The 71,915-nt window shown below is 43.8% G+C and overlaps 3 protein-coding genes across 4 annotated transcripts; 1 reads left to right on the top strand and 2 right to left on the bottom strand.

The window, feature by feature from the left end:
- The first annotated feature begins 26,951 nt into the window (after positions 1 to 26,951).
- Positions 26,952 to 27,938, top strand: LOC121838001. Of its 2 annotated transcripts, XM_042293951.1 has the most exons (4): positions 26,972 to 26,975; positions 27,059 to 27,123; positions 27,274 to 27,359; positions 27,427 to 27,938. In XM_042293951.1, the coding sequence occupies exons 2-4, from the start codon at positions 27,075 to 27,077 to the stop codon at positions 27,895 to 27,897; spliced, it is 606 nt and encodes a 201-aa protein (XP_042149885.1). In that variant the 5' UTR covers positions 26,972 to 26,975; positions 27,059 to 27,074; the 3' UTR covers positions 27,898 to 27,938. The 2 variants fall into 2 exon arrangements, with proteins under 2 accessions (XP_042149884.1, XP_042149885.1); XM_042293950.1 differs by having other exon boundaries at positions 26,952 to 27,123.
- Positions 27,939 to 31,595: 3,657 nt separating this feature from the next.
- On the bottom strand, positions 31,596 to 32,692 carry LOC121838225 (protein ANTAGONIST OF LIKE HETEROCHROMATIN PROTEIN 1-like). The gene has a single exon (XM_042294322.1). It carries the CDS (start codon positions 32,690 to 32,692, stop codon positions 31,829 to 31,831), a length of 864 nt encoding a protein of 287 aa, XP_042150256.1. The 3' UTR covers positions 31,596 to 31,828.
- A 7,302-nt stretch (positions 32,693 to 39,994) lies between these two features.
- Positions 39,995 to 69,535, bottom strand: LOC120850081. The gene is made up of 7 exons (XM_042293899.1): positions 69,341 to 69,535; positions 62,187 to 62,344; positions 56,074 to 56,153; positions 51,988 to 51,990; positions 44,047 to 44,148; positions 43,791 to 43,955; positions 39,995 to 40,311 (listed from the first exon to the last, which is right to left on the bottom strand). The coding sequence occupies exons 1-7, from the start codon at positions 69,533 to 69,535 to the stop codon at positions 39,995 to 39,997; spliced, it is 1,020 nt and encodes a 339-aa protein (XP_042149833.1).
- Positions 69,536 to 71,915: the final 2,380 nt, after the last annotated feature.

Raw genomic sequence — 71,915 nt, 5'->3', positions numbered from 1 at the left:
GCCTAAGAGCCAGCAGGTGTCAGTTTATTTTTTCTCAAAGGTGAGAATTTCAGATTCTTGAAACAGGAATACTGAAGCCAGTTGACTGGTACAGCATTTTTAATTGACGGAGCTCAGAACGACTGGGGGCTCCTGCATGGAAGCTTATTTTTCTGCAATACACGCTGGTGACATTGACGTCTGCCCAGTTACGTCGCAAGAGGATATCTATGTCCCGCACATGCAATTTTGAATCTTTCCAACTTAGTGTACTTTACGTGGCTACTCAAAGTAACTGCTACTTGGACGCAACTAATCGCAAATCTCTCTTCCAGTTTATACGGCCTACAAGCCAGCAAGCACCAGTTCGTTTTTCTTCAAAGATGGGCATTTCAGATACTCTAGTTTGGTACGAAGCAGGAATACTGAAGCCAGACGAGCGGATACATATACTTAACTGACCGAGCACAGAATGACCCGGGGCAGTGGCATTGAAGCTTATTTTTCCGCAATCAACGCAGATATAATTTTGAATTTATCCGGCTTAGTGAGGAATTTCTACTTGTCCTGAACTAATCACAAATTGTTATCTTGCAGTGTCTATATGGCCGCAGCTAGCAGGTGCTGTTTTCATTAAGAAGTAAGGACTTCACATCCTGTTTTTATACATCAAGTTTTTGAATGAAGGTCCTATTTTTCCTATTGAAAAAGGCCAATATGAACTCGGCTTATTGGAAATATTGTATTCCAATGAAGTTGATGGAAACCAATAAAAACTTATTGTTATCCGATTAACCCAATACGCACGATGGGAATTCATATCGGAGCACAATATCCCGATATAGTATGCGGTTATTGGTATACAACAGGATATTGGAGCACAATATCCCGATATAACTTGCGGTTATTGGTATACAACACGATATCGAAGCACAATATCGCGACAGAACTTACGGTTATTGGAATAGAATACTACACCGCGTGCATATTCGTGACCGACATGGACATACTTTGCGGCCACACGATATATAAATATCGGTCGTCGATCACGGGCTCAGAGGAGAATACAATATCGCGTGGATAAATCTCAGAACGAATTCCAAGTTACCAACATGAATTACGTCGGCATATACCGCGGACTAAGAGGATACGTAACACAATATTGATCGCCCGTGAAGCAACATGTGTATATCGGTACGCCCACATATACGACATCGCGTGAATGATATCGTAGAACAGCAGGAGTTACCATACGGCAATACGAGAGAGAACGATATTGGAGGTGGACACACACAGAACACAAACGTTCCGCGTTGCAAACACATTCACATTGATCGAAAGCGCCAGTGTACGTACGGCACACAGTACACACAGCCTCGAGCGCTTGAAATGCTAGACAACCAACAAACCATTCAGAATAACTAGCTGGGACACCCGCGACCTACCTTTCAATGAGAAAGCCCAATAACGACGTGCTCATTGGAGTGATCGTCTTCAAACAAATGTTTATTGCAGTTTTAATGCAACAAAAGTTAGGTTACCGATGTTGGAACCCAAATCGAACACGATACGTGACAATGTCAGTTCGCACGATAAAATAATGAGGATTAATAGGCTTGACAGGTCACGTGCTTCTTACCCGCACATTTATCGATATTGACCCACCTTTCTGGGTAATCCTACGTCGTACACAAAATCCACAAACACACAAGAGCACATTTCACCCACCACTCTTCGTCGCCTGTTTCGCAAGATTCAGACACTGTAAAAAACGACGGGAAAAATACGTGCATTTGTGCCATCAAACGATACGTTACTGACTCGTTTTATGAGAAATGTTTCCATCGTCAATCCGTGCGCGCGAAAGCTCGAGCGCTTGAGCTTCGGAGGCAGTTCGAACTCCGAAGGGAGGTGAGCCCAGCGAGTCGCGAGCCCAGCGAGCCGGCGCGCCTGCGCGCATGCGCTGCATGCAGTGTAGTAGCCCATCGAGCCAGACGAGCGGCTGAGCAAGCCGCCGAGTGGCCGAGCCCGCCGGCCCAGCCAAGCCTAGCCGAGCCGCCGAGATTGCGCGATTGCGCCATTGCGCAGCGACCATGACCGCGCCAACCCGGCGAGACGGCGGCGACGGCGGGACCGACGGATGACAGCTCGTCAAGTTCGTCGCGCACTTTGCTTGTGGGCTCCAAGTGAAACCAACGCACTTTCAATCGCTTCGAAAGGTACAGGTCCCGTCAAAGTAAAACGGAGCGCCAGAGCGGCGACCGAACTGCATCGCCGCGCTATCTAGCAGCGCCGGCTGGAACTGATAGGTGCCGTGTGCGCATGCGCGTGCCGTTCGTGGTGTCCTCCGTTTTCTTGTTTGATCCTGGCATTATTGGCTTCTCGAGCTGCCAAACGCTGTTCCGATAAACACCGCTAGGTGTTCGAGTCACACTCGGAGATAACGTTGACTGCAAGTGGGAAAGGGCCAGCGTTGTCAATGAGCACCACCCCTTGTGCTATCAGGCGTCGATTTTAGGAAGATCGTTGCGCCGCTCGAACCACCGATAACGTGTGGGTTGGAAGAAGAAAATGGAGGCCCCAGCGGAAGGCACATTCGCATGCGCAGATGTAGCCTATCAGTTCCAGCCGGCGCTGCCAGATAGCGCGGCGATGCAGTTCGGACGTCGCTCTGGCGCTCCGTTTTACTTTGACGGCACCTGTACGTATAGACGACATTATTACTTGCAGCATTGGGTGCTTTGGTATACACAGATCAAAGTGAACACTGAAGGAGAGAAGGGAGACATGATGTTTTGAAATCGCAGCTTATTTGAACCCATGCGTCCCCTGCTGAAAGCGTCTGGCTGTGCTCTGTTGCAGACGTCATTTCGACTGCGCGTACTCTGATGTAACGTCAGTCAGTGTTTACACTCGGCTAGCTCCGCTATCTTGTTATCTCATGCGCGAAATAGACGTAGAAACCAGCGCCTCGTCACTTTCGGATATTCAACCTCCAGCCCCCTGGCTCCCAGCGTGCTTACCGGCGCAAACCGCTCGACGTGTTGGATTCGTGGGCTCGTTCGAAGAGGCGTTGTTTAACGCTCACGAGTCGCCGAAGTGTTACCGGAGCTTCTCTTTACAAAAGTCGCGATCGACGCTGGGCTCTGAGCTCGCACTTTTTTTTTCCCTGGTGGACTAAGAGTGCCGACCATCCATCTGTGGTGCCGACTGGCGCCGTACGAAGTTGAGAAAAGCTAGCGAGTCTGTCAGATTTTGGTGACGCCGCCCAACTGCTATGCTACCGTCTGCGCTCGACGAATAATGTAAAAAAAAAACGCGTTTTCTCATTTTTAATTTTTTTTTGCCATGTTTCATTTTAGTCAACGCAAAGTAAATCGCGGCAGTACGTCGGTTGACTCCCGATTACTGTCTCTACATCGTAGATTGTCTCACCACAATGGTGCCTCTTTGGTGTGATCTTATTTTGATATCGTTACATCTTGCTTTTTCATGTTGGCACATTTCTAGACGACCTTCTACACGTGCACTCCTTGACGTCATGTCGCTGGTGTTAGAGACAAATCTGAAGTCGCTGTTTGCTCACTCCTTGGTGCACATATTTCATGTTCAACATCAGGTATCTGAAGGAGGCGCCATGAAACCCTGGAGTTTGTTTAGAGGTACCTCAACATACTGTATTCAAGTGTCGTTTTGTGTGTTACAGTTTCCTACAAAACCAAATTGCACTTTGTTCGTAATATACCCTATAACTGTTCACTACAATTAAAGTTGCTATGAAATATTGGCCACGAGAGGTGACTCGGCTAACTCAGCCTGAAAATTCCTCGCATAATTTTCTTCATGGGTCATTTTGGACATTGACAAATTTTCTTGTGAATAATGAGTGTTATGCACATGTGTTCTACTTTTCGTACAGGTACTTCAGTTGGATAAACCCCAGCAAAGGCAGCAAGACAGTCTGATGGGGTCATACCAAGGATAACGGCATTCCTGCTCAGTCCCCGAGTCTTGTCACCAAACTTCACTGAACATGATGGTACATTCCGTTTCCTGAACTTTTTCTTCGGAAATGTGTTTTTTTATTGTTGTTGTTTTGTTGCTTTTTTCTATTGAAAAAAGGGTAGTACAACGTTTAAACACCCAATGTTTTTTTTTCTTTTTGTAAAATGTGTAGTACATCGTTTAAACACCCAAGCGTTCATAAATGGTCTCTGTACCAGACAATAGGGTGTCTTATACTCTGTTTCATGCTTAGCGTGCAACGCTGTCAAAGGCACTAAAGTGGTGCGCATGAAAAAATAGAAAAAGTGTTACTCCGCGCGTTTCGTGGACGAGTGGTAGAAGGCGCTGCTCTGGCGACACTGACGTCTCGGTGGCCGTGGTTCGAACCCATTTGACGCGCAAAGATTTTTTTTTTTTTTTTCTTTTTTAGACATACTTTTCGTGCAAGATTGTGCGCATTGACGAAGTGCATATTTCATTTCCTCCTTCTTGATTTTTATTTATAAGTCGCCGAGAGGCCAGATTTCTACCATCTGGTCTGCCGCTTTGCAAGTGTTATTAGCCTCCAGCACCGAGTTATATTTTTCTTTCGTGCAGCGTGGAATGAGGAATCGCCCTGATAGCGGCCTTGTCCCAAAATTTATAACAAGACGTTAATCGACAATAGTTGTGGCCTGTACAGTTTATTTTGAAAAAGCTGCCAAGGGTAGGAATCTCCCTCTCGGAGCACTTGCGATGCACCTTCAGGCGAATGGCGTTCTGTGTGAACTCGTCATGCTTGATGGTCCTCGTGCTCGAAACTTTCACGTTGCGAGGTCTTTGCTTCGGGGACGCCACCTTGCCAGATCGGCACTGCGCCTTGCACTTCGCGACAGTACAGGGCACACACACTCCAGTGTCGTTACTGGCCGTCTCCAGGACTTCACGACCGAATTCTCCGGGGAATGTGTTCTTATACTCCCGTACACATTGGCGATCATCTGCTTGCACTCTTTCAAGATTTTCGCACAACGAATCTTCGAAAACATCCGGGCAGAAGAGGTACTTGAGCTTGCTGCGTAAGACGCCATGTTCTCAAAACCAGCCAGTGCCACACAACCCGAAAACCCACAGCGGCTGCCACACGGACGAACACGAAAACAATTTAAGGTGGTTTACATTATCTTTTCCTTTTTCTTGAAAAACATTTGTGCTCCGTTGAAATCATAACGCCACTATCAGTTACTAGCCCCAAGGAAGCACATTTTCCGACTTTTTAAAATTTTTTTGCAGGGGACGCACTATCTTATGGGGCGAACGCAGGCACGGTCAGCAATGCAAATCGGTGCGCTAGCTTTGACTGCGTTGCACTCTATGTATGAAACAGAGTATAGGACCGCTTCAGACGGGGCAACCTTTCCAGAAATTTTGGGGCTGCTGGCGGGTTGTTCCCTAGCTTTCCCTAGATCAACACGAATTGCTGAGATCCGGTCCGGCTCGAAGCGGACGAGCAACTCTGACTACTCTGAGATGTTTGAAGCGGCAGCAGCCAATCAGGAATGCAATATTTTCACGTGACACCTCTGTGGTCGTGATGATGAGGACTTAGTTCTAGTTTGGAATGGATCATTTTTGAAAATAAACTGTTTCAAAAAGATGAGTTAGTATTCTCAGCGCAATTTAAAGATATAAAAACATGTTTTTAGGATATAACTGTGCGTCTAAATACTGTAAGAAAAATAAAATTTCATGATGATGATGGCAAGTCGTAGCAATTCGGCTGCTGCATGTGAACGCGGCGGCCCGTGTTGCTGGTGTTGCGACATGAAGTTGCTGGGCGAAATTGTTCCGTCTGAAGCGGGCTTTAGGGAACTGAATTCAAGGGCCATGGAGCTCTGGGTGCAAGCCCACCTGGAAACATTTTTTTTCCTTTTTGCCTTTTTTAGTATTTAAATAAAAAAAAATCGATTTGCCCTTTATTGTTTATATAGCCTTGATGGAGATGCGCCTCAACGGGTAATCGGTCTCTTAGCTGTAGATGAGAAATTTAGCCAGTGCGGTACAACCGCTAACCTGGGATTGTTAACCTGCATCAAGCAGTAGTGATCACACGAACGCGTGCCGGTACGAAACTGATCCAGATCGAAACGGGCGGGGGCGGCGGGGATCGAGCCCAGGGGGTTCCCAGCGCAAGCTTTTGCTCCAAGCTCCGAGCTGAGACGCGTTAGCCCAGTCGGCCACTTCCTCCCCCAGTATTTAAATATATATATATATATATACACTTTTTTTAAGTTTTAACATATAGATGCATAATTTACACACTAATTCATTTTCAGAAGCGCTTTTATTCACACTCTGTGGCTTTCTAGTGCTTGCAATAACTTCTCGGTGAGCTAATGCCAGCTCTGCAAAGGGAGAGGGATCTTCCCACGCTTTGCAGGCTGTAAAGCTGGGGCTTGCACAGCTCTAGTGTGTCACACCTCGCTCACTGGCTCCATCGCGAAGCATGGGTGCTGCATGAGTCGCGCCACACCGTAAGCCCATATACGGTCGGGTGACAAACCTGGGACCATTTGTCCCTGCACTCAGCTATGGTATGGTGGCATGGTCGGGGCATGAAGCAGGGGTACAGCTTGGAAATGCTGATCTTCATGACATTTTAAACACATTTTTCATTACTTTTGTGTCGAGTTGTCAGCATTCTAAAGGTGAGAAAGCAAGTAGCAGTGACAGCAAGAAAAGAAAACTTTAAGACCGCTATCAGCAAGAATCAATTACGAGCCTAGAAAGGCATGGAGTGTAATTAAAACGCTACTAAAGGTGAATTAGCGTATAAATTAAGTACTTGTGCCTCAAAAATACAAAAAACAATGTAAATATAGTTATAAGGATAAAAATATACACCAGGAGGACTTAAACCAAAACTACAGTCTGTAAGTTTGAAATTTGACACCTTAAACCACTTGGCCACCACCCAATTTTATTTCCAGGTCGTTCATCGAGGTATATGAATTTTGTTTGCAGCTGTCGGCTGAAAGAGAGATTGCCTTATTTTCATTTACTTTACTATTCCCACCAAGTATGACAAGTGATAAAGACTAGAACCTCATTTGGTTGGCCGAGGCACTGTGCTTGCATCAAGGCAAACTAGCCTGTCTTGCTGGGTTCATATTTTGTTTCATCACCTGTTTAGGATTCTGTTGTCGCTCATCAAAAGAAGAAAAAAACTGACTAATTCTGACTTATTCTGGTGTGCAGGTACCCTTGGCAGTAAACTCTGCTAAATGGGGCAAAATATAGATAATTTTTTAGCAAATATGCATCGTTTTAGCAAAATGAGCTACACTATTTGACTAGCGTGAAACAGAACGAGCCTCTCCACTTGGGTCTTTTTTCATCTCTCGCAGACTCTATTTCCTTTTTTGTGGTTTGTATAAGACTTTTGTATTCTGTCCGGCCAAAGCATCGGTGTTACACTAAGACTCGGTTCTTTAGGATATCTGCAGGTATTCTTTGCAGCAAATGACTGCCAATCAGGAACACGTGTTTCTTTTCGGCCACTAAGAGCAAGCATTTTCAAGGTGAGCTATTGCCCACCTATATCAGTTTTGTGTTTCATTTCTTTCGGATGCCATTTCCTATGTGTAGTGGTCTTACATTAGTATTTTGTTGTCTCTCTTCTGCAAAAACACCCAAGTTTAATTAAGACCAGGTTCTCTCTTATACATGCAGGTCTTGGTGGCAAGAACCAGCCAATCAAGGCCAGAAGTATGTTTTTTGCTGCGCATGGCAAGTGTTTTCAAGGTGAGTGATTGATGCCTATCTGAGTTGTTTGTTTCATTCCTCACAGACACTCTATTTCCTGTCTGTATAGTGGTCTTGTTTCAGGCTTTTGTGTCTTTGTCCGGCCAAAGCATCTGTGTTAGACTAATCTTTAGGATATCCGCAGCAATTCTTGGCAGCAAGTGGCTGCCAATCAGGAACACAAATTTGTTCTCGGCCACCAAACGCAAGTATTTTCAAGGCGAGCTATTGCCCGCCTATATGAGTTTCAGCATTCATCAAAAAGCGCAGAATCAAAGCCCGGGGGTTGGCCATTGCAAAAATGTTGACTCGGAAGCGCATAGGGGGGAAGCTTTATAAAAGTATCCACCTGCTTCTACAAGTCAAACCAAAACTAAGAATGTGGGTTCCATTTGAAAAAAAACAAAACAAAGATTGTCAGCCCGAATTAACTCGGGGACGGCACGGAGCAAACAAGCCACGGTACGAGTATGCGTGGTTCAGGCGTTTGTAGGGGTGGTAAATGACTCGGTGTTTTCTAAAAAAAATATTTTTTTTTTCTAAAAGTGTGGTGGTCGAATATTCAGGGATGGGCATTGAGTCGGTATGTTTAGGTAAACATTTCATCCACATGCCGGGATTCATGTGCCTTGTCCCCCTAGCGAGGGGGACAAGGCCTTCAAAATTTTGGGTTCGCCAAAGGGGTGCGTCAGTATTGACGTCTCATTTTACATCATGCGTCTCAATGTAAAACGGGCTATAAATGACATGCCTGCGATTCGTTTGGGTGTACTTCCTCTCAGCAAGTATATGGTTCTGTCTCAAAAAGGTCTAATCTGATGTTGACCACTCCTCAGGTCTCCACCGACGATTCATCAGGACGAGACCCAACCGGGACACGAGGGAGGAACGGCTTAAGCAAGGGAGGCTACATATACGACAGCGTCTTGCGGACAACAAACGGAAATAGGTAGATGGTGGGTGTTTCATTTGGTATGCCTTTTGGCGTGCACATTATGTTTGTTATGTTTCAAGATTCCTGCAGAGTTCGGTTTCAACTATTGTAAAATACCGAGCATGCGCCCAGGTCGCAGAAGTGCCTACCCTCTGATTCGGAACGATCCGCAAATAAGCAAAGCGCATACCAGATACCCATCCACCTGTTTTGAGCCATGCTCAAAATATTGAAAAAGCACATCAAGTGCCAGGAGCTGTGGCGTCTTTGCCACAATAGCGCCAGTCGCAGAGCTGACAGATCCGTGACTGGCGCAAGCCATGGCATGGCCTTTGGGAACCAGGGAATCGAGATTAAAGAAGTAGCGCAGAAATTGGAGGCGAGTGGTGAAGGTGAGCAGAGTCAACAGAAAACAAGGACGAAGGGAGTTCCGTCGCATGAGGCATCTGTGTCCCGTGCATGTAATTTTGAGTGTGCTGTAGGTGGCTATCCAAAAAAATTGTTACTTGGACGTAACTAATCGCAAATCTCTCTTGCAGTTTCCACGGTCCACAAGCCAGCCGGCGCCAGTTCGTTCTCGTTCAAAGGTGAGGATTCTAGATTTTCTAGATTGCTCTGAAGCAGCAATACTGAAGCCAGACAAGCGGTACGGCATATTTAATTGACTGAACGACTGGGGACGCTTTCACTGAAGCTTGTTTGGCTGCAATACACGTGTGTATTGCAGCAAAACAAGCTTCAGTGAAAGCGTCCCTACTCGTTCTGAGCTCCGTCAATTAAATGTGCCGTACCGCTTGTCTGTCTGGCTTCAGTGTTGGTGTAGGCGACAAAACGTGTGCCCAGTTTTGTCACAAAAGGCATGTTATGCCACGCACATGTAATTTTGAATTTATCCGGCTTAGTTTGCTGTAGGTGGCTGATCAAAGAAATTGATACTTGGACTCAGCTAATCGCAAATCTTTCTGGCAATTTCCACGGCCTACGAGCCAGCAGGTCCCAGTTTGCTTTTCTTCAAAGGTGAGAATTCCAGATTCCCGAAGCAGGAATACTGAAGCCATACGACCGGTACAGCATTTTTAATTGACGGAGCTGAGAACGACTGGGAGCTCCTGCATTGACGCTTATTTTTCTGTAATACAAGCGGGCGACATTGACACGTGCCCAGTTACGTCGCAAGAGGATATCTATGTCCCGCGCATGTAATTTAGAATCTTTCAGACTTAGTCTACTTTACGTGGCTACTCAAAGTAACTGCTACTTGGACGCAACTAACCGCAAATCTCTCTTCCAGTTTCCACGGCCTACAAGCAGGCAAGCACCAGTTCGTTTTTCCTCAAAGGTGAGAATTCCAGATACTCTAGTTAGGTGCGAAGCAGGAATAGTGAAGCGAGACGAGCGGATACGTATATTTAATTGACCGAGCTCAGAATTACCTGTGGCAGTGGCATTGAAGCTTATTTTTCCATAATCAAACGCAGACATAATTTTGAATCTATCCGGCTTGGTGAAGGATTGCTACTTGTTGCGAACTAATCACAAATTTTTATTTTGTAGTTTCTATATGGCTACAGCTAGCAGGTGCTGTTTTCATTAAGGTGAGGATTTCACATTCTGTTTTCAAACATCAGATTTTTGAATGAGAGTCCTAAATAATTAACGTTCTTTTGCAGTAAATGCCAGATCCTCCAGTTCAGGAATATGTTAAATATATTTGGTATGGATAAGTCCAGTGTTTTGCTTCTTTATTCACAATTTGACAACAGCAACATTTTTTTTTAATTTATCACTCAGAAATACACACAAGAAGAGACTGCGTTGCAGAGAAATGTTGCGCTGAACGTGATATTCCAACTCGTATATAGGTTTATTGGTAGCCGATATAATATATTGGATTCCAATATCTATAATACGCTGAGTATATTCGAATCGTAAACCCTTATTGGATCCCCATAAGACACATGGGGATCCAATAAGAGTTTATATGGTATTGGATTCTAATATTTTCAGCGTATTATGGATATTGGAATCCCAAAACAAACCCTTATTGTAATACAATACAATAGATGTAATGTTTTCCAATACACTATCTATATTGTATTGTAATACAATAAAAAGATATTGTTTACCAATATCCATAATGCGCTGTTCATATTGGGGTTTTCCAATAGGGTTCTTTTTCAGTAAATCCCAGATCCTCCAGTTCATGAATATGTTAAATATATTTGGCATGGATAAGCCCAGTGTTTTGCTCCTTTATTCATAATTTGACAACAGCAACACTTTTTATTTTATCACTCAGAAATACACAAGGAGAGACTGCGTTGCAAACAAATGTCGTGCTGAACTTGATATTCCAGCTCGTATATAGTTTTATTGGTAGCCGATATAATGTATTGGATTCCAATATCCATAATACGCTAAGTACACTGGAATCTTAAACCCTTATTGGATCCACATAGACACATGGGGATCCTAAGGGTTTATATGGTATTGGATTCCAATGTTTTTAGCGTATTAGGGATATTGGAATACCATAACAAACCCTTATTGTAATACAGTACAATAAATGGAATGTTTTCCAATACACTGTCCATATCGTATTGTAATACAATAAAAAGTTATTCTTTACCAATATCCATAATACGCTGTTCATATTGGGGCTTTCCAATAGGGCGTTCACTCACGCTCACGGGAAGCCCTCTCCCTGAAAACCCCACCTGCAGTACCTCTTTACTCTTGTTAATAAGGCAATGTTGGTTCCTGCTTCGATAATCCGAAAAATATCGTTTCAGATCAATTTCACATTGGTTTTATGGGCAATACAATATGGCGACTAACATCAAACGAAGTTTCTAGCAAATCCTTTACTAGAGAGAATACATTCCACTCCGCTCATTTGCATTAGACAGAACGCCTACAGCGCCGACTCCAGCCCTGACAAAGTGGAGGTCTGATTCAGTCCACGCGCATGTGCACGTGGATGTTCCCGGCGGCCACGCCGGTGTCGTCTCCGATTCCACCTAAAGCCCCTTCATGTTTCAAAAGTATCGCAAGGCGCGTCGATGCACGAGTCACGTGCAACCCTTGGGAAGATCATGGCGGCACAGCGCAGCAAAGTATTTGGCGCAGCACTGAGCTAGATTTAAGGCTCCATGTTCTTCCTTGAAGTGGCGCGCGGCACTTGTCTCGAGCATTTCCACAACAATAAATTTGGTATGTAGAGCAAAGATCATCATCATCATTTACCGCCCGATAGCCGAGACCTCCCCGACGATAGATGCCTCTCGCCAAGCACAGAAAACCTGTCTGCGCCGAGGCTATTGTGTTTGAGAGGAGTGGAATGTAATCCCCCTAGTGAAGTATTTGTTTCCAGAGTGGATGCGTCTGGATTGAAACACTGTTCACTCATGCTCACGGGAAGCCCTCTCTCTGAAGACCCCACCTGCAGTACGTCTCTACTCTTGTTAATAAGGCAATGTTGGTTCCTGCTTCGATAATCCAAAAAATATGGTTTCAGATTAATTTCAGATTGGTTTTATGAGCAAATCAATATGGCGACTAACATCAAACGAAGTTTCTAGCGTTGATACGTCTGGATTGAAACACCGTTCACTCATGCTCACGGGAAGGCCTCTCTCTGAAGACGCCACCTGCAGTACCTCTCTACTCTCGTTAATAAGGCAATGTTGGTTCCTGCTTGGATAATCCAAAAAAATATGGTTTCAGATCAATTTCAGATTGGTTTTATGAGCAATTCAATATGGCGACTAACATCGAACGAAGTTTCTAGCGTGGATACGTTTGGATTGAAACACCGTTCACTCATGCTCACGGGAAGCCCCCTCTCTGAAGACCCCACCTGCAGTACGTCTCTACTCTCGTTAATAAGGCAATGTTAGTTCCTGCTTCGATAATCCAAAAAAAAAATTACACCATCTTCCCGACGAGGGGAACCATGGGGTGATGCGGAGCATCGCGGATGGTTATGAACGGTGTTAGTAACGTTGTTAAACTTCACGGTCCCGAACCTCAGGTTCTGCTGCTCGACGTTTACGAACCAACGCGGCTTCCCGTTCTCGAAGGTCGGGTTCCGCCGCTTGCTTCGTACGTTTACTTTGAACTTCACGGTCCCGAACCTCAGGTTCTGCTGCTCGACGTTTACGAACCAACGCGGCTTCCCGTTCTCGAAAGTCGGGTTCCGCCGCTTACTTCGTACGTTTACGTTGAACTTCACGGTCCCGAACCTCAGGTTCTGCTGCTCGACGTTTACGAACCAACGCGGCTTCCCGTTCTCGAAGGTCGGTTTCCGCCGCTTGCTTCGTACGTTTACTTTGAGCTTCACGGTCCCGAACCTCAGGTTCTGCTGCTCGACGTTTTCGAACCGCCGCTGCTTCACGTTGTCGTAGTTCAGCATCCGCCGCTCGACGTTGACGAATGGACGCCGCTTCTCGTTGCCGTAGTTCAGGGTCTGCCGCTCGCTTCAAGCGTTTGCGCTCAGCGTCGCGTGCCCCTCGCTGCGCAGCTTTGTCTTCAGTGGACATAGCGTTGCTGTTAGTTTGTGGGGTGGTGCTGACGCTTGCTTGCGCCAACCCACTAACTGACGGGACTGTTGCTTCCATCACACTTCATCGGAAGAACGGAGTGAAGTGGAGCCAACAGCGGTGAACTGAACGCGCGCAGCGCGCTACCGCTGCTTATATTCACACTTGAAGGAAAGGAGATAGAGGAGTAGAGTTGCGCATGCGCGCGCGGTGTGAGTAGAAGCGAACGCACGCGAAGTGCACGCAGCTGGTAGAGAGAGAGAGCGGAGAGAGTAACGAGCAGCTGCTGGAGAGAGGGAAGGAGGAGAGTTGCGGATGCGTAGTGTGAGTGCGGACTACGACGCCGCGGGACATATACCCGAGCAAGAGATGCTCCGCATCTAAAAATGGTTTCAGATCAATTTCAGATTGGTTTTATGAGCAATTCAATATGGCGACTAACATCAAACGAAGTTTCTAGCGTGGATACGTCTGTATTGAAACAGCGTTCACTCATCCTCACGGGAAGCCCCCTCTCTGAAGACCCCACCTGCAGTACCTCTCTACTCTCGGTAATAAAGCAAAGTTGATTCCTGCTCCCATAATCCGAAAAAATATGGTTTCAGATCAATTTCAGATTGGTTTTATGAGCAATCCAATACGGCGACTAACATCAAACGAAGTTTCTAGCGTGGATGCGTCTAGATCGAAACACCGGTCACTCAGGCTCACGGGAAGCCCCTCTCTGAGGACTTCACCTGCAGTACCTCTCTACTCTCGTTAATAAGGCAATGTTAGTTCCAGCTTCGATAATCCGAAAATTATGGTTTCAGATCAATTTCAGGTTGGTCTGTTTTCATATTGTTTTCATTTGTGAATTTTTGACCATTTAGTTTTATCACTGACTTCGACTTTTTTTCGAACATACTCTTGTTCAGCATGAATGTTTCTCTTCGTGGGCTGTTCACCTTCAATTAGTAGTAGGGTGCGAGTCCTAACAACAGCTCCTTCATAGCGCTCCTTTTCGTAATCTTCGATTTGTTTCTTAATGTTTTTAATTTCATTCATCCCTGGCTGCTGGCATTCAAGATTTTATAGGTATAAAAGGTTTCCATTTAAGCGCTTCTCTTCTTTTTTGTCATAATACCTAATTATCGAAGACCTCTCAATCGCTAGTTCCCGTACCTTCATTTTAAAGAGATTCCAACTTTAGTCCCGCCCGGTTTGGACTTGTTCAAGTTTATGTGTGAGATCTTCAACTACATTTTGAAAAACATTATCTCGTAATAATGTTTCGTTCATTATCCAACATTCCCCTAACTGCGGCCTTTCCTTTCTTCGTTTTCGATCGGAACCTACACTGACAATGACCAGACAATGATCTAAAAAATATGTAGGGATCACATTGTAGTTACTAAGTGCTCTACTAGGCGAACCAAGTGAGTAAATTTGGTCCAAAAGCGCATGTAATGAACCCTGAAAGTGTGTGTATTGGAGAACGTTCTGGTGTTGTACAAACATCTATAAGGTCGCAATCCCAAACCAGAGCTCGGAGAACGTCTACACTTTTGTCCATAATTTTGTTGTTCGGAATTCTGTCCCTTGACATGCAAAATATATTTAAAATCCCCGAGCACATTAACATCGAATCTGGTATTGGCATGTCTCCTTAGTTCATTAAATAAGTTTTGTCGTTGCGCTTGGTCATTGTACGCGTAAACAACGACTATGCGGCAGGGGTTTCCTTGTATAGGGGCATTTGTGACTAGGAGCCTTCCTGCATCCGCACCTTCGATTAAACTGCACATTCGATAGTCAAAAACTTTTCGGAACAAGAACGCACATCCGGCAGAATAATCAATTGCTGGGCAATGGTAGATGTTGTATGAGCTTGCCCATATGGTGTTTGCCAAGAACAGAACATTTCCTTCAGAAACTTTAGTCTCTTGGACTGCTACTATGTCGACGTTGTGTGGTTCTAAAAACCGAAACAGCTGATATTGTTTTTTTGCGCGAATTTGTACCTTGAACGTTAAGAGGTATTCACACGAGAGAGAAATCCCGGGGATTTCTCGCCGGCACGCGCGCATCACGAGATAAAAAAGCGAGGCTTTCGCACATCGCAAAGCTTGACGTTTTCGTCGTGGGATGCGCGTGCCGGGGAGGAATCCCCGGGATTTCTCCCTCGTGTGAATACCGCTTTAGGTGCAACCCCACCCTTGGTTAGTGTGGTTCTGAACCAACAGATGGCGGTGGGATCGTCTTCCAGGCCTGTACATCAATGCGAAAAATCGTGTGGTGGCGCTTCGATACAGTGCGGTATTTTTCTATATTCTGAATTTGACATCCCTGGTCACTTGCTTGATTTTCTCTGCAGGAGCTTTCTTTGGAACGCGCATGGCTGCGCTAGTTGTCGTGCAAGGGGGCCAGTTTCCTGCGCTCCGAGATCACGTCTCCAGCAAATCTGGGCAGAACAATACGCGAAAATCGTCCAGAGCCAAATGGCGAGAAACATGCACAACAAAACCACTGAAGCGTTGAAAAATATAAAATTGCCTGTGCACCGTCATCGGAGATTCCAGAGGCCAAATAAACATATTTTAATGTGATGAGATTTATATTCTCACGAATAAAGGTGACGAGAGGACGGACAGTGAACTGAAAAATAAAGGTTTAATCGGTGAACTGTGCCAAACAAAAAAAAAGTAAAGAAACACCGTCGAGGCAGCAGAAAAGCAGGTGGAGATTCGGCAGCGCAACAGAGAGCGAGAGCGAGAATGACTCGACAATGTCGCGGGCAGCTGCTTATCTACTATCTACAATGCGTCACTATCTCGGAAGTTCGGCGAAGAAGGTTCAAGCGTCACGCGCTTGGAGTGAGGGCGACGATGAACTGGCATTTTCGAGAAGAAAGCAGGGTGAAAGTTACGCCTGGTGCAAGAATGAACGCGAGTCTTCTAGAAGTTCATGACCGAGTGTTGCTATCTCTGCTCTGCAGATGGCAATATGACGGGCCGGCCCTTTTGTCGTGCATATGTTTGGCTCTTTGTGGACTTCCAGAAAAACGTGAAGACATGATAGACTTGGGTTTTCGAACTTATAGCTTAAGCAATTAACAACCTAAAAAATCAAAACAAAGGAACTACTTTTTGGGCGGTGATTTGTCTCATTTAGGTAGCTGGGTGTTTATTTTGACCAAAACCACGACGCTGGAAAACACAAAAATGACACTCAGGTTTATACGTTGAGTTTGGTAAACCCAAAGTAGGACTGGTGCAGGAGTCATAATAAAAAAAAAATGACGAGGTTAATAATTCACTCACAGCAATAAATGATAAGAATTAATGTTAGTACAAATTCAGTGATAAATGCAATGACTGGCCAGGCAAAAATTCTGGGCTGTGGATTGCTTGTGCACACAGTTTAAGCAATGCACAAAATGTAAAAAAAAGTCACTTTTTTATTGCAAGAATAAACTGGGCATTGCCAGACGCTCATTTTCCGACGAAAGGTAGCGCTAGAGGTCATAACCAGATGTCAAAGCTTCAGCCCGATCCTATACCTTATTCAAAAGTTATAAGTGATTTTCTGAAAAATTCAATTGGAAAATGGCGGCCGACGGAGTTTCCGAATACATGGGGCTCTATGGGCACAAAAAACCGAAAACGGGCAAAATGCCAAATGGGCTCCATTTTCCCATTAAAATTTTAAGAAAATCACGTAACCTTTGAATAAGATGTACGTTCGGGATGAAACCTTGGCACCTGGTTGTGACCTGGCGCTACCTTAGGCCAAGAAAGAGCGTTAGGCAAAGCGTAGTTCATTATTATTGCGGTAAAAAAAAAAAGCAAAACAAAACAACTCTAAATTTTTTTTTGTGACATCCTGTACCAGTCTTAATTTGGTGATTTATGCGCGCAAGTAGTGCTGTGCATAAATGAAAAAGATGCAAACGGGTAGAGTTTGACGTTGTGCAAAATATAGTGTAGGCGCGCACGTCGTACGCTAAGAATGAAACAGCCCTACATTTTACACTAGCGGTGAGCGCATCGAAAGATAAGAATGCATCAAAAGTTAAAGCTTGTACAAATATACTGCCCAGGCCGTTATGTTTAAATGCTCATAGTACTTTATTACCCTAAGATTTAGTGTAAGTTTTCTCTTGATTGAATACAACAGAAAGAAGGAAACATTCTAATTCTGGATTGATAGAAAAAAAATCCACCTGCTGACTGCTACCAATCGTCTCCGCGCCGATTATAAGTATTCAGTGCATGCCAACGGTCGCGTGCTTAGAATGAGTTGTTCCCAAGTGGTTTCATACAATCGCAATTGTTCTTGAAAAAATACAATATTTACTCAAGCCAGCGGTCACATGTGAAGTTTAGAATATTTTGTATTGATCATGACACACGTGGCAAGTTGCATAGGTATTTTACAATCCGCGAAATAGAATGCCCCTGGGTTACCTTGGTCTCTAATGCATGTAGCACACAAAAGAGCACGAAATAAATCGCAGTGGGAAGCGAAAACAATAATGATAAACAATCGTGTAATCACGCAAAAACTGAGGGCATTGGACACATACAGAAGGTAAGCTTTGTTTCACTAAATAAATTACCAATAAAGTATTTGGTTTTATCGTGCGTGCGAAGCGGAACATACAAGTGCGAGCATACTGCCCTGAACTACACTTCGAGTGAACAAGCGCACCACCCAAAGCATTGGGCTCGCTTTTATAGCTTTTGGTGCGCTCAAATCTTTGAAAACAGAATTATAATCAATTCAATTATTTCAGTTATTTTTATTTAAGTGAGCCTATGATTTTTTTTGTCTTTTGCGTTCACGTACCATTTTCTTGTTATATAATATTTTTCCAGAGTTCCGACAAATATAGTCTGTTTCATCATAAGTAAGAGCCGCATAAAAAGGTGTAGACAAAAAAAAAAAAAAAGAAACGCGAACAAGCGAACATACATTAAAAATGAAATGTAACGGCGCATTCAAAATTAGTCGTTAGTTTTTTAGGGAGCAGCAGTTTCGTAGGGCGGCATTGTTACCGGTTGAAGATTATAAAAAGTGCAGTACCACTCTTAGCTCGGGGCCTTTAACGTGCATTGCGCAGTATATGTGGTACACAATCGCACGACGGTAGGATGAAGATGGGCAATCGAACCCAGGGTCCCTACTAAAGCCCCTTTATAAAGGCGTGTTTTACAAGTACCGCCAACCTTTGTTGTGGAAACCCGCAATACACGTGCCGCTAGAGGGTGCTCCGCCGCCATTCGCTTTCAAGGGCCAGTCATTTTAGTTTTGTGCCGCCTCTTGCCTCCAAGGGCCGCTCGAGAGACGGGCCTCGTGCACTGGCACATTTGACGTTACTTGAAAGAACAGCGTAAACACATCGAGGGCTTTACTGTCCCTTCAGGTTCTGCAGCGTGAGCTCGGTGCTTTGCATGGAGCTCGCGCTCGAGCATTTCTCCACGTACTCTGATCTGCGGTGCCACAACACACTCCGCCAACGATCCCCCACCGCACTTGCTTTAGCCTGCGAGGTAAACCAAATGAGGTACGCTTAGAGTATCGGCCCTTTTCCCCCGATATTGTTGTAGACGCCGCCATCTTGGCAGTTAGTAACAAATCAAACGCGACTGACGATCGTCATAATTCAAAATTGCGGCTTTCTCAGCATTAGTTCCTGTGTCAGGAAGCTCACGTAATATTGCTTTGCTTCTTCGCGAACTGTTTAAACATTTGTGGAGGACGGAAAAGCGTTTCCTGTGATTTCAGATAGATCTTCAGATATCTTACAACCATCATTTTAAGCACCAAGATGTCTATGAAGCGTAGCTTATTTAGTGGTTCCAGTTTAGCCCGACCGCATAGGCACAGGAAGAGAATGAACAGCTTATCCTCGCGCTCTTGGAGCTGCTTCAGAAACTTCATCTGTTCGTAGCGTTGGCTGCGCTCCGAATTGAGTTAAAGCAAAGCAAATATTTAGATCTTATAGGGTTTCGCAAGCCAAACCAACAAAAATCACTTAACAAGCCCCAATAAAAAAAAAATATTGCGGGTTAATTTTGACTAATGGGATATCTTTTGACGTGCAACCGAAATCTCAGATTGGCCTCCGTCGGATTGCGGGTACCTTGGCCAATATCTAAACCCGACAAATATGGATTCATGGGCCAGCGGGTTGGCTTAGAAACACAAAGACAATTTAATGTTTTATGTTTTGTTTTAATATTATTGCCACTTAAGAGCCACCGAGGTGGTTTTTGAAACAAAATATAGTCAAGCCATTCCGACAAGCATAGTTTGATTGCGAAAATGATTTTTGCAAGTGATAAAAACATAAAATGTTTTCGCATACGTGGCGAAATCTGAAATGGCAGAATGCATTTCATGGCGCCCATTTCATTTGGATCGCGTCGGGAATATGTACCGACGCACAGTAGAACGCGCGCAAAAGCAGCTGTGGTGCACCCGCAGCCTCGCGCTTGTTGTTCTGACATCTCTTGCTCGCCCACTGCGGGCATCCAGGCATCTGACACCATGAAACCTGGCGATTTTCTGTCTTTCACGTGGCGTTCCAAGCGACACACGACGGAAAATGCACATCAAGCTGTTCTTGAACACGGGTCGCCATCTGTATTTTATATTAAGATACTGCCATTTGCCGTAACTGAATGGGAAAAGTTTGAGGTCTTATAACATTCTTAACGTGTAATATATCACTATGGAAGTTCTAGAAAATGTAATATCGAAGGATGCTTCATAATTTGATGTCTCGTTATTTTGATTAGTTGACGTGATTCCGTTTTTATAGCGCCAAAAAAAAAAACATTTTAAACTTTATTTTTTTATTCTTTATTATACATTATCTGTACAGTTCGTTGCTTACTTTTTTTAATTTATTACATCCAACGGAACGTTCACGTAAAATATCGCGGACGATGGGACGAATTATAACTCGAGAAATATTTTTTTTTTAATATTTGAGACTGTGGCCTATTGAAAGCTAAATCATTAACTAACAACTAAAATTAATTGTAATATCGAGACATTAAAGTATCTTTGAAAAACAGCTCTTTAGTTTGACATTAACTTTATAATTGTCAGATACATAGTTATAAGCCGTCAAAAAGCACCAAACGTCATGCACGGTGGGGTTGCACCTTAAGAGAGAATATGGTGCAAGTACTCATCTTGGTGGATCCAAGGTTGACTGTGGTCATTTAGACGTCGGGTTCTGATTGTGTTAGGTTTTTTTTTTTTTTTTTCCGTTCCTTAAACTTCGGCTTTCCCCGCCGTTCTTGTAGGTCCACGCGCACTCGTTCGTCTTCTCTAACGACGAGGACATTTTTAGGGCAGCAAGGTTTCTCAGTCAAAAGGGCTTCACTCGTGTCCACCTTCGCCTTCTTGCACGTCCTGACGTTTTTTTCCTCATTCGAAGTAGGCGAAGTTGATTTGATGGACAACTTTCTAGCCTCCTTGGCTTTGTTGGTTGAGGTGTCATCCTTGGTTGTAGTTGGTGTTTCTTCCGTTAAGACCTCCTCCAGACTAGGCTTGGGTGCTTCTTCATGTTGACCCGAGAGCCCTTCGCGTGAACTGGAGGTAATTTCGTGGGATTCCTGAGACTCGCCCATTGGTTCCAAGTCGTTCGTGAACATCTCATCGACGTCCATGATGTGCTCGCTCACATCAGCCATTGGAGAGGCGTTACCTTGTAGCCTATAGATGCATAGGTAACAATGCATTCCTCGGTTGAATGACCAAACCGTCAGCACTACGTGCAGCGTCGGGTCGAGCACTGGCTACGGATGTGGCCAATCGCTTTGCAGCGCAGGCAGAGAGGAGGTCGTCCGGGAATGACCACCAGGGTTTTCACTCCGTAGGTGTTAAGCGTGTGTGGGACCTTAACAACCGTGAAATGGTCTTTGAGGGCGAGGGTCACAATTCGGGTCAGGGTGTCCGCTTCTTCGAGGTCTGAAAATCTCCACTTCTTTCTTGTTATATCTTTGACCGCTCCAAACGGTTCCAACACCTTCTTGATTTTACTGTCTGGAAACGGAGGTGGTAGCCACAGAAGCTTTATCTTGATTTCGTCCTTGGTTGGACCAATCACCAGGCACCTTTTTTGCTTGATTTCAAGTTTGTCGCATGCTTTTATTTTTCATTTTGAGGCTCCGTTGACGAAGACTGCCATCCAGACATGGCTCATTTGATATGGGCCCAATGCTATTAGTTCAGTTCGCTCAGTCATCGAAAAAAGAACCTCCTTGAAATATGTTGCCTTGCAGGGCCTTCCGGACATGTCCGCATGCAGACAGAGGGACTTTGTAACTAGCATACCTGTCGGTAGACGTGGAAGAATGATACGATAATCCTTGAACTGCTTGGAGCATTCCACTGCCTGTTCATTTACCGTGTCAACAAGGACCGTCATGCTGCTCTCCTTGGAGCTCATCTTGCGTCTTGCTAAATCGCTGCCTTCTTTGCTGCGCGTCCCAGGGCCACAAGGGCCCCAGTAAGTCACTTAAAATCGGAAGGCGAAAATTCTGGCGTTTAATGGCGAGCACTTCTTCCTCCTGTTACACTACAGCTTCAGAATCACGTTTTGACAATTCATTTTATACGGGACTTTCGGACGGCACTTAACGCGGAGAACCGTCGATGGAATATCGTCGGACGGCACTTGAACTGCAGTGTTCTTGAACGCTCTGAAAAAGTGCCGTCGGACAGTACTGTAGTCACTACGAATCTCCTTTTGCAACAGGAGTGACCGATGGCATCAGGTAAACGAAATTGAAAAGCACTGTTTCTGGATACGCGACGAGCACAGGCGGCATGTCGACACACAGCAACGCGTACACCGCCGAGCCGCGGAGCATTCGACCACGCGCACACACTCGCCGACCGACCGACGTTTCAAAATGCAGTCGGCGGCATCCAAAATAAAACGTGTTTACATCAAAGAACACCAAATAGAATCTGGACGTCCGTAACGGTACTGGCCGCGCCCCCTGGACTTCCAATCGGTGCCGAAAATGCGCACCCCCGTGAGAGCCATGTCCTTGGCTACCCGAGGCCAATGTTGCCGGACGGAGCCGAAGTTACGGTTTTGATTTCTGCTCGTGTTGAAAATGAGATTAAAGGAATATATATATATACAGTTTTTTGCGAAGCAAATGACGTAGTGTCTTTTACTAGAGCTTTTTTATCCGAAATCACTCATTATCTCAAAATCTTCGGGATTGAGCGGAGTTGCCCTTTAAATCTAGGGCCTCTTTAAAGGGATACTACAACGAAATTTCGGTGCTCATTTTTTTGGTCTATATGTGTTCAAAAGAGCAGTATCACATGGAACATTGCAATATATTGTTAAAAAAGTCTCGAAAAGGAATTTTAAAACAAATTAAACGATTAGCAAAAAGCACCTGGTGGATGTCGCTAACGCCTCGTTTGTAATGCTCGTCTAGGAACCTTGACAGCTAGTGACGGAGGTTGTCTCGTCTTCGGCCACGACGAGAGAAGAGGGGCAGGAGGAACTCCCGTCTTCCCGAGAATCCCTTTTGTGTGTCACAGAAGTCGCTATTGTCCCCCTAGAAGATTATAGAAGATTAACCCGTCACTCAAAATTCGTACAAAAGCAGCCGTTTCGGTGGCTGGAACGACTAGGCTAGAGTGCCTTTATGTGCGCTTCGCATAGAGTGATGCCAACTGCCTGTTTCCCTTTCCCACACCCTCTTCCACCGCCATTTTGTTCCTCTCATTGTTTCCCCGTGCGCCGGAAAGTGGCCTTTGTGTCCATCGGTAATCCCATCCGAGGGGGAAAATGCTAATCCTCCCTCCGTGGGTTCCACAACGCTGCTCCGAACTTCTGAGATAAGGTGCTTGTTTCCGGGAGGGTTATAAGCCTCACGGATTATCGCCGAGGAACAAAATGGCTGCTGGGTTGTCGGCGAGTGGTATTACAAAGGGTGGCATCACCCTAGCAAAGCGCACATGAAGGCTCCCTAGACTAGGCCATCCTCTCTATGTCAGCCTCGCCGTAGCTTTGCTCGTCTTGAGACGACCTACGTCACGATTGCGTTGGATGTCACGTGCTCTAAGGTGAGCCTTCTCCGAGCGCTTGCCAGAGTGGGCCGTTTATAACGAAAAATACAGCCACCAGGATCAAAATACAAACGTACGATTGTCATTTACGGATATTGTGGATCATGTTCAACCTATTTTTGAATACGACTGGAATATTTCAGATTTCGTTGAAGTATCCCTTTAAGGGTTAAGGGGCAGATTTGGAATATGTTGCAATTTCGGAGGAAACGGGGAGGGGGGGGGGGGAAGTATAAATATGAAAATAAAATAAAAATAATGACTAAGTCAATCTAAATAACAATATAAATTCAAAAATATAAACTAGAAACAAAAAGGTAACGCCCAGTACATAAGATACACTATTTTCAAATTCGATATGTTTGTAATTATGAAATGGCAATGTAATTGCGAACCAGAAATTCACCAGGCGTAAACCAAAACGCATTTGAACTTTTGCATGTTCCCACAGGGAAAAGGCTAAGAAAAATGAAAAAAAATCTGATAAGGACAATATGCAACAGAGGGCACTAATCCCGATACACGTAAGAATGCCAAATAATTCTAACGTAGTTCTAATAGCCGCGTTCCACTAGAGCGACAGACAGCAACAAACGACAGCAACAAACGATAGCGACACACGACAACGAGCGACAGACGACAACGACAGGCAGCCTGTTTGTTGGAGTCCGCCGTCCCACCTGGCGGACACTACGCAGAGCACGGGGGCAAGGAAACTTGTTTCCTAGTGGGACTGGAGTTGTCAACAAAACTCTTCAAAATACACAGACAAACAGTCTGGCGACGCGGTTTTCGCGTTTTGCTCTTTGGGCATAAAACGCGCCGACAAGCACGGTGAAAGTGGAGACGATTACATTATTTTTTTATTAGAGCTTCCGCTTCTCTTCATTTGCCGTTGGCAACTTTCCGCACAGTCGTGACAACCGACACCACACTTTTTCCGAACTAGAATACCCGAATCGTTCCTTTTTTTTGGCCGTTCGAGGCATTCTAGGTGAGCGCCACGGAATTTCACGCCGATTTTGAGGATGTTTATAACTTCATATTCCAATGATAGAGGGCAGGCGTTTTTTGGTTGACAATACGGCATCCCGATTATCACAGAACGCGATGACAAGTCTCTCGCCTGCCGGAATGGCTTGCCGCGGAACGTCGTGTCCTAGTTCGTGGTGAGCGGTCTTACTTTGGTCAGTCCTCGCACATGGGTGTATCCATCCTCATGCAGGGGCCTACACTTCGGCGCCTTGGAGTACCACTTCGCGCACCATGTTTTCGCGAGCAAAACTAGTCACAGCGAAATCCCTTTCGCAACACGAGCGCCCGGTGCCAGCCAGCAAGCCGCGCCCGCGACCACTACCTACAATCGAGGGACCGGAACTCCGGGGCCGGGAACGAGGAGTGGCCGCCCGCCAAGGGCTTCTCGTTCCGGGAGGGAGGGTAGAAGGGTGGGAAGGGAGGCAACAGAAGGCATAAGCGGGCGAGGAGGATAAGTTTGTCTCCGAGAGACGCTCCTCAGTGGGACTGCTTACTGCGCTTCAAGTCCAACGACAGACAAGAACTCGTCCGTCGTCTGTCGCTTGTCGGCGCTTGTCGGCGACTGTCGCGGGTGTTGGTCGTTGCAGTGGGACAGCATCGAAGACACGGAACTTTGTGGTGTCGTCGGACAAAAACCTGTGTTTGTCGCTCTAGTGGGACGAGGCTATAACAAAGTAATTCTAATAACTTTCAGAATGATTGCGTAATTAAAAAGAAAAGATTTTTAGAGTTGCTGTGTTTCTATCTCGGTTCCACTTATGTACGTTGTTTTTCATGGCGCGGTTCATTTGCAGAAAGAGTGTATCTGCATTGGCTAAAGCGTGACGCCAGTCTTAGCTGATATCTATCTGTCAAAGTATGACAGAGGCTTTAAACAAATGTTGGAAGCCGATGCCGTCCGCATTTTTAGGTATGTGGATGATTTTTTGGTGCTGTTTCACCCACGGGAAGTGTCCCGGAAGGCTTATTTTGCATAAAAAAATGTTGGGAGTATTTAGGGCCTGCTCCGCGGGGTTACACTTTACAAAGGAGGATTCTGTAAATGATAACTTGCAAATCCTGGACCTTACACTATCGCTTCAGCAATCTGTGTGCTGGTGTTATGCTCCGAGATCAAAAAAAGTGTTTGCTCCCTTACAGATTCAACCATTCGAAGGTGGTTAAAAGAGGTATAGTTTTTACCTGTCTCCGCGCATCCTTGGCGAAGTCTTGTCCACACAGGATGGTGGAGGATTTCACATCCCAGGTAAACAGGCTGAAGAAGGGGGGTTATCTATCGCCACTCCTGAAGGCCCGTTCACACTGGACAATTTCTTGCGTTTTCTTACGTTACGTTACGTTACGAATTCCTTACGACGACTTACGAGCGCCCGTTACTATGGCAACCAGCGACGCAGCGCCCGTCGTAACGTAACAGAAGGAGTTGGGCTCCGCTCAACTTTTCTTGCGACCGCCTACGTTCAACCAATCGGGACTGGAGGAAGCGAAGCCCCTGCGCATGCGCGCTGAGCGCGGGACCAGTCGCTTTTCAAAATGGCAGCGCAATGTGGTCTCCCGTCCATTCACCAAGCCCTCATTGCCGAGGTAGAAAAGTACCCATGGCTCTGGGACGCCCGAAGGCCGGAGTACCGGCTGCCAAGTATGAAAGAGAACTCTTGGAAAGCCATCGGGGCCTCTCTGAGTAAGTTTCGTCGCATTCTTCTGTTCCAAAAATACGAAAGAGTTAGACAAAGAGGACGGACAGGACAAACATTGCACATGCGTGAAGGCGCGTACGGGAAGCTAAAATTCGTCTCGAAGGTGTATTGGGTGTATTCTGCGGTACGGTTCAAGAGCGGGAACGAACTATATCGCCCGATTTTTGCACGGCCCGAGTGTTAACAAAAATCACAGTCCGACTAGCGTGCGCTCGCAACTACGGTCAGCCAGAAAATACTGGCGCCGGAAGTTGCAACAATTTATGGACATACTGGAAGACCCTCAAATAGTAAAAAATAAAAAAATAATAAAAACGGACGAAGAAAACAAAATTTTAAAAGCGGCTGAATTCCTCACCAGCTCGCCTGCACTTTATCACTACAAAGAATTATGAAAGTTCTACGTTTTGTCGTACATCTTATCGTGCAGTGCAAGAGTAGCAAGCTGTCACCCTCACGCTTGAAAATATGTTTGGTTTTGGGGTGAAACGTGGCAGAAAGCTTTATTTGAGATTAGTTAGTAAAAAACAAAATCAAAATATTTCTTTTTCAAGTTGTACTAACAAGTTTTTAAGCATTGGTATGCAACTGGAGCAGCTGTTACTAAAGGTTGTACCATACCAACTGAAATGGTGGCCACATCAACTGAAATTTCGCATGTTGAATGGAAGTCTCCATTGTGGGGGATGCTGAAAATTTGGAAATGACTACAGTTTGGCCTTCTATTACAGAAATGGATCCTGCCGAGTGCCTTCACATGTGGCAGAAGATTAGAGAAAGGTACGGGCGGGAGTCAAGAACCAGCTGTGGCCGCAGTGGTGCTGGGCGAGATGAGGTGCAGCGGCCCAGCTGGGACCTCTTCCAGTACCTTCAATTTTTAGCTGGCCAGAGACGTCGCAGAGGGTACTGTTTGTTCTCTACAAGGTTTTATTGACAACTATAAATATGATTTCTTTGTGTTCATTCAATATGCTGTTTTCTACTAGAACCAAGGCCCGCAAGATGGTTGGCAGCGCTGGCCCTGCCACAGGGGTATTGGAGACACCAAGGGGTATGTGAAATAGTTGGCAACATTGACTTTTAACAAAGTCTGTTACTCTCAATTTAGAAATCAAAGTACATTTAGGCATTGGTGTGTGAGTGGTTTCATGAATTTTGTGCTCACTCATGTTCAACATTTACATTGTGTTTCAACATGCAGATCTCCTCATGGGGGTCTACACGCCATGTGGGGGAGGTGCCACCGAAGACATGGCAGAGGAAAGTTGTGAAGCCAACCTGGACGACGTAAGTGCATTGTCTTGAAGCAACCTGTTTTAAGTGCAGTGCAGGAATGTGCCCATTTTCTTTGTAGAACTCCCTCGATCGTAGCCTGCAGCCAACGGGCACCTGCCAGGTGTTGCTGACGCTGGAGGGGGATGGCCAGCTGCCCAGCCCATCTCAGCTGGACCCGACTCCTCCGGTGTCACCACCCCAGGTGGCCCCAGTGGCAGCACCGATGCAGGCTACGGTCTTGCCCGCAGTGCCTCCACACCCGCCTTCAAGGAAGCCAGGCCGCAAGATTACCGCCTCGGAGCGTCGTGCCCGGGAGGATGCAGCGCTGGGCAAGGTTCTTAGTGAATCTACGAGGCAAATGGCCAACACATGTAAAAGGCCACACATTGATGCCTTAACCCCAGAAATGGCACTGGGGTTTCATTTTGCCAACGAGCTGGCGGCCCTTCCACCACATCTGAGGTGCCTTTGCAAGGAGAAAGTACTGAAGGTGTTCCACGAATTTGAAAAAAGAAATCTAGTAGAAAAAGGCCTTATGTCTTTAGATTAGAGTAGAAAATGATATTTTTGACAAGGTTTGCCTATACAGTCATGGCTCATTAATATGGAGACCTCCATTCCCTGAAAAAATCATCCGTAATAACAAATCGCAGTCTATACCCGTTTTCACCTCAAGAACCGAAGTAAAAAAAAGTTTGGCTCCTCGCGGAGCATCACTACTTTTTCCTTTTATGAGGAGAATTAATATATATGTAGGTGCATTTTAGATTAGATATATGTAACCTTATCAAGATGTATACGTTTCAAGCGCCAAAAGCATCGCTTCTTCCTCCGACAACCAAATATTGTAAGAACTACTACGCCCGGCGTATGAACAATGCGCAAAACGTCCTTTTTTTCTTGAGGTGAAAACGAGTATAGAACGCATGCAATTATTAGATAACGAGCGTAGACAAGATCGTTCAGCCTTTCCACTCTCGTGAAAAAGGAAGACCAGCGGAGCTGTGCTCGATACACTGTGTGATTCTTCTTCGTCGTCGTCCGTTTTTCGCGCTGTTTCCTATGATGAATTCCTACCAACGCGCCCAACTATCCATTTTTCTATTATAGCTGGAAAGGTTGCCGCCATCTACGATCGACGGCGGAAATCATTCTGGTTGTGTGCTTGCCGCCATTGGTTATAGATGGCGGTAGCTGTCCAGGCAGGTTTGTGTCGACATACCGGACACGATCCTGGGGAACCTAGCCCTTAACAGCTCCGCTGTAAAAAAGCAGGGTATATTTAACCACAAATTTATAGGATGTAAGTTTTCAATGTTACTTTTCGGCCCACTTTTCTGCCGAGACAGCGTGCACAGTCAATCTTGCAAAAGTAAAGCCAAGCTTTTTTTTTTATGAGGGGGTGGGTTTTTAACATATTGCACATGTCCTGAAGTCTTTTCAGTTTTGAATTTGTATATCTCTTTTTTTGAGCTGAGCTAACAGCTTTGTTTGCTTACATTTCACACTTGCCATGGCCTCTGACCATTTTGCTTCCCACCAGATATTGTCTTTCCCACTTCCTAACTGACCACAAAACCGTGCAACCTTGATTTTTATGCACTAAGAGTGCATCTGACAAATGAATGGGATTTATCACATGCCGTCCTTGACCTCAAACAACAACCGGGGGGCAAAGGGCACATTAGGGCTGAAAACCTTACCATCTTTAGGTAGGCAGGTCTTATCTCAAGACACGCCACAAACATTTGTGTACAGACTGTGACCTCTAGGGTTCACATTGTTTGTGTTGACCTATTTTAGAAAACTTTAATTCATATTAAAGAGACAAGAATGCATGTATATTCCCAATTCATTCCCCAAAAAAGTGGTCCATAGTTCGGACTGTGGGTTTCTATATTAACGGGGCACAATTACATAGCAGCAAATCCCTCTGTAAAATTTTTTTTCAAAATTGCAGAGCGTTTATAATAACAGGGTCCATACTAATGAGATGTGACTGTATATACTTGTTTGCCAAACTAACCTCAACCTTGTCAAGTTGCCACTTTATTTTCGGGAGGGCCATTTGAGTATAGAAGTTTTAATAAATTTGATTACAAACAGGAACACCACATTTATGTGGTGTTCCTGTTCGAGTAACACGGCTACGGTTCCCATTGTATGCCTGTTTGTATAAACAAGCATACAGCTCAGAAAGGAAAAAAATAACGGGTAAGCTTTCATGTATATACTCTCCAAGAATAAATAAGCAGATATTGCCTCTGTAGATAAAAGAAACCTAAATAGTACCTTGAATTTAGAACCATATTTAGATTGAAAACAACAAACCTTGCCCAATGATTTCATGCCAGGTAAAAGGCCTCTTGCAATATTTTTTACCCTTTTAGTTTCCACTCTTGTTGCTTAATGGCTTCCTACTTTGCTGGGTGCATTGAAACTTTATATTGTGTTTTTGTTTATATTGAGACCTGCCAACCAAGTGCAATATGTTTATTTTGTTCCTATTTACTTTAAGTGTGATAATCTATTGTCATTGACAGGTCAAGAACGGAGTATGAGTGGGAGAGGAGGAACCAGACGGGAGGTTGGAGCTGAGGTTTTTCCTCTCCACCCCAAGCTTTCACCCACCCCCTCCTCTCCCACTCGGTTTTTATTTTCTTACTGACTACAGACTACATATGTACTTCTTTTCTTGCTTCCCAATACAAAGTACTCACAGCTAGTACTTACCAAATAAAGAAACTATTTTGGGATAGTTCTGTGTCATTTAATTAACACATTTCTCTACATAATTTGTCATACACAAACTGAAAAAAATGAATGATCCCATTGCAAACTATGTCGCATGCCAGCAAAGTAATGATGAATAATATAGACTATCCGAGATGCTATAATGTACTATAGTGACCAGTATGCTGGCTGCTATAGTACATCAGTGCATGCCAGCACTCACTAAACTAAAAAAAAAAAAAGCAATGCCTACAGGCATATTCTTGGTATATTTTGTTCTTTCGTTCTACGACCATGCATTGCTTGAGGCTTGCACCAAAGCATTTGTTTTTATGTCCCATAATTTTGCCATTTACCTTTAGCTTTTATAAATATGCCCCAGTGTGATCACACATTATACTTTTCCTGCATTACAATTGTCGCCTGTGTTCCGTATAGGTTTGGTCAGCACTTTGACCAAATCTCGGCTACTTGGTGCTTGCTTCATCAATTTTTGGGCACCTCTGGCAGCAGAAAGCAATACTGCCTCGAACTCAAGGCTGTGAAATCATTTATGAGGTCAAACATATTAATGGTAATGCTCGATACAGAATGCAGAGAAACTGACAACACTTGCAACTATTCCAACAAAATGCTACACAGCAAATAAAATGGGGTCACCGAAAAAAGAAAAACATATTTCTGGCAAGGCATGGGGAAAAAACAGCTTCAGCCAACCAACCCGAGCATCGAACTGAGACCTGTAGCAAGCTCCTGTTGGTGTGTATTCCTACTTGGGACAACCAGACTGGGTGGAGCGCTTTCTGTTCACTCAAGGCCAAACGAAAAATTCCTCATTACTTTGGATTTTTTGAAGTCACATAGTGCCAATATGCTTGAAAACCCACAAAGCATTTTTGTCACCTCGGACATGTCACACGTAATTCAGAGACAAGTTAAAGCGAAAATTTCATAGTAAGATATTTGAAAGTACGCTTAAAAACAATCCTCTGGAGAAAGCAATAACCTGAAAGAATATTTAAAGCACCCGGTCAAAGGCGACTAACAAATTCCGTCTGGTTTTCTTCGCGAGTTCCCCAAGACAACCAAAAATAACTGACTGTTTCAGGGACTTCCAACGCTGTTATTTCACTGACCTTTCATGTGTATACGAGGTAAGTAAGATAAACAGAAAACGAGTAGTCTAACAATGATACTGCGCGTCATTAAAACTAATATAAGATATGTATTTCTCTGTGGATCGCATTTCCATGACCGGATGACGACTAAACAGTCGTGCTTCTCCTGCGTTAATTTTCCTGCTCAACGAAAAAATTGCTGGCACTCATCTTTGCTCCATAAAACACATCCAGTGCGCCAAGGTTGAAAGTGCATTATAACTTCATTAAAAATATTTCTAAATATTTTACATATAAGTGATGGCGTATTAAGCACTGGACAATAGTTTCTGAAATAATAAAAAAAAATGTGCCAAACGCACAAAAAAACATGAATACACTACATTTGCACGGCACGAACAGCTACAGATAGTCGAGCAAGAAACTTCATTCATTTTATGGCGGCCATGTCACGTCGTCCCAAGATGGGACGTGATGGGACGTCATCCCAAGATGGGATATGGCAGCGGGTGAAAAGGTCCCCAGGACCAAAGGTACAACTAGAGCGACTGTACATTGTGATAAATAATTGGTGACGATGCCAACAGGGCAATTTCCCGGAAATAACCTTTGCATATGCAGTGAGTGGCCTTAGGGACAACTGGGTGCTTGGACAGCTGGTGTCAAGCCTTTGTAAACATTTTTGTACTGCCATGTAACTTCGCCAGCGGGGCAGCAGAAGTACCGAGCGTATGTCTGCCTCACCTTCTTGGCATCGTCATTGTACATGTTTGAGCTTGTGCGGCCCACGTCTACAAGGGCACCGCCATCGTTCACCTCGGCCCTCCACTGGCCAAGCACGACATCCCCAAGCACACCTTCTTGGTCGGCATAGCCAGCAGGGCAGTAGCGGCGTTCCCCTTGCTCACTCTCGTCACACGTCCTCAGGTAGTTGTGCAAGCTGACGCATGCCCAGACAATCGCTTCCAGATTCTCCTCTGAGGCCTGGATCGGCTGCCTGAAGATGCGCCATCTTGCAACCAAGATGCCAAAGGTGTTCTGTATAACCCTCCGTGCTCGTGAGAGCCTATAGTTGAACACCTTTGGCACCACCGTGAGGTCTTTCCTTGGATAAGGGCGCATGAGGTTTGGGAGCAGGGGGAACGCCTCATCAGCCACAAACACGTAGGGCAGCTTAGTGCGTGTTCCAGGGAGGTGTGCAGGGGGGGGAAGGTCAAGGCCTCCAGTCATTAAGGACTGCCCCATTTCGGAGCCCCGAAAAATACCCCCGTCGCTGAAACGACCTGGCTGGCCGACATCCACAGGTGTAAACTTGTATGTAGCATCACAACTTGCAAGGAGGGCGATGCTGTGGAATCCCTTGTAGTTGTATGTGTCGGAGCCTGCGCCAGGGAGGGCTTGGATGGTCACGTGTTTCCCATCCACAGCTCCGACACAGTTGGGGAAATTCCACAGCCTTGCGAAGTTGCCTGCCATCCGCTCCCACTGGGCCATGTTGGGAGGCTAGAACAATAATGTACTTATGAGTTGTGGTCAGTTCGACCGCCACATGAAAACCACACTCAAGGCACTGGACCGGACGCCAAGAAAACAAGAACGCTGTTTCAATAGAGAATTCAAGGCTAGGTGTTTGTGGTTACAGAACACAATACAGTTAGAAAAGCAATTCACGAAACTCGCAACATCCGAAATGGCAGCACAGCCCTTGCTGTGGTTTTTCCAAATATTGCGATGCTGCTTATATTGTCACGTCCGCACTTGCTTCCACCACCAAGTGTCTTCCGCGACTATGTTGACAAGAGGCTTATTTTGCTATGTGGATTGCAAAGGTCGATCTAACGCAAAAGTTAACCTACCCTAGCCTGGGACGAGGCCGTGTCAGAGCTAAAAGCAGCCGCCGAAAGGCTGCGGAAAAGTAGGTGCTGATGAAATGTTTCGAGATATGTGAAGCATAAACTCATATTTTCAAGCTGATTAAGCAGTCGACGTATAATTGTGTGCAGATTGTGGCAGCTACGACAAGACTACCTCACCAAAGCATGTGTTTCTTTGGAACAACCACTATTGGAGTCAACATCAGCAGCTCAGGAAACAGCAGACGCAGAAATATGAAGCAAAATCTGGCATGCAAAGCAGTCGCGGCCCCGCATAAACTCATGTTTTCGAGCTGATTAAGCAGTAGACATACAATTGTGTGTAGATTGTGGCAGCTACGACAAGACTACCCCACCAAAGCACGTGTTTTTTAGAACAGCAGCTATCACGGTCAACATCAGCAGCTCAGGAAATAGCAGACGCAGAAATATCAAGCAAAATCTGGCATGGAAAGCAGTGGCGGCCCAGCATAAACTCACATTTTCGAGTTCATTAAGCAGTCGACGTACAATTGTGTGCAGATTGTGGCAGCTACGACAAGACTACCTCACCAAAGCATGTGTTTCTTTGGAACAACCACTATTGGAGTCAACATCAGCAGCTCAGAAAACAGCAGACGTAGAAATATAGAGCAAAACCGGGCATGCAAAGCAGTCACGGCTCAGCAAAACCCTATTTTTTAAAGCGTTGTTTCATCGCTACTTCTAACACTCTGGCTGCGGGCACCTGGAAGAGACGACAAGGCGCTGAGGGACACCTTGTAGGAAGCATTCGCCATCCTAATTGGTCGAGGGCATCTGTCGCTTCCGTAGGGAGACACACAATAGCACGAATGTAACGAAAAACGTATATGCCGTCACAAACTAGCCTCACAGGTGTTCGGGTCGTTGTCAAAAGTGATGTTCGGAGGGACTGTTAGCATTTAGTAACCAGCATTTTAACCTACCTTTTCACCCTTTTAAAGGGTTACATTGTTCCGTTTGTGATGTGACGCAGGCAAACGAAGCGCGCTGTTCCGGCTGACCCACATGCGTGCCAGTATGTCAAGCCCGTTCTCATTCTTCGTATACAGCTTTGCCCTCCCGGTTTCTTTTGCTGGAAAGGTGCTGAGTTTCATTTCACCTCTGGTATTAGTGACACCGTATCACCGTGAAATTGCTCGTGCGCATCAAAGGCCTCCTGAGTTCGCTGGAGCCATGGCCAGAGCAGGCTCATCTCGCCAGGTGAAGCAGGCGAAACTTGCCTGTTTTGCGGCGGCACAACTGGAGCGTTTGCCCAGCGTTGGTAGACGAGCACAAAAACTCGTGCGAAGAGGGGCGTACGAAATGACGGGGATGGAGGAAGTAGCATGACGTTTTGAGCAGATAGCCTCGCGGCTTCGTCGTGCATTCGGTTGCTACGAGCTGGTGCGAGCAGACTACAAGGAGATGACGCATGGAAGAACACGTTAGGGGTGTTGGCCATCCTCATTGGCTGGGGAAATCCATAAATTCCACACTGCTGCACGGAACTACTGAGATAGAGTATAGACACGAGCCATGTTTTGCTTGCCTTTCGGAGCATACACAATAAGGGCTGTGTTGCACATGCCTCATGCACTGGTGACATAGTTAAGTGCTGTGCTTACAGTTCTGTACAGTGGGTCCAACACCTTATGCAGCGCCCGACAGGTTTCCCCAATAATGAGGGAGGTCGTTGAACGTCCGATCCTGTAACAGGATGCGCAGATTCTCTGCGAGGATCCGTGCGCCAGGTACCTGAAACATTGAAATTGAGAGCCACCATGAGCACATGTAAACAAGGAGGTGGCCTAACAAGTCAACCTTACAGCGGTAAGTTTCAATAAGCCTCCAATTGCATACAAGTGGACTGGAAAACTATGCCAGTAGTTGCTATACTCTGTTTCACCTTGTGTTGTACCGCAGGAAAGGCTACAAGCGCGAGCTCCTTGCTCTATGGCGCACCTCGGCAGCACAAGCTCTCGTGCACCAAGGGCAGCTGCCAACACTATGAGCTCGCGCTTCTAGCCTTCGCTGCGGTACAACATAAAGTGAAACGGAGTATAGTAGTAGTCTAGCATATAAAAGAAGACAAAATCACAGAGAGTAATGGTCGTGCCATCTTCTCACCTACCTCCTAGGCGATTTTAAATAAGAAAATTAGTTTACAGAAAGTTCATTTATAAATTCCTGTTATTCGCTTCGTCTACCTTTCTGTCTTGATTGAACTAGTTTGGTGACGAAGACCATTGAGTAACCTTCAAGGAGACTGAAGCGCCGTTCACACTCTTGCGACCAAGTGAGACTGAGAGAGACCAGACCGGTTTTTAAGCCTCTTGCAATATCTTAGGACCAGCTCCGCTGCAGCGCACCCGGTCCTAAAAAATCGCAAGAGGCTTCAAAACTGGTCTGGTCTCTCTCGGTCTTACTCAGTCGCAAGAGTGCGAACGGTGCTTGAAGCGGGTAAAGAATTGTGCCAAGGTGAAAATAAAAAAACATAACAAAAATAAACTCTACAAGTGAGGCCCCTCCTCGCTTCAGCATGGTGCAACACAAGACTGCTGTGGTGTTGTGACAAAGTGAGATACAGGTGGAGCATCCCGCCTAATGCATACTTCAGCACAGAAACAGGTCTATTATGTTGACGAAATGTTCAGGGATGAAAGTGCACATGCGTTAAGTTTCAATTATCAAATCTCTACAACCGATGTTTCAATATTGGGGGAGGAAGGGGGAGGGCGTCTGCCACGCAAACAAAACAACCAACAACCTCGTCAGCAATTCAGTATCACAGAAAATATGAGCTACAACAGCCCTTCATGCTTTCGCGTACATATCTCTGTCCGTTTCAGGAGAAGTTTTGATCCATATTAGACCTGCAATACAAAGTTCAGGTACCACTCTTCCCACTTTTTCGCAGATCAAGAGATAATAAGGTTTACTACATCCGCACGAATAGCAAATAGCAAAATTGACTGTTGCAACTCATATTCGCGGTAGTACGTTCGGAATCCCCCGAATGTAATCAAGGTATGTACTTCCTATAAGGTGTCCTGGCTTACCGGATTGTTAGCGATAGCCGCTCCGCTGGGGAGATCGGCTTCCTCCAAGGAGTTTCCTCTCGTTGTAGTTGGGGCCCAACCAGAGCAAGTAGCTGGTCGAACCTGCACAAAAATAGCAGTGAGCTCCTGTGTGCGCGGCTGGCTTCGTTTTACAAGCGATTCCTAGGGAGGAACACACACACACACCTTTGCCGCGTCATCCTGAAGTACTGGAAGAAGTCGCTCCCGTTGTCCAGACGCATATCTCGAACGAGGTGATGGAACTCGCCAAACGTTTCCCTCGATCGAAGAAGGAACCGTATCCACTCTCGACAGTGGCGCCTTCGTCGAGACCGCAGAATCATCGCAGCGGTGGCTCGCGCTATCAGTGCCCAGTCCGTGTCGCTACCGGATTGAGCAACGTAGCTCTCGATGCACTGAACAAACAGCGCATGCAGCATATCGGGACTTTCGCAGTTCGAGGGAGACATGTCACTGCTACAGACCATACGACAGTCGACCGTACGCTCGCTGGCCGCCATGTCTGTCAGTGTTGCCTGGCTAGCTCGCTTGCTGTTGGCTAATCTCGGACAATACAGGTGATTTGCTATTGGTCGTTGCATGTTTTCAACGGAGCTTTTACGGAGCAGTGTGAACGTGCTGTACGCAAGCGGAACGTAACGTTAACATAACATAACGTAACGTAACTTAACATAACGTAAGAAACGGCCCAGTGTGAACGGGCCTTTACAGGAGTGGGTAAGTCACTGCTGCAAAGGCTTCGGGGGACTACTGTGGTCCCAGATAATTCCAAGCCGAGAGTGAGACCGGCAGTGGTGCCCCAGAGCTAAGGCTCTGTGTTGCCCTACGTACGCAAGGTCAGCCACAGGATTAAGGTGGTGGAGAGACACAAAGTCCCGGTTCTTTTCTCCGCCCCCGAGAAACTGGAGAATTTGTATGGTAGAATTTATAGGGGAGGGCAGCACACGCAGCGCGATGCAAAAAAGAAACACAAAAAGAAAAAAAAAACAGTTTGTAGCGTGCGAAGTGGGACTTGTGTATAGAATACCGCTATCGTGTGGTAAGCAGTGTATTGGACAGTCTGGTAGATGCGTCCACGATAGACTAATGCAGCCTGCATTATCTTTGAGGTCGTTCCTTGCCGTCGCATTTGGCGATTCAATGCGACTGGTATGGGTGCGTGCCTAAGTTTGAAGAGACAACAATAATGATGCGACACAACCACAAGAGGACGAGGGAGAGAACGGAGGCATTTTATATATCACGATGTAGGGTCAGTGCCCCCTCTGTTGCCCTCTATCAAAAAAAGATAGAATATCTCGTCCAGTGGGAACGTGGTGTGTGGTGACGTGGGTGTGGTGGATTGTTCGGGTTTTTTCGCGGCCCTTCCTGTTTCTTTTTCCTATTAAATTTTAGTTGTAAGCCAGCGCTTTGTCTGTGAATAAACTCTTTTACTGGTCCGTCGTTTGTTCTCGCTGTATTTTCGTTCCGATGCATCAATAACTTGCCCAGATTTCTACGCTATAACAATTCAAGTGGGGAGTAGCCGATGGAGCTCTTCGCACTGTTTCTTTGTTTTTCTCCATCCGTCGTCTGATGCTACAGGGTCACAGGTCATCGTTCCATTGAAGCATCCCCGCCTACGCCATGGTGCACTGTCATCATTTCAGCTCGACTTGTGGTGTAGATGCAAGTAGCTCTTGACAAGAAGCTCTCTGAACCGTTTAGCTTCAAGTAAGAATGCAGTTACTACATTCGTTTACTAAGTCAACTTTGTTGATGCTGTGATGTAAAATGCTGTTTTCATTCGTTCTTCATCATGTAATTCTTGGCGAGAATTTTTAATACATAATTCATCTTGCGGGGATAATTACATCATGCACAATTTCGCGCTTAATAGTAAACCCTATCTCGAGAATTATACACCTACAGCGTTCTTGTATCCTACATCATTGATTTTATGAAACAATAATTCGCCAGTTTAAGAAAACCAGCTTCCTAACCGCTAAGGCCTTTCTAGTCTAGGAGGTTGTTGCCTGACCCCTGCTCTAAGGTAAGCAACAGGAAGGGGTCCGCCGTAGAAACAAATCTCGCGCCTCCTTGCTGCAGACGCGAAACTACGAAAGCAATCTAGAGGACTGCCGCCGGTCGCGCAAAAAGAGCAAAAACATCCGGGTTATCGATCTGTCGATTTTCCTTTGGCGTCAGGAATTTTGACGCAAGTGAAAACGCATCATCGTAAAGGGCGCAAGCAGCCAGACAAAAAGATAGCGCCTAATCCCAAAAGAAAAGGACGATTCCACCGCGCCCCCGCATCAACATGCTATGCCCAGAATGGGCTAGGTAAAGGGTCAAATGCAAGATTAAACGTAATATTAACACGTTTTATTCCTTTTTTTGTTTACAAAAAAAGCAACAAAAAAAAAAGAAAATATTTTAATTGCAGTAGCGACGGCTGATGAGCAAAAAAGACTGAGTAAAGCATGGCTTCTCAAACCGATTTAGGGTTGTAGTTTTGGACACTGCAAGGCCCTTGCTGCTTCCTGTACACGTTGCGGGAGGAAGGCGTGCGGTTCGGTGTGGGTGGATAAGGAACCCGGCATTATAAAGGATGTTTCAGTTCACTTGCGCCAAGACTTAAAAGAAAGCTGGTGGACGCTACGCTTGTTGAACCAATGCAGGATTGTTCATAGTCCTCTCGTGCAAATCCAGAGATTTCTTGTGATAAGCTAAGATCGCTGATTAATACTAACTGACTTTTAAACTCTTAATTTGTACGCAAACCCCGCCATACCAAAGTTTTAGAGTAAGTTGAGCAACATCTTATCCTGTCATTTCCATAAATAAAGGTAGCCTTCATGTGTATAATATTGTTTAGCTTTTCTTTAAAAAAAGATCAAAGATCCTGTGCTAGATTTAAAAATTCCACGTACCGTATCTTCCGGAGTATAGTCCGCAGGGGCGAATATGGGGTCAGAAATAAAAGATTTTGCTTATGTAGCCCGCACCCGCTGCATAGTCCGCACGCTGGACATTGTCCGCACTTAGTGCCTAATCCGAACGTAAAAATGATCACAGAGAGCACACCTTGACAACTGCTTGCTGCCTTAGCTTGCAAAGAAGCTTGTATCACATATGAATCACTATTATTATACTTTGTTACTCATAACATCCTTCGCGTCTTGTCACAGTGAACGATGTAGAAAATACAAAACCTTGTATAGTCCGCACCCGCAGATAGTCCGCACAGGGTAAAATTTCAACTTTTAAAAAGGTAAATTCCGCGGATTATAGTCCGGAAAATACGGCAATTACCGGCTGGCGAACTGGAATGGTTATAATAAAAGATAAATAAAAAAATCGCCCATGTATTGTTTTGTCTGTTTTTTAGCGGTTGAAAACATTAGGCACCAAAAAGGCTACGTTAGTAAACATGACACTACGGATTGGTTTTCAACGCGTCCTACAGCGTTCGTATTAAAAGGATGCGCTCAAAATAATATTTAAAAAAAGTCGGCTTGTTTATTTGCGTTCACAGCCAGTTTGGCCCATTAAAAAAGTAACTTGTCTTGCTCAACTGAACAATACTGCGTTTGTTTGAAACGTGCAGTGCTCACCATGTTTTTAAAGTCTCGGCGCAAGCTAGCTAAAAAGAACACCATGCCTGCATTTTTTTTCTTGTTTTTTGCAGTGAGAACGAAATGAAAGCGGTGCTTTTTCCAACTCATTTTATTTCCAAAGATGTAACACACTACACAGTGACATACTTTTTATTAATGTCAAGTTTCCATACACACTGCTCTTCATCGCCACCCGACGTGCAATTGAGAATCACGCCTGTTAATTCTAGGAAGTTACACTTATTGCCCTGTTAGTGTGGTATTACAGGTTATCGGATTGTAAGCTCGAAATACGGGCACTCCACAGGTTATCATGAAGGCGAGAACGCAGTCGAGGGAAATCTGTTTCCATGCGATCCCTTGGAACCATCTTTCAATGTCATCTTGTACGTAATCGTTTAGAATTTCTTCATCATCTTTCGTCAAAATGCAGTTTTTCTCGAATCCCAATATGTCCTTATTTTGCTCCGCCAGTTCCTTTACTTTATTTTCAATCTGATCTTCCACGTCCTCCACTATTCTTTTCAAATCAGTTTTTCGCAGCCACAAGTCGCATCCTATAAAATCGACCAGATACCAATTAATCGAGAACATCGTACAGACAGTTTTGGGCGACTGTGAAAGTACTTAAACGTTGCAAAGCAAGTGACTACCAATTCAGGTTTCAGGTTTTATTGTGCGTAGATCAGAGGTAAATACATTAGAAATATTACAGAACAATAAAAACAAAAATCAGTTGCGGCGCGGAGAGCGGGTGTAAGTCAACTCTATAAAATAAAAATTTCAGTTGTCAGTCAGCGCTTGTCGTGTGTACTACTCTTGTGCCTCTCTGTTTTTGGTGCTGTTTTTTTTCGAGTTTTTTTTTTGCTCTTGTTAATTCCGTCGTCACACAAGCAGTTACTAAGCTAAACAAAGTTTAGATGGGCATAGTGTTTTCTGTTATGTCTTTAAACCCCAGACCCGAGCCGTTTCACCACACGCCAATAAAGTAACAAAATACGAATATCTCATTGAATGGGTGTAGATTTTTTCTTGAAAGAGAGATGCAAAAGTAGACTTTGAATATTTTTGTTTTGTAGTTAAAGCTCAGCTGATTATTCTTACACTGCGTTCCGTAACTGTCCCTGTTATGTTTTTAAACCTTATATGTTTAGGTATTCTTTAGATATTTATTTGTATTGTGTCCAGAGACAACCCAGGCCTTAGTTTTGGTACACACTCATACACACATGCACGTGCATGAGAAAAAAACAAAAAATAAAAAAAAAACTGACAGAAAAGCCGAACACTGATATTATCCAATGTGGATGATTTCTATACTTTTCCGATCCAACTTACTCCCAAAAATGTCAACCACCGCACTCCGTGCATTCAAATATCTTTAAATTAGTAAAATGTGGGCAATTAACACATGTCTTGCACGTAAAAAGTGTTGTGGTGACGACAATTCACGGGAGGTACATCTAAAAAAAGCAAAGAAACAAGTTTGGGGCAACGTATTCTGCTATGTGCAGTTTTAGACAAAAATACATAATCTCGAGAATTCCGGCGCCAGTATTGGCTAGTTTAGCCGAAATAACATTGACTCGTAGATACAAAAGAACCGGGTGCCGTAATAACAGTCGTATTCTATACGTGCCCACTTTCTCTGCACATGTTCTAGGCTAGCAGGGCTGGTCAGTCCCAGACAGTTCGAAAATACAGAGACAAACTCTAGTTTCGATTGAACAACATATGCATAAAGCCGGACGAGGCATAAAGTCTCTTTGAAATGACGGATTATAGCAAACACGAACCTAAAAGGCACAATCAAAAACTAAGGAAATTTGACATATGATATAACTAAGGAATGATCAATATAATCTGCTAAGTCATGTACGCAATATTCACGTCGCAGCAGTTGATTGTCTTGTTTATACAAAAAATTAAACGCACACTTCTTGCGTGATTAAAAAGAGACGCGTTTTTTACTGTTTAGACGTATTTTTGTTGCGCACCATATGATGAGATCTCAGATATGTCCTGCAGCAGTTCACAATCAACATGTGATCTTGCTTCGTTTGAAGATCGTAATATAATCATGGAACTGAAGCAAATTCTGATGTTTTACACAAAGAGAGACATCATTGGGAAAATGTTAAACGGCAAGTGTCCTGGAATAGAACAATGAGGAACGCGAGATGATATCTGTGATCTAGATAACACACCGTTAACACGAGCGTTGTTGATGCGCCAGAAAAGATATGATGAAACCACGAGCATAATAGCAAACGCACCTCATATTCCGATAGCTTGTGCACACATAGGTCATGGTGCAAAATGCCAATTGCTTTGGTTAAGTCAAAATAAATCTCGTCGACTTGCCCATAGTTGGCAAATAATATGGCCAATATCACTCAGCCTGCTAAGTTAATTTCAACACTTTCAGACTTAACGAAACCTTTTTGCAATTAAATTATTATTTATTTACAATAACTAGAAATCTGCACTTCTACCACGCTCTCAGACAGTTTGAGAATGTGGTAAATATACATGATGTTTCATTTTAATTTAATCATATACCAAAGGACATGAAAGGTACACTAATGCTGTTTGTGCGTACGTGTTTTAAAATCAGGGAGTCATATTATAGTGGGCTAACCGTCACGGTAAGTCGGACAGTTAACTAAAACTTGCTAGGTAACTTTTTAGTTAGTGAAAATAGACGTATGGTTCCAATTTAGAAACATGCTATGGGTCATTAGAGACTACTAAATTATAAAATTCTAGGACTTAATGCACATGTAAAGTGTGGAGGTACGCTAAAGTTAGCACTCGTGCAACAGGCACAAGGCTGGCCATACGAAAGGTGAATGACTATTATCCGCGCTAAGCCTAGGAACAAATTTTTGTATACATCGTTTCACCTTCGCCTGACAAAGAGCGAAAACTGCGGCTCCTTCGAGCTAACCAGAGTGACCATGGTGAAGCACGTGACAGCCCCTAACAAGGACAGACGGGAGAGAGCACAACCCGAGAAGTTCGAGAGGAGAAGAAGAAGGGACTTCCCTCTTAACCCGAACCCTGTTTTGTTTGTCCCAGACGTCGATGTTCTCCCCTCGTAGATTAGCCCGTCGCAAAAAATTAGTCCAAAAGCGGCTTCCCCTTCTCTCTTGCTCATGGCTTTGACAGTACTGCGTGCACATTGTGAGATAGATTATAGTCAAGTGTCTTGCTCTGACACGCTGATTCGTTATCTCGGAAAGTAGCCTTAGCCGTTTCCCAAATTATGGTGAGATAAGAATGGATGCAGCTGTTTTGGTCACCGGGAAGCTTAGATGGCCGATGGTGTTCTCTTCCTAAATTGAATCTTCATATTATCGCTGACGTGGGCTATTCACTTTTAGGTGTTTGCTGCACAAGCGATGCATAAAACATCTAGTATGTTGTTGTTGTTTTGTACTAGGGCCCATCTCTTATTCTCAATTATCTTGCAAGTTTCTTACTTAGCGCGAACTTACGTTGAAATTAAGTAGCGCTAGAATTCTGAATGTATTTGAAATCACACACGACACCAGCAGTATAAGACATTTCACTGCAGTCCTGCGAAGTCATCGTCTGCAATCGTATTTGAACCAATGTTGATTTTGCGCGATACTGAGCGATGTTTGGTGCACTCGTTTTAAGTTGAAACAAAAGTTTAGTACCGAGAGTACCCCAGTTCTGGTTAACATATACACATGGGCCTTTAAGGCATTGAAGATTACCAACGGGTTTAGACGCGACCTTCGTAAACTGAACATACCACAAAACGTAGAGGTGATCTTACACAGGTAGGACGCGTCTAGGCGCAAGTCTGAATATAAACATCGCAAACTAAATCCTTCGTAATACACCTTATGAACAGCTCGTTTTATTCAAGATTCCTGCGCTAAGCAACCTTAATTTGTGTGTTTTTTCTTCTGTTACAAAGCAAACTGTAGCTTCTCTACTTATTTAAATTAGCGAAATACAAGACGATGTGACTTTAATCTCGCTGAAGCTTTAACGAACTTACCTCCTTCGGCTGCGGGACTCCTAAGGATATAACATTGCGGCTCGTTGTATACGACATACATGTCAGCATAGTCACCACTTTCCGGAAAGGGGAGCAATCTATTTAGAACATTCTTCGTAGAATCAGCGTAGGCCCGTGCACTCAGATGAGGATTTACAGCATTTCCTGGTTGAGAAAATAATTTTCGTGATTCAAATTGAATATACCACCAACAGAAAGAAGCTCCACGCTTGTCGAGTATAAAACCTGAACTTACCCCTATCAGGAAAGGGAGTAGTTCTGGAATAGCAGGTGTAGTTGTCATACTCAGCGTACGTGTAGCTTCCTGGGGGAACCGGAGTAGCATTTGGTAGTTTTCCTGATTTTGGGGTACAAAAGCAAATTAACGCACTTTTAATATAGTTTAGACGATTAGGCAACTTAAATCTTCTCAGGTTGCACGCTAATCCTGACCTGACAGTGAAGCGAAGCAGTAAAGAAACTAATTACAACTATTTGAGTTACTGTAGTTAGTTACATTTCTTTAACTAAATACTTTTCAAGTTACAATAAAAGTTTAATAACAACATCATGTAAACTAACGCTTTTAAGGAAATCTAGACCGCATGCATAAATTGGTTTCTCAACGTGTCGCGCTGCGACTTCCTACAGAGGTGCAAACAGGTGGTGGAGTTTTACAGCGAAAAACAAAAAAACAAGAAATGATCCTACCTCGTTTAAAAGGAAGAGCAAAATCTGTTCTGGGCAATCTAAGTTGTCACTTAGCAAACAATGCGCGCGTAGAGAGATGTGCTCACAGATGGCGTACGGCGCGCCTGGGGAGCACCGGCCGATTCGAGTTCTTTCGCGAGATTATCTGCTATCAATCACCGGCAGGCGCTCCCTCGACGCGGCGTACGCCATCTGTGACACATCTCTCTACGTGCGCATTGTCTCTGAAGTTTCGGCGTAGATTGACCAGGACCGGTTTTAGAGCGCAGCTCTCAGGCGCCCGTTTCCCCGTATAGTGGCGTCGCCGTCGGTGTCACCGTGAGTGTAACAGCACCGCTATATATAGCGGGAAATTGAATTGGTGTTGAGGTCAGTAAGGTCAGTTTTCCCGCTAAATCTAGCGGAGAAAATGAATTTGTTTATGGGTGACGTGACAAAAAGTCATGTAACGTCATTTTTCCAGCTAAATTCAGCGGAGAAACTGTGGGTGGAGGGGAGGGTATAAAGGTGCAGGAGGGGAGGGTATAGAGGAGGAGGAGGGGAGGGCACAGAGGAGGAGGATGGGTGGGTACGCAGGAGAAGGAAGGGAGTAGAAAAAAGAGGAGGGGGGAAAGGAAGAGGGTCGATGAGGAGGAGAGGAGGAGGAGAGGAGGAAAAGGAGATAAGGAGGACGGAAGGAGAAAAGGAGGAGGGGAGGGTACGGGGGAGGAGAGGCATACCCTCCGCTTCGTACCCTCTCGTCCGCCCTTTCAAGAGCTGCGCTCTAATTTCGCGTTAGAGATTTGTAAACGTCTTTCATTTTTTTTTTTTCTTTTGAATGAGGTAAGTTCGTTCCTTGATTTGTTTTCACTACATGGTTCCACCTTTCTTGTAAATCGATGTACGATACATTGATAAACTGATTTTTCGGAACGTCTAAAGTGCATTAAAAGCGTTAGTTTACATACGGTATAAATGCAACTTAGTAATTTTTTGTGACTTGTAACTTGGCTTAGTTACTGTTACTTTCCGAATTTTCACTTCTGTGCATCATCTCCCACCACTTCAAATTAATGGAAGCACCTGTCGATGAAATTCTTTTAATCATTACTGTGTTGACCTTTCATGACGCTAGAATTTGTTAATTTTGAGCCTGACTTGATTGAAAATGCTAATAAATAAACATTGCGGAGCGGCAAGAGCAGCACTTTTGGAATTGAAGCAAACGGTTAACACCTTTCGCAGTTAAACTCATGAGACGATCGTCTGAAACAGGCTAACATATGACCGCAATGTAGTAAATAACGCCAGTACGATTATGGTGAATGTAAACTGCTAAAACTTTTTCGCTGCACGTGTCCTCCAGCGCATAACAAAATGACAGAGTATCTCGATCCAAATGGAACGGGTCTGAACAAAGTTTAATGCAAGGGTGCAGGCGAGCTGTTAAAGAACTGACGCGTTTAACCCTGTAAAGTAGGAAAACAGAGGGATAGGACAACACGACTGTCCAAACACAGCTGAGGTTTATTTTGCGAAACACAACCCTGAATAAGCAACCCCCCCCCCCCCCCCAAACAAAAAAAAAAAAAAAACGGACAGATTAAAGGAAGACATTAGAGGACAGCGATGACTTCACGCATACCCAACCAAGATATACGTATCCATGGTACATATCAACGCCCAAGCAAAATCGCCCAGCAAAGAAATGATGCATCGCTTCGTGATACGAACATAAAAAAAACTGAGGACCAAGTCAAAGGAAAACACCGAGCGATCACTAAACAACAAAAGTAATGAGGTCAACCAACTTCTAACAGAGCCACAGAAAAGAAAAGGTCTTAGATTAAAAAACGCTTTCATGCTAATGTCGAGAGAAATGAACTTTTTGCTAAAACAACCAGCGGGCCTATCCACCATCAACGACTCTTTCAGTGAACGTTTATAACAAACCCTTTCCCTGTAGTGCTCTTCGCTATTTTTTCGAACAACGACACATTTGCTACGTGAAGAGAGATGATTTGCTAATTCGGAACCCACGGATTTGTGCTTCACCGGTCGTTTGCGTTCAGTTGAATTGTCATTAACACATCTAGCCGTCTGACCCACATAGCAAGAACCAAATTTCACAGACATTTTGCACAAAACGCCCAGATTCGAATCCGCAAGAGGACCTCTGATTTTTGTTACAACCTGCCTTCTGTGACGAAGAAGATGAAAGCCGGTCGAGCCGAAAATCGGGTTGAAAAACAGCTGACACACGAAATTTCTTCACTAGCGCATTAAGGTTATGGGAGATATTATTAAAATGAGGCAAACCAAAAAACCTACCGTAATATCCCTAGAGATATCCCACCTAAAGCCGAAAGCAAATCGGGTGAAATAAGGCGTGGGCTAACTTTAGATGTGCGAAAAAAACAAGTTAAAAAAATGCTAGTTTTAGATTTTGGAACCTACGAAACCTGTAATCACAATGGTAGATGACCCAAAAAGACAACTCTCCTTCCCAGTCAGCAATGTTCGGTTATATCTTGCCGTGGCTAAGTAACACAATTTCGGCGGAGGTCGTGACTGGCCAAGACCCTGCATTTACTTGAAGTAGCCTATATCTGAGTGATTTTGAAAATAAAAATAGCAAATCGTCGCGCAAAAAAAAAAAAAAAGTTCGAGGCGCATTGAAGTATTTCTTATGAGTTGTGAATGCGAAAGCATGCAAGCCGCTCGTCCGCTTCCTTTGTCGTCTACTCGTCCGTTCCATTTGTCGTCTGCGGTGCACACTAGCGCGCGGGCTTCGGGATCTCGGAGGTCATGAAGCACCGGCCAATGGGGGCCCTGTCGACGCGCGCCAGCCAATGGAACCGAAGGCGAATCACTTCTATGGGGATCGCGGAAACCAGGAGCCGTATTCGCGCTTCAAACTGATGACGTCAGCTCGCTCAAAGAGACAGTTAATGTTTTCGCATTAATAAGGGTGCCTTATCTTTCGTGGGTGGCGCATCTCTCGATATCTTGCGGTATTTTTTTCTACACCGACGTGTTTCGGTAAATTACAATTTTTCAGCAACCGATGGATGGCCGACGACACAAACTCTCTGCTGTTGTCCGCGAAGTGCAATCTACGAAACTGCTTTTGGAAACTTGCGCCCAAATGGTGAGTGCCAGAAAACTCTGTTGAGTTAATTATTACAATCTTAACAACTCCCCGTTTTACAATTTTAGAATGAAACCTTACCTCAGAGTGCAATCAATGGCTTCCCCGCTTTCTTACCCACTCTCCAGGGTTCAAAATGTCAGTTCAGAGCAGATACTTTTTTTAGAACTAAATGAAGCGTCGGTAATCAGGGCACCTATAGTCATCCGAGATGCGATAGTTTACAAGTAACTACAACGTGAAAAGGAGCCTCCGGTAAGCCTCAGCAGAGCGACAACCGACGTTTCATTAGGGGGCTTAGATCATTAAGGGTGTCTTGGTTTTGCTATGCTGCCTGGAGCGCGTCTCCGACTGGCGTGTTTAGCGTCCTATTCCGCCCGTACATCGAAAGTGGTATCGGAGTGGCAACACATGACGCCACAGAAGCCGGAGTGTCCTGCTGTCGGATGTCCCGATCCTTGCGGTTGATCGTAGAAACGCAGGCGAGAGGCACGTGCGAGCGCGAGTGCCTCTGTCGTCGCGGCGTCCCGACTCCTGGCTGTCGAAGTTTCCGTAAACTGGTGCGCTGGAGAGCGACCTGCAGCAGAACAGGCGTCCGCCACACCCAGCACTGCTGGTGGGACACCGCCAGGGCAGCGGCCGGCGACAGAGCGACAGTTGTATGACGTCATCAGGCGGAAATCTAGGGACATTATGTTTAGGACACGGTAAACACAGCATTTGGAGACGCGTTCCAAACACCGAGATGGCATTGGTTATCCTGCTGGAACGGTGAAGTAATTGCGATGTAACTTAGTTTTATTTTTTGGAAACTATAACGAGTTACAACTGTAAGTGTGTGATTGTAACTTAACTCCACTTCAGCTCAGGTAACTCTAACTTAATTAGTTTTCATGAGTAACTTTTACAGCTCTGCAGTGAAGCTATTTTGGTCGTTAGTGGCACCAATATAGGCTAATATTAGCAGGTACCACCAGGCGGTCGCGTTGACAGCGGAGGGGCTTATGGGGCTTCAGCTTCCCGTCCTCCCCACCGTAACATTCGTCCGACCTATAGACCTTTCCAGCGGCAGTCTCGAACGAAGCGATTTACAGCGCGCGTCCCTGGTTTTGAGGGGGTACGTCAGTGTTGCTCGACTGCGCTGGGCTCTGGGTTCTTCTAGTCAGTGAGCTATGGCAGCCTGCGTAGGCGTACTTACGGACGTTGATGGAGGCTGAATTGCCGCGTTTTATTTTTTATTTTGTGTCTATGGCGAATAGAATTTGTTGGGGTTTTTAGGAATGCATCGTACTATTTAAGTGGAAAAAAATGAAGGCTGTCTTGGTGAGTCCGTGCTCGACAAAACAAATGCAACTGTAATGTTTGTTTCATATTATGTTAATTTTTTGTGGCACCATACACTCAGCCGTGTCAATCTACAAAGGTCTTAACCGTCGAAAATATTTGACCACAGTATATCCCAACTGCATTGATATTGCCCACCCACACTATGAAATTCAACGAGTCTCATTAATCGAACATCATAAATTGTACGTACCCCATGGTGGCGCGTTATCCGAACATGATTTGAAACAGGTCTCAAGTAACACAACATATCCAATATAGACCTTTGCAAAAAAAGCTCTCTGGCCGCCGCCATTTTGCGAAACGAGCGACCCCTATCAGCCACTAATTTCTGCCACCCGCCTGTGCTGTGAAAACCCGGTCAGCGTGACTCCCCACCTGCATTGTGCATTCGGAATTCGCCGGCTTTTCTTGGAAGTTTTTACTTTATTTGCCTGTTTGGGAAGCTTACACTTTGTGTGTTATTTTCCACTGTGAGAACCAAGAAATACCAAGGCTCGTAGCTTGCTCGGCCTTCGCAGGAAACGAACCAAGAAAGCGAATGTCAAGCAGCCCGCGACGCAGGCAGTTCAACGTTCTTGGAGGATTATTTCTGTTGAGATAATCTCCAAAAAACTTTCCCGGCTATGTTCCGGGTATTCGTGAAAAATAGGTGATAGGGTCGAGTCCTCGGTGTGGGGACGAAATAGACACGTTCGTTCTTTAGCTTTGCAGCTGTGCGAAAATAGAAGCTATCTTCTACATGTGCCCCAAAACACGCCGGATTCCCTTCGATCGTCGTGAAGTGACAATAGGCTCCTACACTGACGTCACATCGCATACTTTTGAACACCATGTACAAGGAGGAGAGGGAAGCTGCTTTTGTAAAAATTTCGAGTGACGGGTAATTCTTCTATAATCTTCTGGGAGGAGAATAGCGACGCCTGTGTAAATCCGGGAGGCACAAAGGAGGATCCTGATAAGGGGGGCTCCTTCTTCCCCTTTTCTCTGGGGGGGCATCGAAAATGACGTCATGTGCAAGCCACGTAAAGTCGACACTGTATATTGATATTGTATGTTATTTTAGAGCTTTCTCAAATCCTGTTGGGATAACGCGGCAACGTGGGGTACATACAATATATGTTGTTCGATTGATGAGACTCGCTGAATTTCATGTTGTGTGTAGTTCCATGCAGTTCGAATATCCTGTGTGGTCAACTATTTCAGACGGCTAAGACCTTCGTACATTCACACGGCTGAGTGTATGGTGACGTAGAATGATTAACAAAATCTAAAACAAACATTATTGTTGCCTTTCTTCTGTCGCGCACGGACTCACCAAAACAGCTATCATTTCTTTGTTTTTGTTCCCAAAAATAGTAAAATGCATTCTTAAAAACACCGAAAAAATTATATTCGCCATAGAACACAAAATAAAAAATAGAACGCGGCAATTTATCTTCCACCAGCGTCCGGAAGGGCGCCTGCGCAGGCCGCCACAGCTCAGTGACGGGAAAATTCGCAGCCCAGCGCAGTCGGGCAACACTGACGTACACTCTCAGAACCAGGGACGCGCGCTGTAAATCGCTTCGTTCAAGACTGCCGCTGGAAAGGTCTATCCGCAATGGCGCCGCCGTCGCCACGCCAATAAAAGGAATTTAGGATGCGTAACCGTCACACATTCTCGTTTTGCCTTCCCTCTGTTTTTTCACTATTTACAGGTTGGAGCGTTTTATTTTTGTTTCGTCGCCGAAACCGGATACGCCTAATAGGTGGTTGGGGACGAGAGTACACGATAAAGGTCTATAGTCCCTTCACAATGATCGGACGGAATCCGGCGTGTTTTGGGACACGTTTTGACGACGGCTGTTTTTTTGGACAGCTTCAAAGCAAATGAGCGTACGTGTCTATTCCATCGCCACACCCCGGGCCTAACCCGATCAGCTATTTTTCGCCAAACCAAGAACATTGCCGGGAAGGCTTTTCGGAGATTATCTCTATGGAAATAATCCTCCAAGAACGTTGAACTGCCTGCGTCGCGTGCTGCTTGATGTTCGCTCACTTCGTTCGCTTCCTGCGATGGCCGTTCAGGCAACAAACGCTGCTATGCCCCTGTTCTCGCAGTGGAAGCTAACACACAAAGGGTAAGCATCCTAAACAGGCGAATAAAGTAAAAACTTCCAAGAAAAGCTAGTGAACTCCGAATGCACAATGCAGGTGGGGAGCCACGCTGACCGGGTTTCCACAGCTCAGGCGGGTGGCAGAAATGTCTGGCCTATAGGGGTCGCTCGGTTCGTAAAGTGGCGGCGGCCAGAGAGCTCTTTTTGCGAAGAATCCACTAGGAAGAGAGGAGAGAGAAAAAAATGGCCCTCCCCCTCTTTCCCCGCTCGTCGTCTGCTCGGCCGAGTGGGCTGTACCTCACAATCGGCTGGCGTTAAAATTCGGTTTAAAATCGTGTCATTTTGGAAATCTCAAGCGCAGATGCGCGGATTTTGATATGCAAGCTATCGTGTAATGCTACGCTTCATAAGAAGACTAACCGGGACCGATTCCGCTGTTACCTGGGTGGAAATAAAACAAGAAATAGAAACATTGTGTCAGATTGGCCGGTCCTCCGGCGAAAAGTAAATCCGGTTGCTATAGTTTTTTGACTATACGAAGTTCGTACTGGTGTAGGCCGTTAGCGACAATGAATGGAAGTGTGGATTAAGAAATGAAAACGTGCTCTCCTGACGCAATAAACGCAGTGGTTGAAGGGAGTACTGCCGGCTGACTCGACTGCTATCGAAGTAACGTAACAAAGATACGCTAAATGATCCTGAAATAAAACAACAGAGCGCTTTAGGCTGATTTTGTAGTAGCCATAAATATTCTAAAAAACGCGAACCACGTCACAACGGCAGCCACGAGCGAGAGTTCGATGTTCGGTACAGCCCGTCGCTACAGCCAAAAGATGGAGAGCGGCAATCTCCCGGTTTGTCGCCTACTAGCGGAATGGGCGCGTGCCCTCTCTCTCGTTTTACCCCGCCGAACCTGCTGAACTTCCCGGATGTGGGTAGAGGGCGCTGCGCTCGAACAAAATGGCGCCGCCCTGGGAGCGCTCACCGGAATAAATGAAATGGTCTATATATATTATACACACATATTTTGACCTCCTCCTCAATCCCCGACCCCCCGCACCCCAAGTCATGGATATCCAAGCCATCTCAGCACCCCTCAGAAAAACCTATCTGGCTAGGCTACTGCTACCAAATGCATATCTGGCCACTTCAAAGTCACAACCGTGCCTGCTTGTGGGGACTGAGTGCAAACTCGCATTGATTGCCTTTATATAACACCACGTTTGCTTCAACAACCTGCCTAATATTTGGAGCACTCTTTTTCTCAGTAGAAATCCTCAATCGGCTAAGTTTCTGACCGTACTGCCACCAATATTGAGGATCAAGTTTTCCAAGCTTGTATTAGCAAAGAGAGCTTTTCGAGTTTTTTTTATTGATTAATTTGTAAAACTTATTTCCTTAGGATCCACCACTGAAAGTATCTCCTAAACAATGAACGCTAGCTTTCCTCTCATGGTAGCTGGAGCTTCAGTATCTTAGAGTTAACCTGAAAACCTTGATAGATCATCTCTTGCGCGGGAGTTAATCAGGACTCGACATGGTTTACGACGGCCTTAAGACATTGCCTGAACATTGCAACAATGCAGCTAACCTGTTTAAATGTAGCCTACACAATCCGACAATGAGAGAATGTGGGCACGATGGCGGGGCAATATTTGTAATATTGGCCAGTCAAAGTAAGCAGGTTTCAATATTTACTCAGTCTGGTTTATTTTGTAAAATCCGGTTCGTCACCCAACTTAACATTTTAGATCTTATATGTATATATATATATATTAGAAAGGCGAAGACGACGACGGGGCAGTGACGCGTACGACCGTCTGCCCCCACGGGCCAGCTGGGCCTCCATAAATCGTATGTTTGTTCTATCATCGTGTACTGTACTGTCCTTTCTGCTGCCGGCAGCATCACCCTAAGAGTATGATGGACGTGCGGAGCCATACTCATCTTTTACATTGTACATCGGCGCCGCTATGATCCTTTCAACCCACCTCTTTGAGGCAGCCATACGCAGCACCAGACCAAGCACCAGCCGAAGGATTCGTCGCCCAGCTACCGCCCAGGCGCCATGACAAGCCGAATCAGACGAAGCCGGATCAGACATAGCCGCATCAGACGAAGGCGACAGACTATCCCCCGCCCCTATCCCCAGCACCCGACGTTCTGACGCTTCTCAGTGACGCGAGTCCCCCAGACCGGACCGTGCCGTCGTGTGGCTGGTGCAGAGGTCTGTGACGCTGCGGAAGAGGCCGAAATTCCACGTCGCCATCTTCATCCCCTATATATGTATATAATAAACTCCTTGCATAGTACCTCCACAAGTACGGATCTTTCACTTATATATATATATATATATATATATATATATATATATATATATATCTTTTAAAAACAAAATGCGTTTTTTTTTTCTTATTTTTACTGTGGTGACCTTTGAACTTATACTCATTTTTTGTCTACTCTTCTTGCCCAATAAATAATATTTTTAATTCACGCTTGAAATAAACACAGAACAAGGGCGTACATTCACATGGTGAGGCTATCTGCCGTTTTAAATGTCGCATTTTTAACTATAGAACTTTGTGCACCTCAGCCCGACGTGTCGCGCAAAAAACCTCTAGACTTCATATATATATATATATATACTCAGGCCGAAACGTCGACTCACTAAACGCTTTAAAACTCCAACAACGTTTCGAGGTGCGACTTCATTACTTTATAGTCTTCGGCATCCTACGCCATATTTTCTTTATATATATAGATGTATATATATATATAAAGAAATATATATATATATATATATAAAGAGTGACGAATGTTGACAAATGCTTCCGTTGATATATGGGCAAAAGTGATGTGCGCAGACACAGCAGCCGTAGGATGAAGAGTACAATTCTAATTTAATGGCGAAAAAAGTCACGCAAGAAACATGGGTGAAGTGCCGAAAAAAAGTTGTATTAGTTTACGGGAATAATGAAGACTAGGCACAAGAACGCTAATTACGCGGGAAAGAAACTTCTAAACAGGGCGGAGTAAAAGTCAAAGTTAACACACAAGAACTTACAAAAATAAATTGTTAAATGAAAAATAAAATAAATAATTGAAAATAAAAAATGGATAAAACTTTTGCATATATATATATATATATATATATATAACGGGCATGGTGGCGGGAGGCCGAAGGCGTGGGTATAAAACTGAGTGCATATATATATATACGTGCATATATCTATATATATGCACGCCGGGCTAAGGTGCACAAAGTTCTATTGTTAAAAATACGGCATTTAAAACGACAGATAGCCTCACCATATGAATGTACGTCGTTGTTCTGTGTTTATTTCTAGAGGGAATTAAAACTATTATTTATTGGGCAGAAGAGTAGAAAGAAACGAGTATAAGTTCAAAGGTCACCACAGTAAAAATCAAACAAAAAAAAATCGCATTTCTTTTTCAGAAGATCCGCTGCTTTTCTCTGGACAACGTGGCATCTCAAGCCACGAATATATAAGTATATATTTAGACGGACGTTAAAATGTTCGAATGCGAGACTTTGGAGGGCATTCACCACCGCTAAGAAGCTTGAAAACAAATAAACTAGTAGATGAGTGATTTCTGGATCCCATTGTTTTATGCCAAAACGAAACGACAGACTTCCCGATGCATTCGTTTATATCTGCCACTTATCTATTTGTGCGAGCTGTGTCAAAAAAGAAAACTAGATTTGTCATTAATGAGATGAAAATTCCGAATCTAATTAATGGCTTTGGAATTTCATTTTTTTGGAAAACGGTTTTTTAAATGCTATATTCATGCTTACTAACTTCGAAATAATTGTTTTCAGGAACGTACGTTTACATAGATTGAGGATTTATCTAGAAAACATATTTTCGGCATGTCGGCAGCCCTCCAAAGCAGCAGGAAAGAAATTTGCATTCTTTTAATCAGGCCTGTTTCGTTTTTGTGCAACACCCTCCTTGGAAGCGCCTCTTTCTTTAAATCTAGCCTGTCGCAGCCTCCCAAGTTTAAAAGAATCAAGGAATCAAAGGACAACCCCATAAATACAAACAGACAAAATGTAAAACATATTGTATGAACAATCTTACTGGTTGAGACCCATGATAGGGTTCACGACTGGTCCTGCCCGGTGACGTGATAGTTTGTTATCTTCAGCAGTGACTTTTTGACAGTATCTTCCAATTCAGATCAGATTGCTACTTTGCTGTTTTTTGGTATCATTGGTATCATTTGCCTCATGGTTCTTGGTAGTTTATCTGTAGAGGAATGCCTGCTACCGAAAAATAGTTTGCTCACAAACGACGCAAGCTGGTAGTTAATTCCATGGGGACAATGAATTTTCAAAAAGGAAGGTGCTTTCGATGCTTCAGGTGAATTTTCTATGCCTCAGACTTAGAAAATAGAGAAACCTGAAGTTGAAACTTCAAATGCATTTTTCTCAGTTCCACTTTTTAGCAGGAAGTATGGTAGGATGAAATGCATCAGTTGACGTTCTGATAGCGTAAAAACTAAATGCAGGATTGTCCTGAACTGAAATTTCATAAAAAACCAAAACAAAATAAAATACTAAGTCTAAAAAAAAAAACAGAAAAAACTCGCTCTTTTATGATAAAACTTTTGTGACTTTTTTAATTTCTGGGTGTTTTTGTTGTCTTTTTCTCTTCTAGAATTGACTTTTCTACAATTTGTACCTTAACTTGTACTAGGACACTCTATTTCACATTCAAACACACTATATTCGGATTGAAATGATCTTTTTAAACATTTTCTGATGATGTTACATCTTTCCTGTAACTTGAGAAGCGTAGGATGCTGTTTAATTGGTCTATTAGGCTGAAACTTCGGAATTTATAATTCCCAATAGGGCATAATTCGTCCTAAAGATTTGAATAAATTTGAATAAGGGTTTAACGGTTAACCCTCTCAGGTTATATCCCCCCCCCCCCCCCTTTTTCGAAGCATGGCTTGAGTATATACATACCTTTGAGGTTTACCCTTATAACGTTTTCAAGCGGGTAGTCAGTTTGATTCAGAGCTCTCACTTGTATTGTCATATTCTCGCTGAAATTAAAATAATTTACGAGCAAGTTAGTTGTAGAACATATGCGCCGTGGGAGAAGGAGACGAGAGCGTGCGGGGACGTCAGAACTCCGAGCTCTGATTGGAAGGATTAGTGGGTAGACCTAAAGCAAGCTGACTTTGTCTAACGTAGTAGATTGCGTAAGCTGCTTTCTTCGGACGCTCTTTCATGAGTACTTTTTAACGAACACCTGCATCTTCCATGCAGGAAAGTTTTCTGGAATGCTAAAGTAAAGGGGAAGCGAACGCAGTAGAGGTTTGTTTGGGAAATGTCGGAAGGAATTTACGAACGCAATTTCGAAAATGTGCACATCGTCCGTATCAACAATGTTCAGGGTCTGGAGAGAGGGAAATGTGTTAGTTAGTAACGGTGACTTTCAATACGTGTAAGGACTTCGATAAGTTGAAGCGGTTGCTCGTTGCACCCTACAACTCAATTCCTGTTCTGTACGTTAACATTAGAAGTTTGAGAAAGTACTGGGAGTGTCGTAAAGTGATTGTTAATGAAGTTTTGCTTCGCATTAACGTTCTTGTTTTAACGGAATCCAACGAACCCTAAGCTTTGTGGGATATTTACCAGTTATTGGGTTACAATTCGTTTTTGTTTTCTCGTAAGTATTCAATTAGAGGGGGGTTGGTAGTATATGCGAAAAGTGAATAAGTATGCCTCAAGTCAGGAAGTAACTTTTTCTTACGCAGAATGTATTTCCTTAAAAATTGAGACCTCATTCCACTCTCTTTGTCTTTTCGTACGCTATAGATCTCCTTCTAAAAGATACGGGCAATGTCTTCACGAGCTCACAGTGACAAGTTGGCACGACCTGCAGTCTAGTATTATTTTGCATCGTACAAGATATGAACATAGATTTGCTATAAGATTAAACATCCGATGTTTGCTACTACCCTTACGCTTGCTGGTGTAGGTTTTGAAAGCGTTTTCAGTGCACCAACCATATAAGAGGTGGTGGGCGGTATAGTGGTCTCTTCGAGCATTTACCATATTTGTGTCAGGACGTTAGAAGCCACATTGAAATCGGCAGTAATTTCGCAAAAAAATGGCCGACCATTTTTTTGTTGGGTGTCACATGGTATGGCAGTCTGTCCCGGCAGCGGCTGCGAAAAGTGATCGACAAATCGTTCAAATCTTCGATAAAAGGATGTTGGACAGATTGGCTTTGTCATATGTTTGGAGCTCTTTTCTCCAAGGGACATCGCACTCTGATGTTTACTCAACATTTGTTCAAGTCCACGACTCTTCCAAGGCGAAAGCACAGCGCAACGTTTAGCGAAAAAAACAAAACAAAAAAAAACGAAGGCCAGATTACGTTAGCTAAATACTCATATATTAGCTTCCAACCCTCATAAAGGTTTTTGGTGCGTTGTACGCGAGCTCCTCGAGATCTCCAGTTGCGCGCGGAATTTCATGCAGCGAGGAACGAGGTCACTAGGCAGTTGTAGTAGATCGTTTTTCTCCTCCGCTACGGTATCTGTAAAGAAAACGCCGCAGCTGCGGATGCGCGCTGCCAGCCTTCTCAGCATAGTTCAAGGTCTTATGGCGGATTACGGATCGCTATCCAGGTGCTTTGCGGGCTGTGGGAACTTTATTTAAGCCCTTACAAAACATGAATGGAGTTTCAATTGAAAGTGTAAAAGACTCACTGAATAAACCGCATTCAGCCTCAATTGAAACTCTCTTCACTTTTTCTAATGAGTGCCTATTGAACCGTAACACGGTATTGGCCACTGAGTCTTAATTGAATCTTAGCAATTGCATTTCAAATGAATTTTGGCAGTAGTGTTTCAATACAAGTTTTGCTATTGAGATTCAATGAAAATATTGCAATTGAGTTTCAATTGAATTTTTGCAACGTGTTTCAATAGAATTTCTTGCAACTGCGTTAGAAAAATTGCAACGGTTGAGAATTTTTTGTATAATTCTTTAAAGCATGCAACATGAAGGAAACAAAGCATATGGAAGAAACGAACACAAACATGATAACTAAGCACTCACAACCCACTAATCGTGCTCCCCTTGGCTACCCCACCGCCTCATATACCCTACATAAGAAAGGTATTCATTATGCCGGTGACCACCTCAGCATTTATTAAGGTTTCCAGTCTGCTATTTCCTCCTTGGAAGTTTCATAAATGATAAACAGTGTTTAGAAGACATTGGACTCTATCACTGGATAGAAAAACATTGGTACAAGCAATAATCGTTCAATGCAGTAATCCACAAACGACCAAACTCAATTGCATTCCTGTAAATTCAATAGAATCGATATTGAGTTTCTTGCGACCGAACTCAATTGCAATCCTAATGAGTAAATACAAAAGAATACATATTGCATTTCTAATGAACAATCCCAATTTCATTCTTAATGAGCAGTTTCAAAAGAATATATATTGAGATGTTAAGGACCAAACTCAATTGCATTTCTAATGAGTAAATTCAATAGAATCGATATTGAGTTTATTATTACCAAAGTCAATTGCATTCCTAATGAGTAAGTTCAATAGGATCGATATTCAGTTCTTAATGACCAAACTCAATTGCATTCCTAATGAGTAAATTCAACAGAATCCATATTGACTGTCTTATGATAAAACACTATTGCATCCCTAATGAGTAAATTCATTAGAATTGATATTGGTTTTCTAATGATCAAACTCAATTGCATTCCTAACGAGTAAATTCAATAGAATCAAAATTCAGTTTCTAATGACCAAACTCATTAGACATTAAGTTTATATTGAGTTTCAATTGACTCTATAGGAACACAATAGGAAGTCAATTGAAACTCATTGATCATTTCTGTATGGGGAAAAAAGGTTCTCAGAAAATCATTCTAATATTTCACAAACTTGGTCCCTTGTGAAAGGTCTGAGAGGTCACTACAGCTAGCGCTCAATTGGTGACGTCATATTAAAAAAAAAATTTTCGGCAGTAGTAAGGAGACTGCGGGAACGCTTAACACGTTCTTCGCCACTTCAGACAAATTACCCAGTGGCTGTGTTTAGGAAGTACCATTGAAAGATACAAATTGCCCGTCTGCTTTTCTCCATGATACAGATAAAAACGCTTAGGAGTCGTCTCTGTTTAGTATGAAGTGGATTAAGTGACCTGGAGCCGATGGAATTACCTTTGGTTTTCTCCATATTAACTTTACATCTTTAAAACACGTGCACCGTTTTATGACTAACGGTTTCATAAAGACACGTTAGATTAAGAAAGAGTCGAAAGTGGCTATTGCTTGACCCATTTTTAAGGGCGGAAACCAAATGTGATAGAGAATTACCGCCCCATATCAATATTGCCTGTCTTCGTATACCTGTTAGAAAAGAACCCATTTCTTGAGATGAGCAGTTTTTTGGGTAGCCACCTGATGACATCCAAATCGCAATACGGTTGTGCACCTGAGAAGGACACGCAACTGCTCTTAGACGACAATACCGATTATTTGAATGCAGCGTTTCAGGATGCTGCTTTGTGTGTGTGTGTGTGTGTGTGTGTGTGTGTGTGTGCGCGTGAGTGTGTGTGTGTGTGTGTGTGTGTGTGTGTGTGTGTGTGTGTGTGTGTGTGTGTGTGTGTGTGTGTGTGTGTGTGTGTGTGTGTGTGTGTGTGTGTGTGTGCATACCGTTAACCATTCAATTTTGCTGTGTAAATGGTTTAATTTTGGTCTTCGGGAGCTTTTCTTCCTTTTTAACTACTGGGCGTTTTCAGAAAAGATCGAACAAACATGTCCGGTGACCATTTTTAATTTCGATGAAAAAAATATATTTTGCTGGCTTCATGCCCAGAAGAACAAAACCAACCCTTGTTTTAAGAAAAAAGTTTTTGTCTTTGCGAAAAAAATTTGTAAGCACCCTCTCAGTCACGTGCGCGTTTTGCGTATCGCTCGATGTTGACATTTCGGGCGGTTTCTCCCAAAAAACTGCTCTGGCTACGGGTATAGAAATATTCACTGTCAAATTAGGCGTAAAAAGGATTGACAAAAAGTATTAATCCCCGAGTATTAGGGTAGTTATTTTGAGAAAAAAACAGCGCAATAACACTCTGGATTAAAGAATATTTTGCTCCGTATCTATAAAATCTAAGGTCTTAAACCTTTGCAAGTGTGTTGCTCTGTATATAGTTCATCGATTCGGGAAATATTGTTGTCCTTGGTAGCGGGAAGAATTTACAAGAATTGCTCACACAAAGGCATTTGCGTAAAAATGCATTATTTTGAAAATCATTTAGAAAAGATCAATCATATTCTTTAAACTCTCTGAAATTGAAGTTTATAATATGCACTAACAGAGTCTGCAAAAGTAATGCGGTATTTGTGTGGCTTTTAATTTATAAAGCGAGAAATATGGCCAAATCGACGCTAACGCGGTTGCCATAAATGAGGCGTGCACTTGCCCATTTTTCACAATTTCATTATTATTAAAAAAGCGTAAAACTGCTACGGGGTGGTCAGGAAAAGAGAAATTAACAGCACAGAGGTGGACGGTAGTTTGTAGGGAACATTTCGTGTATATTTTCGCACAACCGACCCAAAAATGCCCATGGGCCAAAACGATCGAGGTGCGCCACCCTGTAACATGCTTCGCGGTGCCTGTTTCAAAAGCCGGCGTATAGCGTCTCCGTTCACGCGGCGTGAAGGAAGCAACCGGAGCGACTTTGCAAACAGGTCAGCCTACAACCCTGGCGGTGACATGATGTAGGAGATAGGGCGCGGCAGAACCTGAACCTGCGCCGCCTGTGAGCGCCAATAGATCCTCCGCAGGGGAGGACCGCACACATACTACAAGCTGTTTTCACTGCTATGAACTGGTTTCTTGACAACTGTATCTAAGTGAACTCCTCAAAAACTAGTTTAGTATGCTTTATAAATTCTTTAAAACAAACTGTAACTAACATTCCTCTGTTAATTCATACCTCTGATTGTGCTTGTTGTTCCTGTACGGCGGTTTCTTATGTCAATTCAGTGAAATACCTTGGCGTTTATTTTGACAGCGACCTTCCTTGGAACACCCACCTGTCCTATATTTGTAGCAAACTCATAAGTGCTGCCTGGCTTTTGTACACCCGTAGATATCTTCAGCCGATCTTTGTGCGCAGAGATATTGCCAGCAGTCTTGCATACGCCGTTTTAAGATATGGAATGAGGTGTTTTTTTCAATTGCCCCATAAGGATGGCAAGTACGGATCAATAATATTCTACGGAATTTACTGAAGAGCGTGGCGTGTAACTGTGATTTCACAGAATGCGGAAATATTTTTCAGTGTCTTGGGTTACCTTTCTTTCAAAAGTTGTTCGTGAATTCAGCGATTTTGCGCCACTTTTGGATGAATGACTAAAAAAACAACATTCATGTCCTCTCGAGTTCTAAGAGAATGTCCTCTCAATATTTTGCCTCGTTCTTATACTTGCTACGGTCAGGCTACACGTGATATTTATGTCCCGAAAATATTTAATTCACTTCCTGGTGAGATTTTTACGGTTACGTCAAAAAAGCTACTAAAAATTCCTGATTGATTGGATTCTACATTAACTAATCGTTAATTTTTTCGTACCTTTAATTTGACAACCTTGTCGGAACCTTTTTGTTTTATCTCTATATATCTCTATAATGGTTCGTCCGGTTCACTGTGATTGACTATCTCTGTCCTTGGCATGTATATATCTCTATGTGTACTCTTTATGTATGTCTACATGTACCTGTACATATCTCTATAATGTTTCTACCGGTCCACTGTGATTGACGATCTCTATGCGTGCCATGAATAAAGTGACTGACTCCCCACGTCCCCCCCCCCCCCCCCCCCGGACAACTATGATTGATTATCTGTGTTAGTTTGTTAACTAAGTATGTATAGATTGAGTTACTGCCTCTTCCAGGCCTAGTCCCACAAGCCTACTTTGGCTTTGACGGGCCCGATAATATCGAAAACAACCACGAAAGCAGATTGATTACTGTTATTATTAATATTATTATTATTTAGCTGATGAGTGAAGTACTTACTATTGCCTTTTTTTCGTATCGTAACTCATTATTGTGTAATTTGCGGTTTTCTTCGTTTTGTCTGTGATATTTGCTGTTGTGGAGATACATTTATCAAAAACGGGAGCGTCGTTGCGAAACAACAAAAAGTACGTATTATTTGACGTTTCTTCTAGGACCTGCAATCATCAAAAAGAAACATTTATTATTTATTCAAATATTACGAGAAGACGCATGGCAGCGCCAACTAAATAGGGCACTTATATTCGTGCCACACGGGCAACTCGAATGCCATTTAGAACGAATGACATTCGTGTGATCGACGAATGGGCTCGCGATATGTCACGTGTGGAACGCCCCACGCTCGGGGTATCGCACGCTGATTGGCCGATCGGTCAAATGTCATTCGTTGTAAATTTTATTCGAGTTGTCCGTGTGGCACGGGTACTACTCAGATTTAAGCATTCGTTCCTGTCGACAGTAAAAATCAGGCATTGCCCCACTTTAAATCACAGCAATGTAATGGTGTTCGTCTAGAAGGAATGCATACCCATCAATGAAAGCTCATACACAAAGAACAAATCGAACGCTTGTATCACTAACATTGGTTTCAACACGAATACAACATAAATGTGCGCGTGCCATTACATTACTTGCAAGAGCGTATTTGTGCAACCGTACAGCATAACCTAATGATTACAGAGAACTAACACCTGCAAACGACGCAGGGAATTTTAAACATCTCTAGCACGCACATTTGTAGGTATGATATTTCTTTAGTACAAAATGCATACTCCAAAAATTAACTTGCGTATGGTTACCCCATGCTTTTAGTAAGCGATAGTTGAGGAGTCTCTACCGCTCCTTGGATTTATGTTTAATCATAGTTTAGTCATTTCTGCTTTCTTCGTTTTTTTATAATAAAGTGGTATGGTTTCTAAAAATGATCGGGCGATAATGTGCGGTACTTTTCGGTCTATAATCCGCAACCGGTGTATAGTCCGCAGAGGTTAATTTGGAGTCAAAATAAAAGATTTTTCTCAGATAGTCCTCAACGGGTGCATAGTCCGCACTTATTGCATAGTCCTTTCGGTTCAATTCCGGTTCATTTTCGGGGAGCAAAAATAAAAGTTCGAACCGGTTCGAACTGGTCTGAACCGCTAAATGGCGAATATATATTTCTGCATTGTTTCGGCAATAGGCACTCTTTGAACCGTGAAAACGAGTAACTATATCGTTTTCTTCTTATTATTATTCGTACTATTTACTTTTACTTACAAATATCAAAAATAAAACAAATTGCGATCTTTAATCTCGAGGAAACAGTAAATGAAAAGCCAAATTAACATTTAAAAACGTCGTGTTTAATCTTTTTGTCTAATTCAGTCGCATATATTTTACATGAATTGAAAGGTCAGCAGTCTGGTAGGTCGCCTAAAATACCCGGGATTGGTACAAATTTACGTCGCAGTATCAAAAGCTGAATCCTAGTTGTTCTCTTAAACTTAGGACTTAATTATAGTGCATAAAAGTAGGAAATGGGTACCCCCTCACCATATATGATGTGAAATCTAGTTTACGAAATGCGTTTCACAATATATTATGACGACGCGACTGAGCTAAAAGCAGCCCTATTTTTAAAATGCCACGCAAGTTTTAGGACAAGCCCTTTCATTCTACCTTTGTTGGAGACACTGAGCGGCATTCACAACGTTTGTTTTCCTGACCAACATTGTTTACAATCAGCACCGTGATGTAGGCTAATAATCATTCAGAAGAGAGTGATCAAAGTTGTTCACTCTTATCTATACGCACCTCCGTACTCAGATCCAATTTGTCCTAAAATAGCGCCTACCCACAAGAATATTTTCGACATATCCTGGCGTTTGAGGTTTGTTTTTGACAAGATGCCGGTCAATGCAATTTGCAAATAAGCATCACGTTTCCTAAAGTTGTTATTTATTGTTAAATAGATCAAAGTACTATTTCATACTTTTCTCGACATTGCAACTACTTAATTAGTCACTTTCTGACGGTCTGCGTGCGCAATAATCATAGTTTGTTTGAGGAACATATATGTCAGGAACAGATTTATGTGTCAGGAACACATTTATGAGTCGGAAACACGTAGTTATCTAAATCAACTTCAAATTCAGAAATTTGTTTAAGGCTCGATCAAAGCACTTATAGACGTGCATATCGGAGATAAAAACGCCGGAAAAGTCTTGCAGGGCATATTTCAGACAATTTGTGGTGCATTTACTTATGATGTATATCTTTAAGGCGATCGGCATTTATTTATGTTGGCAAATTTTCAGTCAGTAAATATATTAGTATTATTATCAATAAATTCGACTGCATGAAGTTCACATAACCACTTCAGACCGACATGAGAGGACGATACTCGAAAATACGCGATCTGTCGAGCCTTCGGAAACGGGCTTTTTTTGTTCGCTCTTTGGCAGTGAAAAACACCGGGCCGCGGGGTATGCCAAAAAGGACTCTGTGCTCACTAATGTTGCTGCTCACAAAATAGATCTGAAGGCAAATACACTAAATCTGGTGAAAAGGAGATAATAAATAGTAGGGCTGGGCATTTGATCGATTAACCTATCGATTAATCGATTAATGCTTTAATCGCGATTAATTTTTTTAACCGGCTAATCGGTAATATTTTAACGAACCAAAATAAAGTAAAAAGTAAACGCTTTCACCACGCAGACGTGGACGAGAACACCTCTATGAAGGGAAAACAAACTTTAGGTCAGAATTTAGCCTAAAGTAAACTGTAGGGGGAAGATTTCTAACTCCTGACAAGGTGCTGAAGGTTACACGTCTCCCGGCCACTTCAATAGCGTTTGAGTGTCCGTTTAGCGCAACAGAGAGAGACTATAGAGTGAAAAATCAAAGGAGGTCGCTCTTGCCGGATAATATCACCGAACCTTTTACCTCATGCAGCTGAAGTAATAATGTGTCAGTGCCTTCAAACTGTTCTTAACTACACATCAAGGTTGATTCATAATAAACCTTGTGTATTAGGCCCTTTACCTCATGTTCAGGAAAGGCAAAAACAGAAAACAAAATTAATTTCTGACTTTTTTAAAAATAGTATGCATGGAAATTAACGAGACCGATTAATCGATTAATTAATCGAATAAAGGGTGGCGATTAATCGGGTTAAAACTTTTAATCGACGCCCAGCCCTAATAAATAGTATTCTAAAAATTTCATACACAACGTCTTATTCCAAAAAGAAATGCATAGAGATGCATGAAATAATGTTCTTAATTACACATGGATAGCGCGAAGGGCTGACATATTTGTAACATAAATCTCATTTTAACATCGGTTTGCACGAGCTCGTAACTTCGAAAAGTACTGCCTTAGCAGGCTAATATTTTATTCGGTTTTACGTGCACTTGTTTTGGGCCCTCACTTAACAACGCTGTATTTTAGCAGTCAGGCGCACTCTATCTTTGTATTAGGCTGCCTCATATCATTGCGAGACCACTGTATATACTGCACAACTTTACAATTTGGACATTCACCTTTGCTAGTGTTGAGAACATCGCATTTCACCAGAAAACAGAACTGTTTAATAAGTGACTTGAAGACATCGCCATAAAATTATCGCGCAAAAGACTATAGTGCAGGAAGGAACAATGGAACAGGGCAGTCGCATTGTTTCTTCCTGTCCTCGTCTTTTGCGCTATAAATGTGTAACGAATAACCAAATTTGGTAATGAATTACCATATTTTACTTTTAATTATAAAGACGTCATCGTACTATGAGATGGTTGTCATTGCGATTTGCTCTCGCTGAGAAAATAAAATAGGGCAATGCAAAATGCTCGCTGCAGAAGGTTCGCGCTCAGTGCAAGATCATGTAATCGAGATACACAAATTATTCTTGCGTGGCGCTGCGTCGTGAGGATCGGCGAGAGCGTCTGGCAACACGAAAACGCGCTTTCGGACATTTCTTGCAGGAGTGGTTTTGCAAACAAAATAGTTTTCGGGATAACGCGCTCTGCTCTGTGCCGAAGATGCTGAGCAGAGAAAACTTTAGAACAAAGTATGCATTTAAGACTCCCTCCCCACATTTTTTTTTAGAACGCAGCTTTTAGGCGCTCGTTTCCGGGTTAAGCGGCGTATCTGTCGCTGTCGGCGTCGGAGTAAGCGCGCTAAATTTAGCGGTAAAATTGACGTCACATGACCTCAACACCGATTCAATTCCCCGGCATTCAGTTTCTCCGCTAGATTTAGAGGGAAAATTCAGTTTCTCCCTAGATTTAACACCAATTCAATTCCCCGCTAAAATTAGCGGGAAATCAAATTGGTGTTGAGGGCAGGTGACGTCAATTTGCTCGCTAAATCTAACGGAGAAACTGAATTTGTTCATAGGCGATGTGACACCAAGTCATGTGATGTCATTTTTCCCTTTAAATTTAGCGAGGAAACTGAATTGTAGGAGAAGAGGAGAGGAGGGAATGGGAGGAGGAGGAGGATGAGAGGAAGAGGAGAGGGTACGAAGGGGGAGGACGAGCATGCCTTCCCCTTCGTACCCTCCCTTCCTCCTCCTCAAGTCCTGCGCTCTAATTTCGCATCACAGAGATTTGTAATCCTCTTTCATCTTTTCTTCTTTCGATGGTCCTCCAGAGAATACTTTTTATTCCTGAGGGACTTCCTCCTCTGTATTACATTTGTGTCATTTGTTAACAGGGATCCTCCATTTCTTTTATTTAACTCCCCAAAACTGTGAAGTATATACAATATGTGGAGGTGGTCAAAGCTAAGGGAAAACCTTGAGAACGAATCTCCTGTGAGAATTTGAGCGACTGCCGGCGTTCGGCTGTCCCTCTGAGGGCACCAGGATCTATCTTTTCATGTATCTCTCCCGTACACACTTGTAGTTCTATTTACCGTTGGATCAAAAAGTAAAATTAAACCCTTTGAATGCTTCTCTTCTCGGGGACTACTTTCTGAAACAGTTAAGCAACAACGAAAACATGTTTGAGTGCCACAATGGTGTGTACCTGTAAAATGGGTCCTGCAACGATGTTTGTACTTTCAGTAAATACCGATAAGAGCCCATTCCTGACGTTGATAACTTGCAGAAACACCCATTAGTTCTCGTCTCCGCCCAAGGGCAGACGCAGAAAAGATAAAGCACAGAAACAGCTTTCCCCTCCTCAACTCAGTTCTTCAATAAAGGCATGTGTTGGGGTTGGCAAAGAATAAAGCATGGGTTGAGCTTTAGACATTGTCAGAGTTCGCTTATTCTCACCTCTGATTGAACACGAACCGTTACCCGAATGTTTGGCGACGCTAATTGTCACGAACTCGAGCAGTCGACTCGGGCTCATGAAAATCGAGTGCGTCAAGGTGTCACGTGACTCGCGGTGAGAGATCGTAATGCGATGGGACGTCACGGTGTCATCAACGCTAATAAATCTAGTGACGTTGTAAACTTATGTCGACATTTGTCACGTGACTAAGTCTCGAGGCCACGTGACGTCACATTACTTGACACCATGCCTTGACACCATGACGTCACGTGACCATACGACACATGGATAATCATTGTGACAATACAAAAGTGCCACGAAAACCCACAAGTTCTCATACATTGCAATTCGGTGTTTGGCAATTTGATCTCTACATATGAACACAGCTCCCAATTTTTCTTTCTCAAACATTTATTTTGAAATACAAAAAAAAAAAATAACGTGAACTGTTTTGAACCGGTTTCTGTTATATTGTTTCCTGTGCAGTGCTGGTTCAGTTTCGAGATGGTGGCGAAAATTTCGGTTCGGCCAGCGTTACCAGAAAAACTTAGTTTGGATACTGCCATATAGCCCGCTCTGAAACAAGTGGCACCGATCAGAACTCAAGAACCGAGCTAATTGCAATCGTAACGCCGCCATTTCTCCCGCAGAGGCCACTGGGGGACTGCACGGCTGCTTGAATTGGTTCAAGAGTATCGCGTTCGATAGCGTCCACTGTTACCCATGTATTTTGGTTTTAATCGCCTAACTTCCAAGCGGACGCGTCCCGAACTACTACCCAAGCTAGGATGCGCCCAGGTTGGGACGCGCTACCTGAAATCACCGGTGAGACATGGTTGTTTAAAAACAATATAAATTGTGCCACAAAACCTTGCAAACTAAAGATTTTAGAAACATCATATGTCTGTCATTCTGTACTAGTGTCCAATAAAGGCTCCTAGAAAAAGAACTTTTTCCGTTTGTTTTTACGCAAAAACATGTTTTCTAAAAGCTCATATTAACTACATTTAAAAAAAAATACAAAAAAATGTTGAACAGCCATTTTGGCACCTCGAGCCCGAGAGTTTCGGAAATGTTGGACTCGATCAGTGGCCATATAAAGCAACTTTCACGCCTCAACCCATTTCTAAATGGCGGCGCTGTAATCGTATTTAGCTTGGTCTCGGTAAACGCCAGCGAGGGTGAGTTTCCCAACTGAATGTTTTAGTAACGTTGGGTTCGGTCAGAAATGACGGTTTGGTTCCGGATTGGTTCCTACACCACGCGCTTCACGCGAATGGCTCCGCTCCCAACACTACCTCGTATTCTAGTTCACTGTAGTTCTATTGTAACCATGGAGGTAGGAAGAAGAAGAGGCGATAGAGCGACTCAAGCCAGCAAACGAGAAAAATCCCTAGCGAAGCCGAAAGTGGAGGACGCGGTCGGTGGAACGGCCCCCAGGGTGACCAAAACCACACCAAAGCCGCTGCTGGTGAAAAACCAGGTGTCGTTATCGTCCAATACCGTCTTCACGTTTCGGTCATCCTTGAGGGCGTGTCCCTCTAAACCGGAAAACTCGGGACCTCATGTCGCCTCCAGAACACCTCGATGATGGTAACTTTAGCGCGCTTCTTATGGGCTCCAAGTAATTCTGGTATTTACTCATTTAGTAGTTTTCGATGATACTCAGAAAGTTTCTGATAGGAATCAGATCTTTATCTTCAATCAATTAAAATGCGAAGAGCAAATTTTTGTTAATTAACTGATTGATCGTGATGCTTATCGACTAATATTATGTCTTTTAGTGCGCATAAGCATCGCTTTCGTGTCTTTTTTCTTAAACATATATGTAAAGCCTTAAAGAAACAGACTGAATTTCGTCCCCCACCTCCTCTTATCTTAATTACATACCTTCCATGCATCTTGCAGAGGCCCAAGACCTGGGTAGTTGAAGTAAGGGCTGTTTTCCGGGTTTTTCATTTTCATTTTCTCCGTCCAGTGAAAGCTCGGCGTCCATTCCTCGTACCTTGCCCAGACCTCCGCCGCGGCGAAATATGCGAACAACAATGCGCACCGGAGGTTCATAGCAACGTATTCTTTCTGCATTCCCTTCTCTTTTGAGATCGACTGAACACTGCCTCGGTGTTAAATAAGTTCCTATTTTTTTTTGTGTTGGTATTTCAATATACAGCTGTACCGGATCATAGCTGACGTTTGTGACAAGACTCTCTTGAGGGAAAATCATTGTTCAGAGAGGCTGCGTTAACATGTGAGACAAGTGTCCGTTATACACAACGAAGTAAAAAAAAAATAAAAGCCAGTAGTAGCTTTGGGAAAGCAATTATGAATTTGAGTTGTTCCGATTCCCTCGTCGCTTTGGTTTCTGTGGTTGCAGCTCACACAAACGCCTGAAACAGCCTTGAAGCGACAGAAACAACAAAGTAACACTTCGCCTTACTACGTCGTAAGAATGAACTCAAAATTAATCTGACGAGATTTACAAAAAAAACAAAAAAACAGTAACTATGCCGCGGATGGGAGTATTCCACATCAATATAATCGGCCAGTTTTATCGCTTCCTAGCTTGCACTGGCGTGGGGTGATTATTATCAGAAACAAGGAAAGCAGACGCGACGTGGTAAACTATACACGCTGACGTCCTAAACAACGCAGCGCGTTCTAGGGCCCAATAGTTTTATTATTGCTGCGAAACCGATTAGATTTAGGTAATTTCGGAAAATAATGCCCAAGAACGAATAACAAAGCGAGAAGAGTTAAGGTAAGAAGTCACACGCCCGGTATTTCTTAAGCCGTCGGTGACTACTATCTATCTGGCTTATAAAACAATTATTTCGTCAACGCTAGAATAATAAAACGTAATTCTGAACTGTGGTATAACGTCAATTACCCTACGAATTTAGACGAGGCTACAAAGAAAACCGTAAGGTCGGGATTATACTGCTCATTCATTACTCAAAAGACAGTCTCCAAACACGAGTCACCGCAATGTCCATGGTTCGAATGCCGCGTGCCCAAGTTTCTTCCCTGAACTCGTTGCCACTCGGCATTCGAAGCACGGATCTCGCGATGCGTGCACGCATCAAGTTTCTCCAGGTATGTTGCCGGCATTTCGCTCCGAAAGTCAATTAGCTAAAGATTTCCAGTGCACCTGGCCTCCCAAAGCGAATATTTTTAGGCCGTGTTCTAATTGTGCATCATGACCAACGAGGCAGGGGGGCTTAGAGGTAACCCGCCCCCCTCCTCTTGCTAGCCACCATGTTGTACAATTTTGACCACTAGACACATGACTGTACCGAATCCTGAGGCTTTTACGCAAAACTGAGCCAAGATTTGCATTGCGATCACTCTAAAAAAACATAATAAACTATTTGTCAATACTCTTAGCCCCAGATATCGGTGTCTAGCTCCGATAGAAACCCTAAAATACAGTACCGCGGCTGACGGCATCTATCGGAGCCATGGCGAAGCTGCCCGAGGTATTGTGGCAAAAGCACATTTCGGACTTAAAGTAAATGAAACATAACTTATCTCGTCGGTACTGCTATTAAAGATCACTAAGCAATTATCAGTGCTGGGTACTTTTTCAAAATGGAGATGTAAAGCTATAAGGCCACATGTCAAGTGAAAAAAAAAATGTGCAACATGGCTGCGGCCGGATGGGGGTCACTTTCAGCTGCCAGTTTATCGTGCTAAGCCCCCCTAATTTGTTGGTCACGGCGGTCAATCACCTTTCTCACGGGTGCATGCACGAGAAAAAAATAACAACAACAGAAAAGGTGCAATGACTGCATAATTGCATAATTATTATTTTGTTTTTTTTTTACTCCTCCCGGTCACTTTTTACCGCAAATCAACAGAAGTTGACAGGCGCCTATATTGGACCGCAGTGCATGCATGATGAAACGCTGAATGCCACTTTCATGGGCACGTCTTGGGAGCAGAGGTCGGCATTTTAGGTCGCCCTCACTCACCCTCACCCTCACAGCAACACTCACCTTCAGCCCCTCACTCACCCTCACCCTCACAGTCACACTCACCTAAATGTTTAGGACTTGGTTGGTGAAGGTCTGTATTTCTTGAATTTTCGGCCCAACCAGACGGAGTTCCGTCAAACGTGTTTACGTGTAGAACATGCATCCCAATATATTTCTTTTTGCAGTAAGGCTTCGTGTATCGGATTATTTAGGAGAATACCATTTATTATCTTTCTTCCCGCACATTTTGTGTATTTGTTTTAAGGCCCATAACGTGAGCACACAGTCCTTCCTGGCATAGCCGGCGACGGTGTGTTTAACACTGTCAAACAGCGAAAAAAAATAAACATTTCCGCAGACGCAACAGATGGCGTATTTTCGAGTATCGTCCTCCCGTGTCTGTCTCAAGCGACACGGGAGGACAATAAGCGACACAGGAGGGTGAGAGCTTCATACGGTCAAATTTACTAGTGGCAAGAAAAAATATTTTA

This window comes from Ixodes scapularis, unplaced genomic scaffold, assembly GCF_016920785.2.
Source record: "Ixodes scapularis isolate PalLabHiFi unplaced genomic scaffold, ASM1692078v2 PGA_scaffold5__190_contigs__length_132052651, whole genome shotgun sequence".
NCBI classification, from domain to species: Eukaryota; Metazoa; Arthropoda; class Arachnida; order Ixodida; family Ixodidae; genus Ixodes; species Ixodes scapularis.
This window is presented reverse-complemented; position numbering and strand designations above follow the sequence as displayed.

What these genes read in the sequence shown, in the direction of transcription:
- LOC121838001 (XM_042293950.1), top strand. Translation starts at nt 27,018, where the DNA reads ATGATTTCTTTGTGTTCATTCAATATGCTGTTTTCTACTAGAACCAAG. An exon ending in GGTATTGGAGACACCAAGGG is followed by an intron (nt 27,124 to 27,273) that starts GTATGTGAAATA and finishes TTCAACATGCAG; the next exon opens with ATCTCCTCATGGGGGTCTAC. An exon ending in GTGAAGCCAACCTGGACGAC is followed by an intron (nt 27,360 to 27,426) that starts GTAAGTGCATTG and finishes TTTTCTTTGTAG; the next exon opens with AACTCCCTCGATCGTAGCCT.
- LOC121838225 (XM_042294322.1), bottom strand. Translation starts at nt 32,692, where the DNA reads ATGGCCCAGTGGGAGCGGATGGCAGGCAACTTCGCAAGGCTGTGGAAT.
- LOC120850081 (XM_042293899.1), bottom strand. Translation starts at nt 69,535, where the DNA reads ATGCAGAAAGAATACGTTGCTATGAACCTCCGGTGCGCATTGTTGTTC. An exon ending in GATACGAAAAAAAGGCAATA is followed by an intron (nt 56,154 to 62,186) that starts GTAAGTACTTCA and finishes TTTTAATTTCAG; the next exon opens with CGAGAATATGACAATACAAG. An exon ending in TACTCCCTTTCCTGATAGGG is followed by an intron (nt 43,956 to 44,046) that starts GTAAGTTCAGGT and finishes TTTCTCAACCAG; the next exon opens with GAAATGCTGTAAATCCTCAT.